This window comes from Cyprinodon tularosa, unplaced genomic scaffold, assembly GCF_016077235.1.
Source record: "Cyprinodon tularosa strain WSP-4 unplaced genomic scaffold, ASM1607723v1 ctg246, whole genome shotgun sequence".
In the NCBI taxonomy this organism is placed as follows: domain Eukaryota; kingdom Metazoa; phylum Chordata; class Actinopteri; order Cyprinodontiformes; family Cyprinodontidae; genus Cyprinodon; species Cyprinodon tularosa.
This window is the reverse complement of record NW_024038913.1, coordinates 2,268,945-2,340,354: the sequence shown is the minus strand read 5'-3', so window position 1 is coordinate 2,340,354 and position 71,410 is coordinate 2,268,945. Positions and strand designations below refer to the sequence as shown.

Here is a 71,410-nt window from a genome sequence, read left to right as displayed (position 1 = left end):
CATGTAGTAACAGTTGAGAAAATTACCAGAAAGACCTATAACTGAAAGAAACATGCAGCAGAACCAGTCTCACTGTGACCGGCCGCCATCCGCACCCAACTCTGGAACCCTGTAAGGTTATTAAGGTCTATGTCTATAGAAAAAATATCAACATGCTTAAAGGCATAGTGGAGGATGTTCTTTTTCCAGGTGGTTCATCAAAATAAGTGGTCCTCCTAATTGTCAATCATTCTTGTGATATGTTTACCTAAGGCCGTCCTACGTGCTCATCCACATTTTCACTTACATATGCAAAGTCAGACATGGTGGTAAAATTGCAAATCTTCTTTTGGAAAGTAAGCTTGTATGAGCAATGCAAACACTAAGTTTTAAACGGAGCGTTCACGAGGAGTAATGGGCTTGTGCATGCTCACACGCGTTTGATAGGCGCTCCCTCTCGGGAGCTGGTAAAGGTTTGTGCGTGTGCATTTTTTTTAAAGTGGAGTGGGCGAGTGTTTTAAAAAAAATAGTGAAGTGGGCGAGTGTTTTAAAAAAATTGTGAAAATCCTCCACTAAACCTTTATAGCACAGGTGTCAAACTAGTTCCAGAAAGGGCTGTGTGGCTGCTGGTTTTCTTTCCACCCAAGCAGTAGCACACCAGACTCTATTCATCCCATCAAGGTGAGTCTAGTCTTAACCTGATGACTTGATGGGATGAATGGAGTCTGATGTGCTACTGCTTGGGTGGAAAGAAAACCAGCAGCCACACAGCCCTTTCTGGAACCACTTTGACACCCCTGCTTTATAGGGTATCCATATATTAGCATGGCATTAGGGAGCCAGGAGTTGGAGGCTATATGAAAACAGGCACATGCTTTATTTCATTGGAAGAAAAAAAATGATGGTTTAAAAAGAGTTTTCACTTAGTACTTTTCTTCGTGCAGGTATCACTCATGAAAGTATTGTTCAAGAGGCAACAAAGTATTGGGATAGAACAGCTACCCTGCAAGGAGCTCAGGTACAAAACACACCGATTCCATCGTCGGGTTTCAGTGCTTTTGATAGAGCATCCAGTAATTCTGTAAAAAAATTTAAAAATGTATATTTATGGTTTCTAGTGAATAACTGTCTTCAAACTATGTCCTTAGTTTTCAAATCCCCAGAGAAGATTTGGTCCTCCAAATCTGAAGATGATGTTTGTTTGTGGCCAATGCTGGAGAAATGGCCAGCTGAGCGAAGCTGACAAAAATAAAAAGTATTGCACAGCTAAGGCACGGCATACGTAAGTATTACAATTTCTTTCATCTTTAGAAACATTCATTAATGCTCTAATAACCTAATACATTATTGGTGGATTTGTTTCAGGTGGGCGAAGGACAAGAGAGTTGTGCTTGTAAGTTCCAATGAAAGGAAGAAGTGGACACCAGTAAGACCTCTTCCAACAAAAAAGCCAATCCCATCTCAGTTTGAGGTACACATCCAATATTATTACATACTGCAGTAGCCTGAGTGTGGAAAATGATTTTGCTTGTAGGGATTCCTATGAATTAGTAACTGATTCTTTGTCTGTTTTTTAGATTTGCATGCATGTGACAGCAGGGAAGAAGTGTCAATACATTGGCAATTGCACATTTGCTCACAGCGTAGAAGAAAGAGATCTTTGGACCTACATGAAAGAAAACAACAGTGAGTTTTTATTAACACTATCTCTCACTTTACTGGATATCAGTAGTGAGATGTAATTTCTTTGCAATGCAGAAGATTAATGGAACATCCCTCTCTAGTTCCAGATATGGATCAGCTTTATGAGCAGTGGCTGCAGTCTCAGAAGCCTGGCTGGGGTGAAGAGATGTCCAATAATTCTTTCAGGGAGAATGGCAAACAGATCCACATGCCGACAGACTATGCTGAGGAAGTGGTGAGTCGCAGAGCCAGCTCCCTATGCACACACTTCCTGTTTAATTTGACAGCTGGCATGTTTAATCTGGAAATATAATCCATGGTGACAGAGAACCAACAGCTTTTATGTAATGAAGTAAACTTCTAAATAATAAATATCCCATTCTGTACCCTCTCGAGTAAAATGTACCCTGTCAAGCCTGGAGTTGTAGTTTAGTTTTTCCCCTGTAATTGACAAGAATACAAAACCTTTTTTTTTTTTTTTCCTTTTTGCAGGCTGGCAATCATTGTTGGCTATGTGGTAAAAACTGCAACAGTGAGAAGCAGTGGCAGCAGCATATCACTTCAGAGAAACACAAAGAAAGAGTTTTCAACTCGGAGGATGATCAGAACTGCTGGCAGTACAGATTTCCCACAGGCACTTTCAAAGTTTGTGAGAGGTAAGATCGGATTAAAGCCCTGGTCTCTTCCTGGTGCCTGTTTTCTCTACTGTAGATTTTGATATTTGATGTTGTGTTTTCAACAGATTTCTCAAAGGGACATGCACAGAGGATGACTTGTGTAAACTGGCTCATGGGGAGCATGAGCTGAGAGAATGGATGGAGCGCAGGGAATTCCTTTTGATGAAACTTGCCAAAGCCAGAAAAGACCATCTTATAGCTCCTAATGACAATGATTTTGGAAAATACAGTTTTCTCCTTAAAGACATTAAATAATAACAGGCTGGAAACACTGATGCTCACTTTCAAATACGGCAGTATTCATTCTTAAGTCAGGTCATTCTTTAAGGCCTCTGCTGGGAGCAGGAAGTAGCCTGATCACAGCATGATTTTTCCAGGAGGGCGTTCAGGACCATCCCTCTGATTGGTGGCTGTCATTAATGGCAAATCTTCAGCGAGCGAACCCTGAAGCTTTGCTACGCATTGTTCAGTAGAACACCTGAAAACTGTAACAATAATAGCATGTGATAAACCTTGATCAGAGACATGTTCCAATGCTTAGTTAACATAAAAAATTAAATTTTCTTTTCAAGACATTTGTATGTCAATAACCTTTCTTGTTTAAGTATTAAACTACTTAAATTGAGTGTTGAAATTCTTGTCTTAATCAGTCAACATACTAAAACTACTAAGGTGCTCGGCCCTTTTAGGATTTTTCCCCTTTTGTTGCCTCACAACCTGGAATTAAAATTTGCTGCATTTATTTTCCAGAATATGTCTACAGGTTTCAAGATGTATTATTTTCTTTGTTGTGAAGCAAACAGCAATATGCCAAAGTAAGAAAAAAAGCTTCTTCCTATAGTCTGCTCTTTCCATTGCCCTTTTTTAGCAGCACTGGAAGATTCTTGGTTTTGGTTGGTTTTTGCCTGTAAACGGATCTTCCAAACTTGCCTGGGATTTTCAAGTGAAATTAAGTCTGGGCTTTGACTAGGACACTCCAGCACAGTTAAATCTGTCTCCTTAAATCGCTTGTGTTGTTTGAGCAGTTTGCTTTGGGTCAGCCTGCTGGAAGCTGAACCTTCATCCCATCATACAAATGTTTTTACATCCAGGTGCTTTCATTAGTTGGTTTCTGCAATAGATGATTATACAGAGAGCAGAAAGGCTTTATTTGGTGTATTAGATGTAGTAATTGATTTAATTTATACAATTGCTGGTCTACACACATAAATATATTGAAGTATAGTAAAGAGAAAATTAGTCCCTATTGGGTGAAATATGTTAGAAATACAGATATACAATTTATTTTTAGTGTCATTTGTGTAGACTTACCAGCATCTGGCAAAAATGGATTCTGATCTGCTTTTGCCTGATAACCGTCCTCATGCGGCTGCACTGGAGGCACTGTGAATGCTGTCATAGATTACAGTAGGTGTGGATTTCAGAGCTGATCCAGACAGTCTAAACTGGGGAGATTGCTTCACAATATCTGTATTTTCCAGCAGTTCCTGCTGATGAAGCACAACCCAGCATGATTTTGCCTCCTCCATGTTTTCTTTTCTTCCTTGGTAATAACTGGATCAGGACAGAGATCTCCCTTAATTGCTGAGAAGATGCATTTTAATCTCACCTAACTATAGCACTATCCTCCAAGCGTTCTCATAGATACAACTTTAGCACCAAGAATTAGATTTTTTTTTTTTTTCATTGTCACTCTTCCATAAAGCCCAGCTTATGTGGCCAGATACTGCAGTGGATCTCTTTGGTCTGTGCCTCTCTGGTTAATGCCCCCCCCTGTCTGGTTTGTGATTTTTATTTTGCCATTCTGGAGGATGGCAAAAACTTGCTGGCATTTGAAAAAGCTCCTTGGTCTTGTCTGTGATGCTTCATGCTTAGATGTTTTGCAGCCTTTGGGGCCTATTAGAAAAGGCAGGTTTAATCTGACAGATGTGACTTTCATACTGCTGGACTTTATTAATTGTATAACTCCTCTAAAGTTTGGTTGTATCCAAACTCTTAGGGCTTTAGAGTAGGAGGGTGGATACATATGAACATGTCAAGTTCAGCTTTTTTTTAAAATACATTTATTTTCTCAATTTTGTGCAGATTCATCATCTAACATTGATCAACAATAACAGGTTGGAATGTTACAAAACAAGTTCTCTTTTTATTTATAGTGTTACTGGTATGAAAGGCACCCAACAAATAAAATACTTTTATCTTTTATTTGAAAACAGTTTTATGAAGTTTAAATATACATCCCTTCCAATAAAAATATTTACAAACTTGATACAGAACATTGGAGATGTGGGAACTTCTAAGTTGCTCTGTACCCGTAGTTGTACGTCAGAAGTCCACATAATCAGCCCAGGATTCATGCCAGTATCTGCTGCAGCTCCTCCACCTCCAACTTCCACATTTTCCTGTGGAGTGCAGCAAACTCTGAGAGGTCTGCCATCTTCACAGCGCGGATAACTGGCTCCGGGGAAACGGCCTGGATGACGCCCATCACCATTACATATTTACCTGCAACAGCATCAGCTGGTTAAAATGGAATCACTGGAAGAAGCTTTAATGTACAGAAACAGATGCAGCTTTTGGTTGTGTTGATCACGTGTTACACATTTGCTGACTCTCTAACAAAAAGATGTTCAACCCAGAACTCAAACCTGAAAGAACTTTATCCACAGGGACTTTTATCTAGATGGATGTTTAAATGTATGCGTCTATTTGTTAGCAAAAGGCTGTAAGAAAGTATAGTTTGTCTTTATTTGGAAAATATGGAAGTTGTGGTTGATCATTTTCCTGTTGGATCAGCATAGATTGACCCTAAGGTTCTGGTGCCGATCCGCTTTCGGCCACCCTTCAATGTATATTGGTTATTGCCTGGCCACCCTTATAAAAATGTTCTGGCTACGCCTCTGGTAAGAATAGCAGGGTTTATACAGGGATGACTAATTTAATGCTTTTTAATGCTCTTAGAAATAATTTTAATGCCATCAACAAGTATCCATGACTATCATATATATATATGGCAAATTCCTTCATCTTTACCGCCGCAGGCTGCAATACCTCGATAACCAGCAACTTTTGTTGAAATTAGCATTTTCCCATTCTCTAGCCTTTTCTTTGCCTCAAGCTACTTTTCCGAACATACGGCTGGCTTTATGATCAACCAAAAGCAGTTCTGCGCAAATATGAAAATATATTTCAGTTAAATCCTCTGAAAACCTCCAACCTATAGCTGCACCTGTCCTCAAAGCCTTTTAATCTAACTGTGTCAAGGGTTTCCTGTCCAAACTATTTCAAAACTCTCACTCCAAGGTTTGGTGAAACGTTGGCAGCCCTGCTGTCAGCAGAATTTAAATTATTACACAGCTTCCAGGTAGATGGTTTTGCTGACAGGATAAATATAATGGACCAACACTGCTCGCTCAATCACCACTGAGGGAGATTTCTGCATCTCAAACTGCTTAGATTTGTTTGCCTCCTTACTCTTCCAGATTTTCTCTGTCTGTTTCTCTCTACTTCGGATGTAAACAGTAAAGACTAATCTATGTCGGAGTGATTCGCTAAAACGACATTAAAACATGTTTATTTTCAAATAGACAATTTAATTTTTACAAAAAAAGGTGGCATATAAGCAAATAAATTAATTATGTACCCCATTTTAGGTCGATTTCTTTCTTAAGTTACGTGCTGCTCTTGTTTAACCAAATGTACCACATCATACAATCAGAGGCGGAGCCAGAAAATCATAATAGGGTTGGCCAGTCAATAACCAATGTACATTGAGGGGGGGCCGAAAGGCACCAGAACCTCAGGGGGAATCTACACTGTTCCAACAGGAATCACCACAACATCCATATTTTCTAAATAAAGATAAACTATCCTTTATCCTTTGTGTAAATAAAAGGTATATTGGAAAAAAATTCTTTCTGGGGCAAACATATTTTACATTGTCATTACCTACTTTAATGAATAATCATTCTGCAAAAAAATGATATTTGAATCTACAAATATCCACATTTAATGAATTTTTATGTTATTATTAAAGTAGTTATTTCTCTATGATTTCACTGAAGACTCTTAGATGACTTGCAGAGGCACATCATTTTATATTTACCCCCCAAAATTACAAATTTTGTTCTGAAAAGAGCATGGATTATGTTTCTATCATCTTTAATGTTTGTATATCGATGTGCATAATTAACCAGTGTTTCTGTTGTCAAGAAGTTGTTAGTATATGAAAAATGTAAATGTTTAATAAGTTTCTCCTTCAGAGTATTACTGCTGCCACTGTCTGTATTATAGGGAAAAAATGGTAGGGGGGGCCAATGATTGGCTAAGGGTGGCCATGGCACCCAATCTAGTTCCGCCCCTGCATATAACCAGGATCAGGTCATCATTACCTGGGAGCAAACATGGTTTCCCTTTGGGAATGCTGTTAACGCCCTGGACCATGAAGGTCCCCGTCTCGTCCATCAGCAGAACCGTGTTACTGTACAGCTGGACCTCCAGCACGGTGCCCTGCATCCACACGAGAGACACCCGCAGAGTGCGACCCTTGCCCGCTCTGATCAGGTATCCCTCCCCGCTGTCAGCGGCCCCCCGGATCCCCGCCGCTCTTAGCTGACCGGACAGGACTTTAACCGGCGGGGGACGTTTTCCATCACAGTGGCTTTGCTCCAGTTTGGACATTTCGGAGAAATGAGGGGGTCTTCAGGAGGAGCGGCTCAAGCCAAAAGGTTTTCATTTGAAGTCTGACGGCGCGACAAACCTTCTTCTTCTTCCTCTGCTGCTTGTTCTTCTTCTTCTTTTCTATTATGGCGCATCGCAAGCAACTCTAATGTGCATACCGCCATCTACTGTACACGAGTGTGTAGCAACATTACTTTACATCAAATTCTTTATTTTTTTTGTATTATGTAGATAAATAATTAATGCTTTCCTTAATATGTGAATATCCTTTATATTTCCTTCATTTTCCAATATTCCTTTAAAATGCCATTCTTTGCCTGTTCTTCCAACCATCCTTCTTAATTTCTCCGTTTCATGTACATAAGTTTAACAGTTCATCAGTACAGGTGCTGGTCATAAAATTAGAATATCATGAAAAAGTAGATTGATTTCAGTAATTCCATTTAAAAAGTGAAACTTGTATATTATATTGATACATTACATACAAACCGGATTCCAAAAAAGTTGGGACACTAAACAAATTGTGAATAAAAACTGAATGCAATTATGTGGAGGTGTCAAAAACAAATATTTTATTCAGAATAGAACACAAATCACAGATCAAAAGTTGAAACTGAGAGAATGTATCATTTTAAGGGAAGAATATGTTATTTCCAAATTTCATGGCGTCAACAAATTCCAAAAAAGTTGGGACAAGGCCATTTTTACCACTGTGTGGCATCCCCCCTTCTTCTAACAACACTCAACAGACGTCTGGGGACAGAGGAGACCAGTTTCTCAAGTTTAGAAATAGGAATGCTCTCCCATTCATGTCTAATACAGGCCTCTAACTGTTCAATCGTCTTGGGCCTTCTTTGTTGCACCTTCCTCTTTATGATGCGCCAAATGTTCTCTATAGGTGAAAGATCTGGACTGCAGGCTGGCCATTTCAGGACCCGGATCCTTCTCCTACGTAGCCATGATGTTGTGATTGCTGCAGAATGTGGTCTGGCATTATCTTGTTGAAAAATGCAGGGTCTTCCCTGAAACAGATGACGTCTAGATGGAAGCATATGTTGTTCTAGAACCTGAACATAGGTCTCTGCATTTATGATGCCTTTCCAGACATGCAAGCTGCCCATGCCACAAGCACTCATGCAACCCCATACCATCAGTGATGCAGGTTTCTGAACAGAGCGTTGATAACAGCTTGGGTTATCCTTGTCCTCTCTGGTCCGGATGACACGGCGTCCCAGTGTTCCATAAAGAACTTAAAATCATGACTCATCTGACCACAGAACAGTCTTCCATTTTGCCTCACTCCATTTTAAATGATCCCTGGCCCAGTGCAAACGCCTGAGCTTGTGGAGCTTGCTTAGAAATGGCTTCCTCTTTGCACTGTAGAGTTTCAGCTGGCAACGGCGGAAGGCACGGCGGATTGTGTTCACTGACAATGCTTTCTGGAAGTATTCCTGAGCCCATTCTGTTATTTCCTTGACAGTAGCATTCCTGTTTGAGGTGCAGTGACGTTTAAGGGCCCGGAGATCACGAGCATCAAGTAAAGTTTTACGGCCTTGACCCTTACGCACAGCGATTGTTCCAGATTCTCTGAATCTTTTGATGATGTTATGCACGGTTGATGATGATAACTTAAAAGTCTTTGCTATTTTACGCTGGGCAACACCATTCTGGTATTGCTGCACTATCTTTCTGCGCAGCAATGGTGGAATAGGTGATCCTCTTACCATCTTGGCTTCAGAGAGACACTGACACTCTGAGAGGCTCTTTTTATACCCAGTCCTGTTGTCAATTGACCTGATTAGTGTTAGTTTGTCTTCCAGCTGTTCCTTATTTGTTCAATATCCTTTTCCCAGCCACTTATTGCTACTTGTCCCAACTTTTTTGGGATCTGTAGACACTGGGAAATTTTGAATCAACATATTTTTCCTTGAAAATGTTACATTTACTCAGATTAAACTTTTGAGCTGTCATCTTTGTTCTATTACGAATAAAATATGGATATTTGCCATCTTCACATCATTGCATTCAGTTTTTATTCACAATTTGTTTAGTGTCCCAACTTTTTTGGAATCCGGTTTGTACAAACTCATATATTTCAGATGTTTATTTTGTTTAATTTTGATGATTACAAATGACAACAAATGAAAATCTCAAATTCATCATATCAGAAAATTAGAATATTGTGAAAAGGTTCAAAATTGATGGCCCCTGGTGCCACACTCTAATCAGCTAATTAACTCAAACCACCTGCAAAAGCCTTTAAATGGTCTTTCAGTCTAGTTCTATAGGCTACACAATCATGGGGAAGACTGCTGACTTGACAGTTGTCCAAAAGACGACCATCGACACCTTGCACAAGGAGGGCAAGACACAAAAGGTCATCGCTAAAGAGGCTGGCTGTTCACAGAGCTCAGTGTCCAAGCACATTAATAGAGAGGCGAAGGGAAGGAAAAGATGTGGTCGAAAAAAGTGTACAAGCAAGAGAGATAACCGCACCCTGGAGAGGATTGTGAAACAAAACCCATTCAAAAATGTGGGGGAGATTCACAAAGAGTGGACTGCAGCTGGAGTGAGTGCTTCAAGAACCACCACACACAGACGTATGAAAGACATGGGTTTCTGCTGTCGCATTCCTTGTGTCAAGCCACTCTTGAACCACAGACAGCGTCAGAAGCGTCTTGCCTGGGCTAAAGAGAAACAGGACTGGACTGCTGGTGAGTGGTCCAAAGTCATGTTCTCTGATGAAAGTAAATTTTGCATTTCCTTTGGAAATCAAGGTCCCAGAGTCTGGAGGAAAAGAAGAGAGGCACTTCATCCACGTTGCTTGAAGTCCAGTGTAAAGTTTCCACAGTCAGTGATGGTTTGGGGTGCCATGTCATCTGCTGGTGTTGGTCCATTGTGTTTTCTGAGGTCCAGGGTCAACGCAGCCACATACCAGGAAGTTTTAGAGCACTTCATGCTTCCTGCAGCTGACCAACTTTTTGGAGATGCAGATTTCATTTTCCAACAGGACTTGGCACCTGCACACAGTGCCAAAGCTACCAGTACCTGGTTGAAGGACCATGGTATCCCTGTTCTTAATTGGCCAGCAAACTCTCCTGACCTTAACCCCATAGAAAATCTATGGGGTATTGTGAAGAAGAAGATGCAATACACCAGACCCAACAATTCAGAAGAGCTAAAAGCCACTATTAGAGCAACCTGGGCTATCATAACACCTGAGCAGTGCCACAGACTGATCGACTCCATGCCACGCCGCATTGCTGCAGTAATACAGGCCAAAGGAGGCCCAACTAAATACTGAGTGCTGTACATGCTCATACTTTTCATGTTCATACTTTTCAGTTGGCCAACATTTCTATAAATCCTTTGTTTTTATTGGTCTTCAGTAATATTCTAATTTTCTGATATGATGAATTTGAGATTTTCATTTGTTGTCATTTGTAATCATCAAAATTAAACAAAATAAACATCTGAAATATATGAGTTTGTATGTAATGTATGAATATAATATACAAGTTTCACTTTTTAAATGGAATTACTGAAATCAATCTACTTTTTCATGATATTCTAATTTTATGACCAGCACCTGTACATGTTCTACATTTTCTTTTTCTCCACATCCTTCACATTTATTATTAATTTTTATCCCTATTGAATATAAATATCCACTCTTAATCTTAACGTTATTACTTCCTCCCTTCTGTTTCTTTCATTAATGATTCTATTTAATACTGATTTTTGTACCTTATATAATCCTCTCCCTTTATTATCTTCGTTCCATCTCTCTTGCCATTTTTCCATTTATTTACTCTGAATAAGTGATTTACCTTCCCCTTTCCCAAAAGGAATTGTAATCATAATTGTTCCCTCTAAAGCCCCTTTTTGCTAACATATCTGCTTTTTCATTGCCTTTTACACCTTCATGTGCTGAAACCCAACATAACAAAATGTCAATGCCCCCATATATAATCTAAATAGACTGTGCTGGATTTCTAATACTAAATATTTTCTATCATTTCCTTCTCCCTGTCTGGTCTATCCTCCTCTACCCACTGTAAGCTTAGTATAATTACCACCATTTCTGCTTTGAAAACAGATAGTTGATCTGATATTCTTTTAGAAATATAAATTTTAAACTCTGGTATCTATATATTCCTATTCCCACATATCCTTTTAAATTCTTAGAACCATCTGAATATATTTTAAGGTAGTTATAATATGAGTTTCTTAAATATATATCAGTCTTTATCCCTATAGCGCCAATTAGACCATCAATTCTCAACCTAAGGGTCCAGGCCCCAGTTGAGGTCGTGAGATGATTTCTGGGGTCACCAAATCATTATGGGAAACAAATAAATAATGTAGCTTCCGAGTGGACATTGGAAGGACAGTGAGCAGTTGGTCTCAAAACAAGCATTTTATTACTCAAATCCAGTTGCTGTTGGCCGTAACTAGGCTTCAACAAAGAAACTGTCCGCTAAGGTCACAGTATTTAAGAGAAAGCTGGAGTGGTGGGCTGTGTGAGTGGATGGGGGAAATGTTGAGAACTTATGGAGTTATGACATAACCATTCAAACTATCAAGCAAATGATTGCCCCTCCTCAGGAGCCTGCTTGATAGTTTCAATAAGTACTTCCCGAATAATGACTTGCTATAAAAGAACGACTGGATAGGCCTTTCACCCCCTTTCCCCTGTCATCAGAGCAGCAGAATGCCCTGCTCAATGTCGCCTCTGATCCCGAATCAGACCGTTTTCTCATAAAGCATGCTGGAAGCGTTCTGGTTGTCAGTAGCAACAGAGTATGCAGGTCTCTCAAAAGCTGTAACTCGTCTACTGTTTCCATTTGCATCCATATATTTGTCTGAAAAGACCTTTTCTGTGCTGACATACATGAAAAACAAATGCATATCATGACTCCTAGGATCTGAGAGTGGCTGTTTCTAACATAAAGCCATGCATGCAGCTGCTCTGTTCAAACACGTAGGCCCAGCCGTCACATTAAATAGCTACAGAAAAACATCTCTGCTTTTGACAGGAAATATATATATTTTTTATATTTAAGCTCTCAGAAACATAGATGTTTAAAGTTAAACATGGTCAGTTTCCTTATGTGTTTTGTGTAAGTGCGGCACACACGTCACTTTGACCATTGACGGTCTGTTCTGGAAGTTATCCTCTTGATGCTGCTTTGTTTTTTAGAAAATCAAAGTGTGCTTCAAAATAAGAGGATAAAGAGACTAACAGCTGAAGTGAGTTGAAGCTTTTCTGATTATGCATACAACATACATAAAACTGATCTGGCATATTGGGTTCAAATAGTGCTATTTATGTCTCTGTTAGGTGTATATGTTAAAATATTAACCTCCCTTCCCCAAATTTCTACATACAGCACAGTATGAAGACACGGACAGCATTTGAGAGCCTTAAGTCTTTTTGTATCTGATCCAACAAGCTTAGCTCGCCTATCTATGGGTAGTGTTGCATCTTTTTCTTTGCAGTAATTAGGCAAAATACATTTTTTGTATTACTTTATTAAGCTTGCAAAAGCCTCACTTATTTTCGTTGTCCCATAACACTGTTGTATGTAAAAATTTGGTGAAAGGACTTTAATTATTTAACATAAGCCTCTAACATACAAACCTTACATATACACCTTACTTAGACATAAACACATAACATAGACATTAGCATATATAATTGTGCTTGACAGTTTACATACCCTTCTTTTAAAGACACAAAACAAACAGCTGTCAGTAAAAAAGAAATTGGAAAAAATTAATTCATAGATATAATAAAAAATTGGAATTATGAAATTGATTTTGTATATATAAAAAATAAATACAAGAAGTAAACAAGCCTGATGGAACTCCTGAACTAGAAATCCCTGAAATCAGGTGAATATTGTAAGTACAGTTTAATATAATACAAATATGGAAGTAGTTGTGTCTTAAATGAATGAAAGTAGTTAATTTAAATGGTTAGTGAGTCAGGTTTATCACATGTAATGTTTGGATCATTAAAAAGTTTTATCTGCTCATGATAATACAGATGAATTGAAAGCTTCCATTAAGGCAACCTGTGCTCATTGACTATGATTCAGCAAAAGTAGCAGCAAAGACGTATTGAACGCATTTACTATAAATCTGTATGTTGACTTTTTTTTTTATAGTTTTTGTTGATTAGGCTGATTTTCGGGTTTTTATCACCTGTAAACCACAGTAATCAGAAAAAAAAATTATTAAAAGAAAAAACCCTTTTAATATATGACGGAAAAATCTGAGTTTTATTCAAATTTTTCAGTTAACTTTTCAAATGTTAAATTTATTTAAAGGCATATAATAAAATACATAACTATGATCCTACAATAAATTCTTATAAATAGCTTTACACATAAAACCATAATCACATTTCCTTTTATCTTATTTAACAAAAAATCCAGGACTGGTGAAAATGTTGGGTTGTTTTGCACTCTGTTATTCCAAACTAAAAGAATAAACTATTAAATGGTTTGTTTGATACTTTAATCCTGATAAATGCATTTCTCTAATAAAAAGATGAGAAACAAGTTAAACTAATCTTGTTTTCCTACTGTGGTTTTAAATCTAGTTTGATTCCTCTTCTCTCAATGAGGTTTTCAAAAAAATAACAAAACTGGAATAAAAGTACTGTATGTAGTTCAAGCAGAAATTCAGTCATTTTCCTCTTTTTATTTGGAATGTTTTATTTTAAAAAAAAGGCAATGATGCTAATCTAAACAACTGAACCAAACAGGAATCATTTTAAAAGTTAACGTCTGCTCCATATCAAATGTCAATAAGATCTTTATTTTGTTCAATAACAGTAGCTCTCCCCTGTTAAAAAGACAGAGACAATTCACAAACAAGTAAATGAGTCAAATAACTCATGATCGTTTTATTTCATTAAATAAATTTTATTTCCTTTTTAAGAATAACTGAAGAAAAGTGTTAGCAATTTCTGTACATTTTTTTTTTATTTTCCCTTGGATTTGCTGAAAATGTTGATCAACAGGGCTGACAAATTTTATGCTGCCACATAGTGCACTTTTAATCTAAAAACAAGATGGTTAGTCCACAGGCATCTGTCAGTTTCCTTCCAATAGCTTCCCATCAGTTCCTCAAGCCTCGCTTTAGACTCCAGTTTGATTTTACGTCGGCTCTTCCTCTCCAGTATTGTCAAAAAGAGGCACATTAGAAATACTGCCATTTTCCAAGGACTGTGTCTTTGATTGCATCAACAAACTGTGCAGGCACCCAGTAAACCCAATACTGAGACGCTTCCGTTGGACCCAACTGAAAAGCCTGCAGAAGAGGAAGATAAACCGGTAAGTTAACTGGTTGTGTGTGTGGGATGGATACAAAGACATATGACACCTTTTGTTTCGGTCTTCAGAGGAAGAGAAGAAAAACTTTAAAGGAAAATGTGACAAAGCACAGTATGTTTACAGTCAATCAGGGTCCTTATCAGGCCCAAGATAAGTACATGGTGGTGCTAAAAAGAACAAAACATCCAAGTTGTAGAATGATCCATGGACTGACATATCCCTTTGTGATTTTCTGGTACAGAACAGAATTTATTGTTTTATAAGTTACAGCAAAGTCTCCAGGTCCTGAAGCAGTTAAGCAACCCCAGACCATCTTATCTCATTTGACTGTCAACTCAATGTTCTGTTTTCTGAAATGCTGCATTAGTTTTACTCCACATGATCATAACAGGATGCACACACTCCCTAAGTCTCACTCCAGTCACACCAGACAAGTCCAATGTGCATGGAAAAGTCACCAAGACCTTTTTAAGATCTTTTTTGGATTTTTTTTAAATTCAGAGAAGAAGTATTTGTCTCCAGACAGTTAGTTAGTCCTTAGATCTGCAGTGATCTAATTGTTGAGATGCTGATCTTGGGAGAAAATGTTTGTTGACTGGAAAGTCCTAGAAAGGGTTGTAGTTGACTGGACTACCAATGTCTTAATTAAGCAATGATACCTTTTGCAGACAGAACTATCCTCTGATTTGTTGTTGAATTAGATTATTTAGACCATGGCCTGCTGTGTGTAGTCTGGAGAGCTTTTTTCCTCCTAATAAATAAAATAGTCATTTATCTTTGATACAACAAGTAGTCTGATAACCTGAAACAATTGGAGGAGAAAATACAAAAGATGTGTTACAGCACGAAATGCTGGAAAGCACCCTGCACACATCCATGTGTGCGTTACACATGTGACAGCTTTTCTGTTTTGATGTTACTAAATATTTATAGTAGCTGAATAACACACGTCTAATGTCTGTATTATATACGCTGCACCTAAATTAGGTTCAAGTTCTAATTTCACACACCTAAAGTCTCCTGTCTTCAAGTAAATAACAGGAAATGTCATTGTGTGTCAAATCAATCATCAGTACTATCAGATGGTCAAGACACAGACTTTAGGGGATCAAAACAAAGGATATATTAGTGGTAATTTAATCATTTAAAGTCACACTGGCTGTGTAGGACTTTTAATCTCTGATCCCATTTTTTCCCATGTCGCACTGACTGTGTATAGAGAAGCTCCGACTAGGCAGGGCGAGCTGATCTGTGCAGATTTTTTTTTTCCACTTATGTCTCTGTCCCATATACATGTAAACAATTTCCCACATTCTACAGTGACTTATGAAAAGTTGGGCCCATCAAAAAAAAAAGAAAGAATTAAAAACAAAAAAACAACCGCCGCAGCTAGAAAGTAAAATTCCCACTTTATGAGTCTGCGCAGCATCTCTTAAACATGAAGGTAGAGAATTTTTATACCCCTATATTAAAGACATAATGGAAACCATGCTTTAAGAAAAAGAAAACGTAGCAATAAAGGCTGCAGGGCGGTTTATATGCTGACTGATATATTGAGAGGTGATTATCAGAGAGAGATCTCTGCTTTTTGTGAGGCTCAAAGAGGATCACTATTTTACTATATCTGTTTTCTGTCCTCCTGAAGTTTGTTGACTTTTTTTTCCAAAGAGCGTGATAAGCTGGGCTTTCCTGTACTATCACTACTTTATCCATTTGCTGTTCTCTTGAACTCTCATCATGGGTAAATTATTTAATTTTTTTAAAGTTTTGATTGTTTTTGCACAAGTCTGCCCCGCCTGCTATATACGCACTGTGCGACTCCAAACCTGTTTCCGTGCTATTAACAGATTTTAGTTTTTATTTTCCAACAAAGTGGATGTGTTTTACTTTGTAACTGCGTCTCTCTTCCTGTCAGCCCCACAAAATTGCCGCTGAATGGCTGAGAGTCTGACTAAAATAGTCAGAGCTACACAAGCCCCCTTGGAGAAACTCGTGTAAGGTGTGATCAAACCCATTGACATTGAATGAGAGCTAAATGCCCCATTCTCGATGCAGACGATTTTCTCTCGGATCAGATGCAAAATCGGATTGGGTGTGTTCAGGGCTTCAGTGGAAAAGCTCTTCAAGTGATCGGTGAGAGCGCAGATCTATGCTGTCATGGTTGCCAGTAGACCAAAGTTATGCTGAGGTGAGGGTGGGGACGGCTGCTGACGGCCAGACAGTCCCAATTCACAGCTGATCACTTCCAGTCGTCATTGTTTTTGCGGCCTTTGAAGGACCTTGTCTGTGTGGGTGGGGTCCTTTGAAGGAAAGCCTTCCCTGAATTGGGACTTTGCAGCATCTGTTGTAAACTTCCATCTTTAAAAACACTGTGCTGCTTACGTCATGCATCCTGACACTGATCAGACACTGATCAACAGTCTGTATAATGTCTAAACCAGATTATTAAACGGAAAAAATTACATTTACTTCGCTAAACTGAATCAGACCCACTAAACAAGCTGTTCTTTTCACTAGCAAATCATTTAAACACAAAGCTGAACTATTCTGGTTCCCTAATATGAAATGATTCAATATTTCTGCACTGGAAGAACAACCATGTGATGATTTAGATCAGGCTGTGATAGAACTGCACTGATACTGTCATACATATCCAAAGATGGTTAAACTTAGGAGGAATAATCGTGTTATAATCAATTATACTGTTAAAGTGTTCAGTCAAATGCAACTGATAACTGAACTATGGTAGTTTAGTAAATCCTCAGTCATTCATGCACAGATATGAGGCGTCATGGTTCGCTCTGAGCCGAGTCGTCACAGCATAATGAGCCCTGTCTGCGATTTATAAAACAAATTCTGGGGTTTATAATTTCCATATGTGCAAAGCTATGAGATATTTGTCTTTGACATGACTATTTATCATATGACTCACTACCCCCCCACCCCCCAAAAAACCCCTCTTCTCTATAAAAGACCAAAAATTATAAACCAATCACTTTGTTCTACAAACCCCCTAAGGCTCACCTTTGTCTTATAAAATACAGCCCAGCTGCACTAATCTGCACCCTTTTCTCTAAGTAAATATAACAACGTGACTCCTAAACCTTCCTGAGCAGTATACCACAAATACACATCTGCTAGCTCTGGGCATTATATAAGTAATTTCAAATATCTGACGTATAGTAAGAATAGCAGTTACCATCATGTGGTAGTCCTCATGGCCTTCGATGGGTTCGGATACTACATTTTTAATGGAGCCCATTGGAACTTTCTCTGTTCTCTCTGAAAGTGAGAAATGGTTATGAATCCATAACATATCCGGCATCTCTGTGCTGCTGAGACCTCAGTGTTAAACCATGACTTCACCTTTTGTTCCGATCCACAGCTGATCTTGCTCCAGTTTGAATGTGAGTCGTACTTTTCCTCCGGATTTGTTAAACATCCCAGATAAAGGCACTGTTGGTAGTCGCTCCTGTTGGTGCGACAAATGAGCCGTCAATGCCTCGAAAGTTGATTTAGAAGAAGAAATAAATGCTGGACAGCTGTAGCTAAGATCGCCTCTCACCTTTGTTCCTTTGATAGCTGGCATTATATCCTCTGGTTTACCTTTGTCCAGTACTTTCCTGTGTTGCTGAAACACATTTTGTAGGTTAAACACAAGGATTTTTTTTTGAGATATTTAACAGTACTCTAAAGTGTTGTAGAAAAATCTTACCTTTTGCCTGCATAAAGGCTCTTTCTTGTTTTCCTCTGCTTTAACTTCCTGCTGAATGACCTCTTTTGGTGTGTTAACAGCTAATACATCATTTATTGTTGATCCTACCACCATTATTTTTGACCCGTTTGTAACCTTAATGTCACGTAGCGTCTTGTCCTCTGAAAGCATTCCTTTGTACATCACTTTCTGCATTGCTGGTGGAAGACCTAAAAATAGAGATAGCTCCTTCAGTTCTTTTCTAACCGGATCTATTTTATCAAATCCTATAAAAGTAATCTAAAGAATCGTAAACCCCTACCAGTGAGAGCGTGGATCCTCTCTTTAAGTTTGGCTCCGGTGCTATCGACAGGAATTTTCAGATCGTATTTGTTCTTGTTCCAGATGATCTTCAAGTCCACCGTCTCCTGCTTGTCGTCAGCGTCGTCGCCATTGCTAATACTAGAGTCCTGAGTTGTAGCATTCCCTGCCTCAGTTTGAGACGTAGCGTCTGCATCGGCCTTCTCAGCAGTTTCACCGAGTGTCTCAGCTTCTTTTGGCTTCGCCTCAGTGTCCATTATGGCTCCTTCACTACCTGCAAAAGCATTTGGTTTACACTGATTGAAATGTTTCAGAAATAGCCTTTCCTTTCTAAAATGCAAATGAATAGCACACATTAATGACAACTAGTGCTTTAGAATGGAAAAAAAGATTACTAATGTAAAGTAAAAATAGTGTTATGATCAAATTTTAAGAATAACATTTTCTTCTTAGTAGAATAATTCTAATACTGGAACATATTTGGAATTTCTGGAATTATAAACAAGGTAAAAAAAATAAAAATAAAATAAATATATATATAATTCTTGTGATTAACATTGAACTCCAACTAAAAAATATTTGCAAATCCAAACATCTGATCACTATCTAGGGCTTAACAATTTTGCCAAAAATTCAAAATGTGATTATTTTTCCACCAATATTGCTATTAAGATTTTGTTTCAATCTTTTCCCTACAATAACCCCAAGCTTGTAGACGTTTCACTGCAGGCTTTCAGTTTTGAAAGGTTGCTTTAAAGGAGTCCATTGTTGCTGGATTTTGGTGCAACCTTTTTGTGAAAAAGTGCTTACTTCTACTCGCATGCACGGATCTGCATGGTAACTGCAACTCTCTCGACCTTTCTGCGTAGTTGAAATTCCACTTTAAGCATTTTACTGCTACCTAAGGAGCTGGAGTGACAAATTTAAGGTTTTAATCATGCTAAATGTAACAGGACTAAAATTGAATTAGATTGCAAATGCAATTATTTTCCAAGCACCATCTATATCTATATTAGAAAATATAAGCGAATGCAGTTACTATGTGCTGTAAGTAAGGTACTAAATTACCCTGTATTACAAGAGGTAAAATGCCTTTCTAGACCAAAGAGAGTGGTACATAAATATCGCCCAATTAACTGGGAATTCTACAAAAGAGTAGCATTTTGGAAGATTCAGAAAATTTTTGATATTATCAGTCATTAAAGCAGGTCGATGTGGCCTCCAGGTTGGTAAGAAATGTCCTGTGGCAACGCCTCTTTTTTTATATAAGAAAGCTCAGAATGGAAAGACCACAACTGCAAAAATACCTGAGAGCCAATTAACAAACCAACCAGAAGCATTACAATATTTACAAAACGTTATAAACACGTTAAGCATATTGTTCTCAAAATGTAGTTAAGCATTTGAAAATGAATACAGCTATACTATTTAGCAACATTTAAACACCAGTGCTGGCCTGGTGTTTAGATCAGTGCGCTTGTACTCTGAGAGGGTTGCAAGTACCCGGATCGATCCCTGCAGCCTTCACTTTGGGTCCATGAGCAAAACAATTTGACCACAAACCAGAGCTGCTCTAAACGAAATGTATTTTTGTTTACACTTTTGTATACAAAATAAATCTGTCTAAGTCAAACTGCTTCCAGGATGCCGCACAATGGCAGACCACTGCTCCCCAAGGAGATGGGTTAAATGCAGAGATACAATGGCGTAAATATCGGTAGGCAGAGACTGCAGTTGCTTAGGGGCCCCCGACCTATTAGGGGCCCCGTCACTGTCTCCTGGTAGGCCCCATTCGCAATTGTGGACTAGGACGTCTGAGTTGTACTTTGTATGGGGCCCTCCCAGATAATGTTGCTAACGGGCCTATTGTCAATAAAGTTCTTCTACTATTATCATTATTATTATTTTGACTTTTTTCTTAACTAACTCACCTGAACCACTGACCTCCAGGTCAGATGCTGATTCTAGGCATAGTTTACTGCCTTTAATCAAATAAAATACTATAAACGTTCTGTTAAAATTCTCATTATTTTCCTTACACTTTAAATTTCTCCTAAAATGATCATTTAATGATTCCTATACTTTCCATTCAATATATTTTCTAAATTGTCATTTAGTACAAACGTATTACTAGATTACATGGTCTCCATTTCAGTAGAGGTGTGCATAGTCTCCAATCCTCATGCTAATCTGGACATTTGGGTGAACTTTCTAGCACTTTCTATCGCTCTTTTTTATTCAAAATCCACAGAATGTTTTTTTTATGTCAGGAAAGAGATTAGATTAGGGAGAAAAAATCTAAACAAACAACGGATGGAGAGCTGAAGACATTTTTTTTTTTAAACAAAACAACCCGAACAGTTAATTTTAAATTAGCTGCTGCTTCTTATTACACTCCGGTACTTTTGTTAACCATCCTTGATACTGTATTTATTTAATAAAGATAATTTAGAGCTTTAAAGCTAAAACTTGCGAATGCTTCCAACTTTAACGACAGTTGTCTTAAAATGTAGATGAACGTAACTGATGTTAGCAATCATTAACACTGGCTAGCTGTACCATCTCCTCAACATTTTTACGAAAAAAAAAAAACAACGTAGCAAAGACACGAACATTTACATCACAGCATATTAACCAAAGCACACGTCAAAGACTACATTAAAGACGTGTGGAATTTTACTGCTACTTAATAAAGTTTGACTGAAAATATTCCGTGTATTTTCGCTAAATGTTCTCTCTACCCACCGTCCTGCGTCGCCATGATGATTGTGTACAATCTGTCGGTTTGTGGCAAAGAGGAAACAGGAAGCAGGATGACTCCGACACTGAAACACAAGGCGAAAAATATCGATTTTTTTTGGGCACATTTATAAATTTAATGGACGGCACAGATTAAGAAATATCTATTAAATTGTGAAAATATATTTTAAATATTTTCCCACAGACTTGTACTTATTTAAAGCAATTTGTAGGCATTTAATCGTAAAACGGGTAGGACAAAAAAGCGCATGCGTATCAAAAAATACATTGGAAATATTTAAAAACACATATATATGATATCTTTGTCAGCTTACTTTTGTGTATATAAGGGAGAGGTAAAGGACTCTAAAAAAAAAAGATTTCCATGTATATCTTTCGAAATGACCAGTTGTTACGTAGCCACAACTGTGAAACTTAGAGGTAAAGGCGGAAGTAAGAGGCAGGTATCTGTCTTGGCTGACTCTTGGTTCCGTTCCCAAACCGCCCCCTAAGCACTACCCCTTAACTATTGAGTGTCACTCCCAATGAATTCACACTCGCAGCGGTGGAGGGCGCCTTGATTGGAGTTAGGGGGCATGAATGAGAATGAGACCCAAAAACGGAAAAGGAAAACGATCGTTGCTATGGAAACATAGTGACGCACCGTGTGCATGGATGTAGATGTGTGGCGCAAATTGATAAGACATCAAACATTTGGCCCTTTCTTAAAGACACATTTCTACATTCAAATACGACAATGTCAAAGAGGACCTTCCCTTTTGGAATTAATGGAATCTTTGTGAATCTTTCCTAAATTGTGCTTTTTTTCCCCCAATGTGACGAAGAGGCAGAAAACTAGTGGAACATTCATTTGAATGTTTGTGTTTCCTCTACCTTTAGAGGAGAATATATATATATATATATATATATATATATATATATATATATATATATATATATATATATATATATATATATATATATATATATATATATATATATATATATATAGTGTTATATATATATTACAGTATATAAATATGTATAATTACACTTAAATTACAGTATATATATATATATATATATATATATATATATATATATATATATATATATATATATATATATATATATATATATATATATATATATATATATATATATATATATATATGTGTGTGTGTGTGTGTGTGTGTGTGTGTGTGTGTGTGTGTGTGTGTGTGAGTTTTGTTTTTTTAAATGAACGTTCCTCGCAGTCACCTCCGGACGGCAGCAAAGTCAAAGGAGTTAAATGAGCAGAAATGAGGCGGACGGAAGAAGAAGCAAAGCCTGAAAACTGTTAGGACTGTCCGGACTGTCCTCATGACGAAGGAAAAGTCTGAGTGAAAAAGGAAAATGAGCGGAAAAAACTGCCTGTAATTAAAGTCACAAGTTGTCATGTGTGCTGTGTATAATAGGAAGGAAGTGTCTGTGGAGTACAGTGCGGATCTATTGCCTTCTGTTCGCTGCTGCTCCTCTGCTGCATTAAACTGGAACTAAACTGTAACTGAACTTTTAGAAAATGGAGACGTTTGGGTCCTCAGGGGATCCTCTAGGATTTTAGGTAATTCATCGACAGAGGAGCTTTAAAAGCGAAAATATATTTTTAAAATGTATTAGGAGGATAAATAGAACTATGGCAGACAGAAGGACTTACAACGTCGTGATTTTGGGTGTGGGATTTCTGTTTATTTTCACCGCCTTCACCACCTGTGGGAACGTGGAAGTAAGTAAAATAAACTTAAATCAATTTGTCTAACCTGGTGCTTCTTAATTATTTACAGTCTATTTCCCCAAGTGCTCATTTTAACGTTTGAGGAGAAAGAAAACAGACATCTTTAAACTCTTATGTGTTATAAATCGAGCCAGCTGACATATCTTATTTTAGTTATGGTTAAGTTTTAGGTTTAGTGGATAGAACAAATAAGAAAATTGTGTCTGCTGAGGAGGAGGAAAGAGGAGATAGTCAGGCGCATCTCGTGTTTCTGATTTTCTTAAATGGCAGTGAAATGATCAAACAGGATGCATGACCCCACGCTGTTATTGGCTGATTTCTACTCCTTTGATAAACTCAACTCTTATTTATTTTCATTGCAGCAAACTGTGGTGAAAAGCCTGAAAAACTCAACTTTCAGTGGTAGTGGTTACCACAGGTAAAAAGAAAAAAACCCAAACATTTTTTACAATAGAAAAACATGTAGATGCAGTAACTGTTTTTTATTTTACTTCTTCTACAGTCTAGGGATCATCTATGGGGTCTTTTCCTTCTCCAATCTGCTTGCACCAACTGTTGTCACAGTAATTGGAGCAAAACTGACCATGTTTTTAAGTGGCCTACTTTACAGGTAAATTATTCTGTCCTAATTATAGAATTTGCAGTGAGAAATGATTAAACACATCATGACTGTGCTTTTGTTCAGTGGTTACATCGCAGTATTCATCATGCCCTCTACTTGGTCATTTTACCTGACATCTGTTCTCATTGGCGTAGGAGCAGCCTGTAAGTTCCCATTACACAAATTGTGTCCTTATATTTCACACTTAAGTTTGTTGTCTGTACTATTTAAGCTACTATTTTTCATAATGTTTGATTGACCAATGTTAACATTTAAATTGTGTAAACAATTTTTAAAGGAAGTATTTTACAAAGATAAAAAAATGCATGAAAAAGCCAGAAAATATGACTTGTTTACTTTTATATCCCTAAAAAAGAAAAGCAAGTGTTTTTGGATATTCTTAGTAGGGCTGAAACAATTAATGGGATTAATCAGGATTAATCGATTATTGAAATAATCAACTAATTTTAATAATCTATTAGTGGTTAAATGGAGTATGAAGACTGTAAAACATACCCTATAGCTGACAGAGTCACCAACTTAGAGCAGCAATTACACCAAAATTGTAAAAGAAATGTAAACATTTTGCATTTAAGATAAAAAATAAAACTGTCTGTCAATATGTTCAATGCAGAACTTAAGTGGAAACATTTTATTTTCACCTGGTTTAATTTAGTAAAAAAAATTCTTTATGGAACCTTTGGTTATCTGATTATCAATCAATTAATCAAAAAAATATTCATCAGATTAATCGATTAGCAAAATAATCGTTAGTTGCAGCCCTAATTCTTACCATTAAGATTTATATGTTTTTTGAGTGCGTTCACCAAGAGTGAAATAACTATGCAATATATATACATTTTAAAAAGTCGGAGATAGAAAGTCTGCAAAAGTTTGAATTTATTGTCATTTAATTTAATCTAAACAGGGTAAAAAATATACATACAAGCTTGGATATACTAAGCAAGACATATGGTGAAATGCTCTTCAAAATGTTGCAGGGAAATTTTAGTGTAGAGTTTTTCTTTTTGAACTGATTGGTTTGTTTTAAACACATAGCTTCCAGTACCAATATAACCCTGAAGCATTGTCCATGCACTACATTTAGAGTCTTTCTAGAAACTTAATCTTATTCCAAAATTGATTTACCTCGGATTCCAGAGCTTTCACATTATAATAGGCGTTAGTGTTTCTGGTTGTTCTTGAACATCATAACCTAAGGATAAGGATCTCGGACACAAATAAAACTGGTTTTAAATCATGAACAGATAAGTTATCTTCTGAAATGGTTTTGCCTCAACCTTGATTTTATATCTGTTGGGAAAATCAACGCCAGGTCTACCCCAGTAAAGCAGAGGGTTAAAAAATATATAAGAGTTTCTTCACAGAAGCAGTCAGATATCTTCCTAGAATTGTGGGAAGTTTATAATGGCCGGTAAAAAAAAAAAAATCTGCTAAAGATGAGTGTATGTAAAAGTTTCACTTTTACCACATTTACATAAATACCACTGACCTGAAGCAGCTATAAATTTGTTCTTTTTTCTTAGCCTAATTGCTCACACTGAGAATACACTCTGAAGGAGCCTACAGTGCATTAAAACAGCTGAAGATAATAAAGCTTGTAAATAGTTTAGTGTGACTGCCGCAGGTCTTTGCATTCCATAGAAGCCCTGTTTTTCTCTCGTAACACAAAATCCAAGTTTTGCTTAATCATGCATGCAGTGATTATTGCGCCTGGGATACGACGATGCTATTAAGAGTACCTCCTGAATTAGACCTTAAATGGGTTAGAAACTGTGTCTCCAAGTAAAGCAGTGCATCTTGAGTTTGCTCAAAAACTGTGAAAATCCAGAGTAAGCCCCCTCCTGAGCATTGGAAGGCAAAACATGAGGAAAAAGATATATTCAAAGCAGTTGTTTTTTGGTGTAGCCTCAAATCACTGCAGTACGTTTCAGTTTTGTCAAGGCTTTGGGCTATTTTATATTTAGATGCATAACTTACATAGGCACCAGTGTAACTTGTCCATTCCTGTCGGCATCTGAGTGGTGAATATATCTTTTTCCTCCCCCGCATCGTCCCACAGTGCTCTGGACGGCTCAGGGGTCCTTTCTGGTGGAAAACTCAGAAGCTTCCACTATCAACAGGAACACCGGGATGTTTTGGGCTCTTCTACAGTGCAGGTAGGAAAGTTATACTCCAGGCTCACGCAAAATAAGTTAATGCATTAAATCCGGTAAATGGTTTTAAATTAGCTGAAAATACCCTTTATTTTAGTATTAATTTATATAAAGATATTTAATTAAGTGGAATTTATTATGGAAATTAACATAAATGTTCTATTAAACATATATATCTATAAATCATCCATGTGATGTTTAAGAATATACCTGTATGCTTTCACATTCAACTAAAAATAAGTTTTTAATCAGTCCATATTAGATATTATATATCCTGTATTATACCCTTTCCTGTATAATCTGTATATAGATTCCACATTTATTTATTTTATAGCCTCTTAAAATGACTCTCTGTTTATATATAAACTATTTAGAGTCCATGCATTCATAGTCACTGTACACATGTAAATAAATATTTATATCCTATATAGCACTTCTGGATAAATGCAAACTATATTTCATTGCTTTGCTTTGTGACAGTGTAATGACAATAAAGGAAAATTTGATACCACTCTATCCTATTCTATTCTAATATTATTTTCCAGCATTTGTCATCATAGGACTTTATTTTTCATTGCCTGTGTTCTCAGTCATCCGCGTCACGGCAACCACAAACAGGCTTAAATTGGAAGGCAACCGCACGTTTCGACATCTATCCAGGGGTGTTTGTCAGTTCTGTTGGCTTGCATCAGAACCTTATATATTTCATTGTGTTTATATAAAATACCTAATGTTAAAACTATTTTTTAACCTAGGCTGCAACATTTTCTGTCCAGAGTAAATAACACTTTGACAGGATATCTTTCTTTGCTCCTCATTTACCATAGTGAGATTTTAATAAATCATTTTGACAACATTAGTCTCTACCTGCTCAGCCTGAGCATATTAAAAGCTCCTTAAATCTGCAACAGGCAACTTTTGGCCCCTTCCTTTCTTGGATCTGGCCCATTTCTCATGCATGCTGGCTTGGACAGCTAATTTGTGTTTGCTCCAATTTGCAAATTGAATTAGTATTATAATTACATTGGCTGTCACCTGTGCCAAAGCTCCCAATAGGCCAATGCTAATCTGACTCTGCAGTGATGATCACGGCTGTAATAAACTTATGATTCAGTTGCTCACAGGCTGCAAACACAAACACAGTTTGCTGCTGTTAGTATTAATGAATAACCTCTGCCTCCCATCACTGGGGCCCTGGGAAGGAAACCACATTTATATGGATATTTAATTAAAGACAGAAATAGGTGTAGATATTTGATGGAAGGTTTTATTTTCCTGAACTCTAAATTTTGTTGTATTTTTCATCACAGACAGAAATTCATTTTCTTGAAAAAAATTAATTTAGGGAACATTTTGTACCACTCACTCCATTTTTCAAATGGATCACTTAGCACCCCGCTCATCGTCTTTTTTTTTTTTATTACACTAATCCTCAAAGTGGAAAAAAACACATAAATTAAAGGTCAAAGCGTTTAAGCGTTAAAAAGCCTAAAGAGGCTCAATTCATGCAAAATCTGGAATCCACTAAAATTGCAGACCTGGGTCATATTCAAAGGGTAAAATATTTAAAACGTACACAAACCGGCTCTACTTAACATGAAGCTTGGTGGAAATTTTTATCAGTTATGATTTGCCTGCGTCATTTTTTATTCATATGTGAAGTTGTGATTGTTGTTCTGTCATAGCATGCTACCTAAAGAGCCCCTCCAAAAAAGGAACAGATAATCAAACGACTTTAAGAAGGCAAATTTTGCAAAATATGTTGGCTGTTCAAGGTCAGCTGCTTCTTAAATACAGAGAAAATACAAGCAAATTGAGAAGTTTGAAACCGAGAAACGACATAACCTTAAAAGAAATGATATATTCATCATAGAAAACTTAAATATTTCTGAAACATTTCCGAACTCCATTTGCTGAGTTCAAGTCCTAGTGAGCTAATCTGTCCCAAATTAAGAAAAACATTCTCAAACCAGCTCTCCCAATATAAATTACACTTTGAGGCCCTCTATTTGTTCCAAAAATATTGATTGCTGCAATCAACAGTCCAATGATCAGATCTACTATAAATTCATTGCAGCCCAGACAAGGTTGTTTACAGCCTCCTGCTTGGATGCATCATCTAGTATTAACAAACATATTAGAGTAAACTGGAATGTTGTTTATTTAGACTAAAAGTGTCATGTGATTCATAATGTTTTGGCTTCAACTGCAAAAGCCATGTGCAAAAATAACCTGTAGTGCCAGAAACACCCCCAAATAAAATGGGTTTGTTAAATAAAAATAAGCTGTATAGAAACAGATGATAAAAATCAAACAGAATATCAAGCATACTATTGAATAATGAATATTTAAATGTCCCTGCAACCAGCTAGAAAATAAAATGAAATTTGAATTTGAGCAATTAGCTTTTTAAACTGTGTAAATGTAAGCAATCACTGATGCTATATATATATATAAAAAAAGCACTTTTACTAACTCGTATGACTTTTATGGGTTACTCTGTTGCTCCTGTATTGAAATCACTCCTTAAAACCTGAGATTACCAGCTTTTCTGTCACTAATGACATCACTGTAAGAAATCTGACAGCCAAATTTGTTGTTAATACTAATCAATGTCAGCCCACTGATCATCCTTCTCCCATGACAGGTCCCTGGTAGTATTTTATTAATTTAAGCATTAAAAAGCTCTGCTCTGCTGAGTCAACAGTGACCCAGAGAGTGAAGGCCATCCTCAGAACTGACAAAAGATTAAAGTAGAACTTAAATCCTTTTTTGAGCGAAAAGGTAATAAATAAGGTCATATATATCTGGAAAGCTTTCTATCAGACAATTCAAATTTTTTTTGTGCATGAATGATTTATACATGATTAAATATATATATTTATGTAAAGAAAATTGACCATTTGATCAGGAAATTGTGTTTTTTTTTATTAATATAGAAGTTGTAAAGCTAAAAAAGACTAAAGAATGAATTGCTCTTGGGGAGCCTCTAGTGCCCTGGGGCCATAAGCAGTCATGTAGTTTTCTTATGCCTTGGACCAGCTCTGTGCAGTCTTTCTCTTTCCTCTAAGATAAGTTTTTCTTTTTAAACCAGAATGTTCAGTTCTCAAAGTTTCAACTTTTCAAACATTTGTTCAAAAACCTTGAGGTATAACCACATGATATTAAGTAAACCTAAAACAGCAAACAAGCTTCTTTTTTGGAACAACTGTATACTGCTTTTTTGCAGCTCTAGGTGTATTCATGTTTAGTTCTCTCTTAATGGCATACCTCCAAACATTAAAGTCCATTAATTGTTTATTGAAATATCTTTGCCTTGGGGAGATTTTTAAGTCAAACCCATTTAACTGAATGCAGCAGTGGTTTGCAATCCTCTCAAGAAATCCTGTCTGACTACTGATCGGTGAAGTGCAATATTAATGTTTTTTTTTAAATTCATTTTCCGAAATACGCCTCTGCAAAAATATGTGGTTAAAATCCAATTAGGTTTTGAGTATTTCACAAGTTTTTCAAAAGTGCTTCCCAGATGAAGGTTATGCACAATTTTAATCTTAGGGAGGCACACAAAAACTCAAGCAATAACAGGATATAAACATCTGTAATACCACTAGTATAAATCACTTTAGGACAAAGAAATATATACATTTAGCATTTTATTTCTTAAATGTATGTCTATATATAAAAAAAACCCCTATAAAGCAGATATAAGATGTCTGATTTCTTATACCTTACAATCCATTTAATTATATTTCCAGTCTTTATTTTATCTTCAAAATGAGTTTAGATTATATATTTAAATGCTTATTATTCAAATCAACATGCAGGTATATTAGGCTAGTTTAAGAAATAAAATGTTTTTGTTTAACCTGTTTATATTTTGTTTTTCCCTACTGAAAAAAAAGCTTTAGTTCACATTAAAGCAGACAATGAAAATACTACAAAAGCATAGAACTTAACCTGTAATCATGCTCAAGATGACACAGACTTACTGCTGCACAGCATATTTTTTGCATGATGTCATATTATAGGATTTTTAGAGGAGACAACATTTGTACGGTTCTTTTATGTAATGACAGGCAGATACTTCATTTTTGCATTCTATTGTGTGGATTTTTGTGGATGCTACGCACCATAAACTTCACACACAGAATGCTGACACTGGGATAACATGGCATACAGAGAATATATAGTGCACTATATAATATGTAAAGAGCTATTGTAAGCAGGGTGTGTTTGTGCAGCAGGTTGAGGTTGGTTAGATTTAAAAGCTCCCTAAAGGAAAGGTGGGCTGCATATTTATGTCGAGTGAAAACAGACAGCGTAGCTCTGCTAATGATTAGAAAACACACAACAACACAAGCCTTTTCAATTCATTTATAGTGTCATTTTTATTTGCAGTATGCTGTTTGGGAATCTTTACATTTACCTGGACTGGAATGGAAAATCTGAAATATCAGGTAAGGTTAGACTTGGTTAATAACTGTTGGAGAATAAAAGGAAAATGTTGCATGGTGGTGGAAGTTAAGTTTAATCAGACAGGATTAAACGAGTGGCTATCATTCTGAATCTGTTTTAGTGTGATGGTTTTAAAATAAAGCTGTTTATTTAAATCTCAGAGAGCAGCAGGAGGAACATTTTTCTGTTCCTGTTGGTCGCTTCCATTCTTGGCACTCTTTGCTTCTTGGTGTTGAGGACGAGCCACCATGAAGAGGAAATGCTGTCTGAAGAGGAAGGGCAGTCGCTGCTCTCAACTCGTACAATGTAAAGGATCCTCCTTTAGATAATTATCCCTTTTTCTTTGTGGTCTTACAAAATCAACCAGAATATAGCAACATCAGCCCTCAGGAATAACAGATAAAATCAAAAATGAAATAGTTATGCATTAACTGTTCTTTCCCTTGATGAATCCTCCCAGAAAATTATTTTCCTCCAAATTGCCCGCCTTGGATTTTCCAAGTGTTTCGTCAAGATGAACTTAAGGCTTGGCAGGCATTCTGAACGAGTTTTGTCCTTCAAAAAAATGACACTGAACATTTTTGCCATGATTATTGCAATTTCAACACAGTCAAGCCCAATCACAGCACTTAAGAAGAGTAGGTTGCAATCAGGCAGATCTTGGGCAGCTACGATGGAGAAGCATTGAGTGTGGCAAGAAAAGCCCTCAGCCCCCCCGTTTTCTTTAGACATGTTCTGATTCTTATGATTGTCGACGAGATATATATTTATACATAAAAAAAAGGACAACTGAAAGTCAGTTTAGTGGAAAAAAATACATTGTGATGGTACACATTGTGACCTGGCAGAAATACGAAATTTGATCCCTTCCCATTGGTCAACCTTTAAATATAACTCTGATTCTAACAGAGCAAAAAAAAAAAAAAAAAAAAACTGCAGAGAAAGATCTTATCTTTCTCTCTCTCTTCAAGATATGTTTTTAATGTTTCTCTCTGGAATATATCCATTATTACTTAGTGTGTTTGTTTAATTTACTTTGGCTGATTTGAGTACTGTAGAAGGTAACATCACTTTTTTCCCCCTGCTGTTTAGGTACAAGAACAGGGCAAACACTGCCTTGCAGGATACCAAGACTGAATTCCGTAAGTTTAAATGGAAAAAAAAAAAAACATTAAGTAATTTCCCTCTGGGATTATTAAAGTATTTCTGATTCTGACTCTGACTTGAGTTCCATATAGTTTGGCATTTCTTGTTTCTGCAAAATAAACATCCTGTCTTGTTTGTTTACTACTAATTATATCTGACTGTAGATATGGTGACTCTTGTCTTCCCCATTTTGAAGACAGGCTAAGAGAAACAGACTTTTTACACTAAACGCCTGTGCATTAATTGCGCATGTTACAAGTAATCTGCAAAGATTGCTGTTCAAATGTTAAGATGTGCAAACTGGTTCAGTTTTTTCAAAATAAGCACATTCTGATGCAGGCAGATGAGGCTTTAAGCTATAGAGATGGAGGTAATAATGACAGTTTTTTTAGGTCATGATAATACTAAATATAATGTATAGTGAACTTCACATAGGTAGTCTATCTCAAGGTGTGAGGAACAAGGGTAGAAAAAACCCCAAAAAACCTTGAGATATCGCTATCATCAGAAATGTTTGTTTGCATTTTACAACCGGATTTTCAGACGTGCTACTGTAAAAAAGATGCAAAAACCGCCTGAGTTTCAGCTTTGAAAAACTGAGTGAATTTCAGATGCAAATCGCTTGTCGGCTTCTTTAAAGATCTGCCCTGTACATTTAAACACGTGTGCACGTATTGTAAGATGCTCAAAACCTTCTGAAGATCAGGCCCAAAGTGCTGTATGTATCCAGGCATATTAATGGAAAGTTTAGGAAAGGAAAAAAAAATGCAATAAATAAATAAAAGGCAGGTAGAAAAACAGCAGGGAGGGAATTGTAAAGCAAAGCCCATTCAGGGGTTAGGAAGAGATTAACCAGAGATAGACCATGGCCAAAGTCACACTTTGAAGAGCTTCCACACAAAGATACTTTGAACCCTGGCAACAGCAGATAGATTGATTGCATTGAGCAACTCTTCAACCAGAGACAATGTTAAAAGCACCTCTACTAAGGTAATGGGAAATGACCTGTACTTATATTTTTCATTCACTCATTCAAGTGAATGATGGTGGCAGGATTAGAGTTAAATTAATACAAAAACAGAGTATACTGTATTTTTGATCATTCTGTATAACATATAGTATATAGACAGTATCAGTACAAACGTGTTATGGTTTTAGAAGTGAAATACCATGAAAAATCTTTTTTTAATTGTAATTAAAAATATTGAGATGCACCTTTACACTGAGTAAGGGATGGACGATGATTAAATGGTGAAAAGTCTTGGCTTGACACATGAGAAATTAATTAAAAAGACTCTGTTTGCTAAGCAATCCCCACCGTTTTTAGGGCCACAATTGTTATTGGCAAAAAAAACGTAATAGAATTAAAAAAAGTAAGAATAAGAAAAGTTAAAATTGTAAAAATGTTTTTAAAGTTAAATAAGAAATTATATTTGCACACTATGCTTTTCCTATTATATTTACTAAGAGATATTTGCGGAACATGTCTGTTTAAACAATAAATACTGCTTTTAATACACATCTTACACATACCTTTTTATGGTAATCATTACATTCTTTATTAAGGCCAGGTTATTTTACAATATGGTGCTTTTTTTCACCCCGGAGTTTCTACAGTTAATATTAAACCATCATATTGTAGGTCTAAAACCCCCATAATATGATTTTTTTTTTCTTTTTTGGGGGGTTTTGTCACATTTGACTGCTTCCATTCTGCAACTAGCAGGAAGTCACAGGCAGTTTTGTTTTTCTTCAAGTAAAACTTGCTTTCATGTGGATTGAAATCTCCCTTCTTCGCGACAGAGTACACAGACAGTGCCTTAGTGTGAGTTTATCTCAGATTATCTCTGTGTTTGTCAACTGGAAACTCTGCTGCACTTGCTCCTGCTTTCGGTGTTGCCCCAGGTTGTTTGGATGATCTGATTGCTCTTTGTCTCGTGTGTATCTTGTGTGCGTGCAGACTTGTGTGCACCTGCCTCGAAAGATATCAGGTTTATCAAAGATGCATGCTGATTCATGTCAGGAAAGGGCATCAAGGCATACATAAACAAACCTGCTGGGATCTCTGCCCTAAAATCTAAATTTCTCTAACAACCTGAATGGAAGCCTCTCCTGGGTGCTTGCCTTTCTGCATTTAAATGTGGCTCTTTGGCTCATTTTCCCCATCATCTTTCAGCACTGAACTTTAATTCTAAGAAGAAAATAGGGCTTTAAAGTCTGCTTTTAATCCACATTTAGTGGAGCAGTAAAAGAGCCACGTTTGTTCAAGAAATATGGTATTTTATTAGCAATTTAAATTAGTGTATTAATTTTTTTTCTTTACAGAAACGATCCTGCAGCTATTGAAGACTAAAACTATAATACTTCTGAGTCCCTGCATGGTATACAGTGGTAAGGGAAAATGACTAGATGTTTTTTCCTTTAGTGAAATAGCTGAAGTTGGAGAACAAACTGTCTCTGTCTTCCAGGACTTGAGCTGTCTTTCTACAGTGGAGTGTATGGAACGTGCATTGGAGCAACTGCTCACTTTGGAGAAGCAGCCAAAGGCTTGATTGGCATCTCTGGGATTGTGGTGGGAATCGGAGAAATAGTAGGTGAGTTTATTTACTGCTCTAAGAGATTTAAAAAACCATAAGAGGTTTGTTTAATTCATGCTAGTGTCCTCTGTCCCATCAGGTGGAGGTCTGTTTGGACTATTGTGCAAAAACAGTCGCTTCAGACGGACCTCAGTGGTGTTTCTGGGAATGGTTGTCCATTTTATTGCTTCCTACTTGATTTTCCTAAACATCCCAGAGGATGCGCCTGTCGTCTTTGAATCCACCACCCAGAAAAATCCATTTCTAAGTCCAAGGTAAGTAGTTTGTCTTATTATTTAACAGAAGGGAAAGCAGGCCTCAGGAAAGGCAGTTTTTATTCATGTCATGTTATTAATAAGCGCTGTGTTTTCTCCCTCAGTGCATCCATTGCCCTGTTGTGCTCTTTCCTGCTTGGACTTGGAGATAGTTGCTTTAACACGCAGCTCTACAGCATATTGGGTTATGTTTACGCCGAACAAAGCATGCCTGCTTTCGCCATCTTTAAATTCATCCAGGTAATCCTCGATTGCCAATTCTCAGACATTGTTAGCAGAGCCAAGCAAAGCTCAGTCAAAATGTTGTCCTGTCAAGTGTGAAATAAATTCAGCTGAAGCCTCATTAATAGGGATGGAAGGTGTCAGAGAGGAAAATCTTCACCCCTCCCTCTTTTCTTTGCTGCAAAGTTGATCTCAAAAAAAAAAATTACCCCTAGGAAATTGTGATATTTTCTAAGCTTGTCTTTGGAATAATGAAACCTTTTTTTTGTTTTTCTCAAGGCATTAAACTCACCCATGCTTTTAACTCTATACTGCCATGCAACATGAAGTGCCTAAACAATATCAAACGTGTCATGCTTGATTTAAATATAATAAAACTAGATAAAGGTTTATCACATCTGTCAATCTAAATATTGTAAGTAGTCAATTCACTTCAGTTAGTCCCATTTTTTTTAATTTACACTTAAAGAGACGGCGCAAAACTGTCACCTATGGGAGACTTCAAATGTGAAATCCTCTGCTAATCAAAGAAGAACACATAGGTCTTTTTCATCTTTCCCAAAAACGTCTTGCTGGTGTAGAACCGAAGGTTTGATTTAGGCAGTAGTTTTATTTTCACATAGGGCCAAATGAGGATAAATTAAATCAGTTTTGCATTTACTTTGGTTAGCAAACAGACCAATTTGCTAGATAATCTTAAATGTTTACTAATGATAAAAAATAAGCATAATATGAAAACAAAAAAGCAGTTTCATTGAGCCCAATCGAGGCGTAATGTGTAAGAGTTATAAATGTGTGAAGTGATTTTGAACAGCACTTTGGTCGGGTTTGAGTTGTTGCTGGTCTTTTGTGATCATCAAAAACAGTTGTCTGTGTTCTATAGCTAGTGCATCAAAAATAGAAAATGGAAGAAAAGAGAAAATTTTACATTGTTTTTACAATATAAATACTGTGCATCTGGCAAATAAATTATCAATATTTAGCTGTGGAGATTTTTACAGTAATCGATATGTGAAAAAATAGCATTTTATTTAAGTGACCATGCCAGAAACTGTGCGGAAAACAGGATGAATGTAACACCTTATTGAGGCTGTTGGGAACAGTGAAGTTTATAAAGCATTACAGCTCCTGGGAGGAAGGATCTGTGATAACGCTCCCTGGTGCATTTAGGGTGCAGCAGTCTGTCACTGAAGGAGCTGTCCAGTTCTGAAAACAGGTTCTGGTGTAGCTAACTTTTACCTCCGATGCCTAATTAGCTGTTTCTGTTGCTGGCATTTTCCCCTGAATGCAAGCTTTAGTGGTAGTGATAGACCGATGCATTGGCTAGATGATATTCTTGGCCAATATTTTCTTTTTCTTCATGTATCGTTTTAAGCCGATAAGATTTTTTTTTTATTATTATTTTGTAATTTTATCACATAAATGGAGATGGAGAAAGCAATATCTGCCTAAGTAATAAAGTAAAAAACTTTAGAAGCACAAATCAGTGATTGGTCAGACTGATGTCTAAATAATCAGTATTTTTCCCCTAAAAAAAAAACTTTTATTGGTAGATCTTGGACTAGAATCGCACTTCTCTCTCTCTTTGAATGACATGTACCAATGCTAATACTAGCTGACAGGATAAAGAAAGTTCAACTTTCCTGATTGCAACACATTAAGACCTTGCAGCGGTCCACATTAATTTGTTACCTTTACTTCCAGTTCATTACAGCCAGATAACATCCAATGCCAACATTTTGATATTTTTTTTAGAATTGTAGAATAAAATGAAGCCTTTCCCTTTAAACCCTGTAGTTATAGTAAAGTAATAATGGATTATGTTTTTACTTAGATGTTGAAACACATCTTTCATTTTGTAAACATAAACAAAAAATAATCTTAAATGTTAAATTTCGAGGAAGAATTCACTATGGTGGATTTCCATGTAAAAGATTTGGCACTGTTACAATAAATAACAGGAAAATTGTATATTTTCAACTTCTGAAAATGTCTTTGTATTTTCTTTCACTTGCACACCCCTCTCAAAAAGGATTCAGTGAACAATTAAATTTATCTCTATACATATATATATATTTTTTAAAATACAGAGCATATCAAATATTATATTTGGCTGTTTTTGTGGACATTGGCCTTTAATATGGTTCAGCTGTTTTCAGAGTCAAGGTTTAACTATAGAGATAATTGAAAAATAACACCTGGTTTACTGTTGTCCACTTTCTCACAATTAATTTACACATATATATACTTTGCACACAATAAAGTTTCTTCTTTGTGCCACTAGAGGTAGCTCAAATACCACCGGTATGACATTTACCAGAGTTTGAAAAACATGGCTGTGCTCTACAGTTGAGATGTTGCGAAGCTTGCGGTTCTTTCTTCTCATAAGAAACAATAAAATGTTTTTTTTGTGTGTGTGTGTTAGTCTGTGAGTGCAGCAGTGGCGTTCTTCTACAGCGGCTACCTTCTGCTGACATGGCAGCTCCTGCTTCTGGTCCTCCTGGGTTTTATTGGAACTCTCTGCTTCTTCGTAGTTGAGAGGATGCAGGACTACTCCATGGTTTCACAGGATTATTGAACAACAGGAGATTGTGATCATAACCATTTGTGTCCTGGAAACAATTATCCTGAAACAGTCCTGTATTTTTATATTTAATAATGTATTATTCTAATAAAGCAATGAAAACAACAGAGAGCTTAAAACCATGTTAAGTGTCATAATGTATTAAAAACAATTATAAGCCATGTTTAGGAGACTTTCCTTATCAGTTCACTCTGTAGGATAAGTTTCAATAAACACTTGCACCTAATTGAGTCTTTTTATCAAATCTTAACCACTTATCTTATTTAATACTATTTTTTATTTCTAGCTCAGGTTTGTTTTAATGAAAATAATTTTTGTATCTAATCTGTCTTTGTGAATATCAGTGATACTAAGTAATGCCTGACAATCACTACTTTCTGTTATGTTTGTACATTTTGCTTTATAATGTCAAGGTTTCTTCCTTTTGGTAAATCTTTGAATAATAAAATATATTAATACCCGGTGGAGTCATGTGCCTGAAGTGAATCAGCCATTTAGTATCATATAAAAAAAAAAAAAAAAAAAAAAAAAAAAAATATATATATATATATATATATATATATATATATATATATATATATATATATATATATATATATATATATATATATATATATATATATATATATATATATATATATATATATATATATATATATTCAGACAGAAAAACGTTGCAGCAGCTTGATGTATTTCTCCTGTTTTTAACATAATAGCAAACTAATTTCCCTCAGAAAAAAAAATTAAAATCTTTCCTTTAGGGCCAGGGGCGTCTCTAGGTTTAAGACACAAGGGTGGCTCAGCCCCTAGAAGATAATGCGCGCGCCAAGCGCGCGCCGAATTTTTTCAGTGCACCTGCTAAGGCGTTGTCTAAGACAAGGGTGTAACTTTGTGTTGAAAGTTGGTGGGGACGGCTCATAAGGAAAGGGAGCTACCTGCGCGACGCCTTTTTTTGTTTAGTTGGAAAGGATAAAGCCAAAAAAATGCGAATAACATTTATCAATTTAATGCTTACAGTTGAAAACATAACTGTTACAATATTCACTTATATATTTTGTGCAAAAAATATCACATAAATCTAAACAGACAGTACAAATCAAATAAATATATCAATTTTGTAGAACATTTATTGACAGTCAATTTTGGGTCACTTTTTAAAATTAATTTACTTTTAAACCAGGACTCGGACAAGATCTTATGGGACCTTAAGCAGAATATGATTAAGCAACTCCGTCTTTCTGTCAAGAACATCCACTAGCAGGGTATCCAGGGGGGGATTTACCATTAGGCAATACTAGGCAGTTGCCCAGGGCCCCAAGTTCTGGGGGCCCCATAAAACTCTGTTTCCATGTATGGTTAATACAACTAATCCTTATTTGTGCACATTAATTATGTTTTTGATAAAAATCCTTTGGCTAAAATGCCATCAGAACGCTGATAAATAGAGAGGAAAAAGGGACAAGAAGAGAGGGACAAAACCTAGAACAAATAATGGATGTCTATTCTATTAACATTTCACTATCTGTAGAATGGGTCTGTTTTATGGGTTTTCTTCTCAGGGGGCCCCCTGCCTGTCTTTGCCTAGGGCCCCAAATTTCCTAAATCCGCCCCTGAGGGTATCAATACTGATTTGATAGAATCTGGGAGAGCGGACCATGTTCAACCATCCATTTTCTTTAACCTTATCCCTCAGTGGGATCAGGAGGTGCTGGTGCATATCTCTAGCCACGTTCTGGGTGAGAGGTGGGATCACCCTGGAGAGGTCACCAGTCTGTCGCAGTATGTTCAACCAGCTTAAAAGTAATCGGTAATCAGATTTATTATTTGCACTTTTACTAAGTGAACTTTCTATCTCCCTTAAATCTGAAATTCCAATGCCAAAATTGTTTAAATCTTTTATCTTTGGACCCCCTGCAGAGTGACATCACACCTGCAAGATCCTATCCTTACCTTCCTGCTAGATTGCAAAAAGCAGCTTGCTCATGAGTTGTCAACATAACACGCTAAATCTTAAATGTACGTGTACATATAAAAGAAAAAGGGGCGCAGTGCTTGCTACTGAATGGCAACACTATCAAAGTCAGGAAAAAGTTTTAAGTAAAGCCGGGATTAAAACAGTAGCTACAAGAAGCTTCAAATAAAAGGTGTTCTTTATGTTCAACCTAAACACCAACTCCGATAGACCATCAGTAGAGCAGGTGTTTAAATTAATCAATCACTGCTGCGAAAGCTTATAGCAGTGAAAGCTAATATACCACAGCCATCACTTAATAAACGCAAAATAAACAACCCTCTAAAAACGGAAAACTGTAATGGACTGAAAGTCCTGTTTTTTATGTGGGAAATTATTTGCGTGTGTTTTAGTATAATTCTGATATATTGGCGCTGTTGTCTGTTTCTATGGCAACGATACTGAATGTAGTGTAGCTTAGAGACCTGCATGGTTCGAGTTTTACCAACCCGCACCCGCCCGAACCCGTTAGGATGACTACCGAACCCGACCCGTCACCCGCGGATATCTTCAATTCAAATGTTATGGGGAGAGGGCGGAGGGGGGTGATGGGGAGAAAGCGAGAGGCAACAGATTCTTTTTTCTGAGTTTTTTGTCGGGGTTTGTGGACGGTGAGCAGCGGGGAGAAGTTTTTTTATTTTCTTTCTGAGGAGCGGCATGAATGGGGTTTTAATCAGATATACACAGCACCGAAAGCAAAATACGTGTACAAAATATTGGTGGGGACATGTCCACACCAGTCCTTAAGGAAGTTACGCCTATGATTGTTCAGATTAACTTGTCTTCTTTATGGCTTTTATTCGGTGCTTTACTGCATTCGTTTTGGGAAAATATGAGGAAAAAATAAATACAGAAAAAAAATATATATTTTTTAAAATCGCAAAATAATTATAGGGTGGCTAATGCCAAAGAAAGGGTGGCTGAAGCCACCCTTAAATAGGTCTAACGACGCTTATGGGCCCATGTGAAATGAATATCTAATTAATGTTCCAGAATCATTTCATCTCATCCTGCAGCAATAGAATAAACTACTATATTGTTGGGCTGCTTGAGTTAAATAATTCATTTTTTTACACTAAAATGGAAGTGTTTAACTTTTAGGTTTAGTTTAAAGTTTAAGAAACATCAAATATTTCATAAAAAATAATATTAAAAGCTTCACATTTCTAATTAAATCTCAATACCATACAGTGTTTTAAATAAATCATTGAAATACAAACTAGTATGGAATAAAAGCAGCATACAATTTTGTTTTTGCGAGGGAATGTGTTTTATAGATAGGTGACTAGAACTTTAGACCCTTTTTCATAATAATGATATAGTTTTAGAATATTGCTTAATCACTCCATTCACTACTTTATGTATCGGTAGCAAATATTTTCGATCAATCTTAGATGGTATAAAAGTAAAGAAAAACTAACTAGAGATTTATTTAGCTTGACTTTGGCAAACTGCTGCTCAGTGGAGCAGAGGGAAGCACTGCTGCCTTGCAGCAAGAAAGTTCCGGATTCAATTCTTGGTGCGGGGTCTTTCTGCATGGAGTTTGCATGTTCTCCCTATGCATGCCTGGGTTCTCTCTGGGTACTCCGGCTTCCTCCTACAGTCTAAAAACATGATTGTTAGGTTAATTGGCTTCTCTAAATTCTCCTTAGGTGTGTGTGCGTGAATGGTTGTTTGTCCTGTGTGTCTCTGTGCTTACCTGCGATAGACTGGCGACCTGTCCAAGTTGTACCCCGCCTCTTGCCCATAGACAGCTGGAGATAGGCACCAGGACCCCTCACGACCCCAGCAGGGATAAGCGTTACAGAAAATGGATGGATGGACTTTGACAAACTCTCTTTATTCATTCAGCATTATAAATAAACACCTGTGAGGTCAACATACTTAATAATTGGGCTACAAACCTTTTGTTTTTTGTGAGTTGTGATCTTTTACATTAGTCTTATATTTACTAAAACATGTATCCTACCCTTGTGACCAATCTCACCAGCCTAATTTACTTAATTCTAACCCCAATTTGTCAGATTTGTTTAAAAATCAATAACACTATTAATCAAAAAAGGAGAATGCATAGCTCAGATTCAAGGAAAAGGTTAAAAACCCACAGGCCCCACATTACTTTATAAGTAATTGAGTATTGATTAGATTAAAATGAGCCTTAGTAGGTTTGTGAAATCTTAAGTCAGTGGTGTCACTTACTGATTTCAACAAAGCACTGAAGGGTTAATGAAAGTATACAACTTTTGGCCCCAGAATTAGATCCCAGCATGAGCTGTGTTATTATTTCACCGAAGTAACCTTGTAAGGAGTGAGGCTCAGTGTGGAGAACTGTATTACCTGAATGCTGGTATGTAGGTTATAAAAAAAACTCAGCATATGTTCAGTCTAGTCAGGGGCCACACTGACAAATCAGATAAGAATGTTGTGAGTGTTTATTGAACGTTTGCTTTAACTGAATATCCCCACAGCCCTTCAGCATCACCTGACGAAAACCAGTTTGATTTCCCAAAGCACTACTTCAACCACTCACACCTTTGGATGATAACGTCAACAAATGTGCACACTGGGGCTGATCTGCTTCATTTTGCCACATCCTTGCAATCCTAATAGGCAGATCTGATTGAAATGGACGTGCGGCATGCACGGCTGGGGCTTTGAAAAGCGCAGCATGCACTCCGTCTCATCAGTTATTGTGTTTTTGGGTGCGAGAGAATGAGTTTTACTGTTAGGGCTTTTATCCAATGAGGCTGTTTTAATTTCGAAGTCTGTGTACGCTCAAGAGATTGGTTCATTTATTTCAATCGTTTTCTTCTGTGACCTGCTTGATTGCCACAGCCTGTTGGTTTATTCAGAGTTACAACTGTTCTGTACCTGTAGCTCGCTTGTTTATTAAATTTGAGGACTATGGAAATCACATGTTGTAGGATATTTGTATGAATGAGGTGGAGTAGACAATTAAATAAGCCAATTTTCTAAGAGAATAATATCTAATCAGATTAATATCTGTAGTGTTAGAGTTACTTTTTGCTCTAGTTAGCTTTGCACGGAATAAATGTTTCAGTCATCAGCAGCTGAATTAGGCTAATTGTTCAGCAGTGTGTGTTCAGCATCCAAAGGTTTAATAGATCTAACATTAATGGAAAATGAATAAAATTATCACCTGCACACAATTGGAAATTAAAAAATACTTTATTATGAAATTAAATCATGACCACCAGAAGCTGACAGAGAAGCTGACTTCTAAAGAACGGACATAGTGCCAGTGTTTGACAGGGATAAACAGCACATCTCCAGGCTGTAAGACACACTCCTGATATGGTGCTTTGACAAACTCAGGGAAGCGTTCAGCATCTGGATTCTCCACTTCCACCTGCAAGGATGAGTTCAGAAACAGGAAAACCTGGATTTTTTTTTTCCTTCTTGGCAGATAAAACCCAAGCTTTGTCTATTGACTGTCAATCGTACCTGACTGGTGTTGTGAAGAAGCTGAGAATCATGAGGATAAAGCTTCGCTGTGTCCTCTGGGGAGTACAGCCGGATGTATTTGCTTCCCACTACCTTTAGATATGCAAAGGAAATCCCACGTGGTTATACTCAGATCAGATGGCACACGTTTTGAGAGAATAGTTGTAGTCACCTGAGCCAGAAAGTTCTGCTGAGGATCTTGGTGAAGAGGAGATACAGTACCCTGGGGTCCAAACCATGCATTCACAGTGATGTCATCTTCATCACCTTCACCAAGACAGCAATAATCTGGGATGCGGATGTCTTCCTTAAGCTCTGGGATCTTACAGAGAAAATGAAACAAACAAAACATTCTCGGAATAAATTAGTTTTGCATTTACAATGCAATTATGGCACTGACAGCTAGCAGAGCTGCAAACAGTCCTTTGAGTTCATTCACAAATTCATTTATTTGTTTTTGTCACACATCAGCGTTTCAGATAATTAAATTAATTTCAGTAAAAATGTATTCAAACAATAATATTATTTACTATCAGAAAAAAGCTGTAAAAAGCAGCCTTGCCCTATACAAATAAGAAATTCTCCTAAAATTAATTAGCCGAGACACCTTTGGCAGCAAGATGGGCTTCAAATGTTTACAATTTCTGGAAAGATATTTTTTTACCATGGCTTTGGCGAGATATTTCCCACCTATCTTTGCCAAATTATTTTATCTTAGCCATGTAGAAGGGATTTTGACCAAAAGGATAGATATCAAGGACAAAGTAATCATATTTAAATTTGGACTCTGAACAAGCAGCTCTAAACAGTATAATATTCAAGTCATTCAGAGGTTGATGTAATGTGTTTTGGATCATTGCTCAGCTGTATAACCAAGTGCACCCGAACTTAAGGTCACAACTAGATAGTAGGATCTTCACTTTCAGAATCCTGTAGTAGAGAGCAGAACTCACGGTTACTTCAATTAAAGCAAGTTGTTTAAGTCCTGAAGAGGAAAAGCATATTCAGGCCATAAAACAAACCACAACTGTTTGACCCTAATTATCGCAATCCTTTTATCCTCCTTTTCTTTTAGTTTAACTGAGTTTGGCCTCCTGCTTTTTTTTTTTTTATCTCCAGCTGAGAGGCAGGGTACACCTTGGACAGGTCGCCAGTCCATCGCAGAGCAACACAAAGACAAACCACAATTCACACTAAGGAGAATTTAGAGAAGCCAATCAACTTACCGTAACAGTCATGATTTTGGACTGTGGGAGGAAGCCGGAGTACCCGGACAGAACCCATGCATGCTCAGGGAGAACATGCAAACTGCAGAAATACCCCAAGAATTGTACACGCAACCTTCTTGCTGCAAAGCAGCAGTGCTAACCAATGCAGCACTGAGCAGCCCCTGATTGAATTTAAATACACATCATATTCATCCTGTAGAACAATTTGATTGACAAACTAAAACATTTTGTGAAGAGGCAATATCTATAAGATGACACTTTTTCACAGTTCCATCTGGATAGCAGTTGTCATGGTAATATCAATGTGTGCAACATTTGCTAAGAACTTCCAGGATGAACATTTTTTGTAGACTATTGAATTTTTAAATTATAAGCAATAAAACTCCTCAAGTCTAGAGTTGCTATAGATCCTAGTGATTGAAATCAGAAGTTCTAGGAAAGTGGTCAGAGCACTGATATGAGGGAGAAGAAGTAGAAATGTATGAATGTGGAACAAAAATATTACAGTTTCTTTCCAATATGATGCAGAGTTACTTTTCACCTTTAGTGCAGGCTTTTAAAGCTCTCAAAATAACCACCTGTGCTTAATTTGATTTTTCCTAATTTTGGTCACAAAAATGCAGCATTATGTAGAACTTCTCATGTTACTTAATTTGACCTCTTGAGAGTAATTCAATGCGAGATGACCTCTGGTTCTTTTATACCAGCAACTCTCTATAATGCTTTACCAATGGTCTGCTTTATTTCTTTTTTTTCATCTTGCTGCAACACAAAGTTTCACACTGTAGAACAGAAACTGTCCCACAATATAGGTGTTAAAAAATGTGAACATAACCTCTTTTTTATTATTATGAGAATGGTAATCTAAACTTCCAAACTGTACTTTATGAAGAATTTAATATATCTCTAATATATAAAACATGCAAACTAATTTAAATCACTTTTTTTTTTCTGGATCTGTCAATAGTTGACTTTGTAATATAAACAAAAGGAGTGTTTTTCTGTTTTGATAATGTCTAGAGTATATAAATAATGCATGATTCCTATTTCAAAGCCTTATCCAAAGCGCAACACCTTACATCAAACGCTGCTTGTACTTATCAAGCATAAATGAGCCTCATCATTGATCATATTTGTGACTGTATCTGATTTTTTTTAACAAGCTTTTAAATACAAAGGAAGGCTTATTTTCCTTATAAAGTATATCAGCAAAAACTCAGAGTAGTTTTTCTTTCAATAGTTTTCATTAGTTTTTTTTTTTTTCTAAGGTTCTTTACTACTTTGATCAAAAAGTAGATTAATCATAAATGTTTAAGAACAGATAGCTGTTGGATTTTTCTTTTAAAATTAGCAAAACAAACCAAAGTGCAGATTTGACCTAAATCAGTTCATTGTGACAATATTAGGAAGATAATAAAACCCCCTAGAGAAGCGCTCAACCATTTTAGTGTTTCCTGAGTTAAATATATTAACACCATGACAAATATCTTGGTTCATTCTGCAAAGAACTTACATTATCTTAAGTAGTCAAAACCCTTGGACTTGTTCACATTATTTCATAATATAACCATAAAAACTTAATGTATTTATTTGGGACTTTAATGTTTGAAAGACACCAATTTTGGTACAACTGAAGCAGATTGAAAATGATACATGAGTCTTAATTTTTATTACAAATACAGATCAGAAATGAAGGCTGTGCATTCATTTAGTCCCCTTTACCCAAACAACCCTAAATCAAACCAATCAAACAAACAGGCTTCTGAAGTTCCCTAACTAGTAAACAGAGAATTTGAGCTTATAGTTATTTTAAGAGGTCTGTTAAAGAACAATAGTGAATAAACTGACCGGAGCAAAAAAATTGCTTGGCTCCGTATTTTGAAGGTGAAGGATAGAGAAGAGGTACGAGGACGGTGATGTGCGGAGTAGTGGTGGATGTGGAACAGATCTCATCGATTAACATGACTGCGCAAGTGCTCTGCACGACGTACGTGAGCAGGTCGGAGCGGTGACTGAGGATGTGGAATCTGGGGGTCAGCGCCCTTCTAGCTACTTCCGTCCACACCTGCTCCCATCAGTTGATTACTTTATTCATTGTTCTGTTGCTATATACACTCTTCCTCTGCAGTTACTCTTTGCTGGATTTTCTTCATTCCCTCCTCAAGTTCTTTTTCAGCCCCTGTTCTGGTTCCTGTGTTCCCTGGTTTGTTATTTCTGGATTTATGCTTCTGTTGCCACCAACCCCCATAATTAAATCTGCAGGAAACCATCTCTTCTACATTTGGGTTTTCTACAAACCTCAACTCATCTTGACATAAAAAAAACACATGACAGAGAAGAGAATAACCCTCATAACTGAAAGCATACCTGATCAAAAAGCTGGTGTTGTGCAAGATAACCCACAGCTTTGTGTCCACTCTCAGACACTCCAACCTGGAAAGCAAACAACCAGACATAACAACTCTTCTTGTCCATGACTGGAATCACAATGCGAATTCAAAACAAGAGGCGGCACTCACTTTATTCAAAATATATTTGTCGATGAACTCATTGACCGTAAGCAGCGTCTGTGACCAGTCCTCGTCTGTATAGCGGGACCCAACCTCGACAGGAACAGTCCGGCAGCCGGCAACAGACCTCAGGTACTCTATGCTTTGAGAGCAGAAAGATAATTACTGCTCACAACAAAAAATGGACAGCCATTGCAATCCTTGGAGTGTACAGCAACATGGTAAAACAGTCCTTTTAGATATGAATCAGACATTAAGAGGTTTGTGTTAAAAGTCAGAGCGAGCAACAGAAATACACAGAGGACAGCAGTCCTACTGATAAACTATTATGTGAAGAATTGATGAATTAACCCACATGCTGTTTGTTGCCTTCATTTGCACTTATTTAAATTAAAAGAAGCTAAAACTTTCATTTTAATACAATTCAAAAGATGTAAGTTTGTGTAGTCATTTGTTCTTCTATATAAGAGTCCTCCAGCTTCCCTCTCAGCCTAAGAAGAGCTCTCAGCTCTTGTTACAAGTGTATATCAGTATGATTACTTTGCTTGAATGAATCTTACTGGAGGATAAAGGTAATAATAAAAGCTTATTTTGATAGCATATATGTACATTTTCAAAACTCTTTTCACACAAATTCAGGAGTGTTTTCAGTCTAAAACAGCTTAAAAAAAAACAAACATGCAAAGGATACACCATTAATAAACACAATATTCAGTCCGAGCTGATTCTGTGAAAACCAACCTCCAGGGATGTTTGTTGAAGGCGGGCCAGTGGTCAATTATCCCCTCTAAAATCACGGGTTTGAGAGGAAGGAGGTGGTTTGCACTGAAGCTTTCCAGTGAAGGACACTTAATTCTGGGAACGGACAAGTCTTCTTTGATTAGACCAACATGTGGGCTTGCAATCCTTCTTTTCTGTTAATGATAGTGGAGCCAAATAAAAGAATAAGAAAAGAAACTTTAAACTCCAGAGGATACAAACCAAAAGGGATTTTATACATCATATACTTTACTTTTATTTATATAGTGCTGCGAGTTCAGTAATCTGGGTGTTTTTTCTGGTTACTTTTACTAAACTAAATTTAATGTCACTGAAAGTTAAGAGAGTGAAGTAAAACCTCCTTTAATTAGGATAACATACAACCAGTGGTGGATAAAGTACATAAAAGTAGTACCTGAGTAAAAGTAAAGATACTCGTAATCAAATCGTACTCAACTACAAATAAAAGTTACTCAGTCAATAATCTCTGTCAATAAGTACTACTTTGAAAACACTTAAGTATTTAAAAGTACATGGATTTTAAAGTACTCGAGTATTCAAAACTAAAAATAAAATGTTCTAATATCAGTACATTTCTGTATAATTTTCAGAGTAATTTTAAAGAACCTTGCAACTTTCAGAAACCACCATATGTATTAATGCACAGAACTACCTGGTACAGATTCTAAACTTCAGCATAAAAATGCCACAAAAAAGGACAGCTATTTTGATTATTATTTCTTATTTAAAAACAAACCAAGAAAACAGGAGAGTCTTGATTCTCCTCACACTTGTACTATGGAATAGAGGTTTAAGGTTGAATCTATTACCACAAACAAACCGTAACTCTGATTCGAGAACTCATCCTACTGAACGTGGCCACATGGTCACAACTCATGGCTTGATAAAATGTATAAACTATAAATTATATCTGCCCTGAGTTTCTAACATTTGTGAAATATTCAAATGTCTAAAGCGGTTGTGTCTAAATTCAGTCCTAAGGGCTGCTGGCTGCCATGTTTAAGTTAAATTTTCAAGAAAGAAAAGCAGAGTGAAAGTTAAAATATCCCCCAAGTACAGTAACGATACTCAAAAAAAGTTCTGCTGTACAGTAGTTAAGTAAATGTACTTTGTTACTTTCCACCACTGTATACAACACTATCCACATTTACTGGCATCCTTGTTAGATGGCTATCAAAATACATTTCTTATTTATCAATTTTTACAACAATCTAAAACAAAAAACCCAAGCATTTAAACTGTAGACTTGGTCTCTGCTGCAGTTCTCTAAACCTAAGCTTCTTCCTTCCTACGTATGGTCAACCATTCAGCCAAGTTCAACCATTCAGCCAAGTTCCAGTTATTGTTACCATCAAAAAATTATTTTAAATAGATAAAGTAGGTTTCGGATGAGAAGCAAATTTTTTTTGGTAAACTTTATTGATAAATGCATACAAGGCATGTTTTCTAAAATCTTCGATCTCATAGAAGAAATATCAGACTTCTCCCATTAACATGATAAATATATATATATATATTTTTTTTAATAAACATCTAAAAACTGCATGTCGGGCAACTCTAAGAAACTCTGAGAAAAACAGCCTCACATGCATTTAAAATATTTATACTGTAAGAATATGCAAGTTTTACATATCTTTAACAGGGCACTGATTAGTGTGGAGGTGGTTATGAGTAGAAGAAGGTGACGCCATCTTTTTTTCTTCTAATGTCAAATATCTCAAGCAGCATTGGCCTACAGTTGTTTAATTCTTACTCAGTTTTTTGTGAGCTGCTAAAATGTTTAAGAATTTCTAAGCTTACATTTTGTTGAAGCAATATTTAATCAGGAGGAAAAAAAAGTCAGACAGATCTGGTCTAAACAAAGTGGTCTGACCTTTGAGTTTTTGTATTGCGCACAAGGCAATATAAAAATACAAGAGACATTTTATAAAGGGAAAAATATCTTGGCTGCACTGTATAAAACTGTTACTTTATGAAAGGACACAAGGACACTGGTTAAAAAAGAAAATTACAAACCTTAGCCTCAATGTTTTCTGGATTATCTTCTTCTTTCGCCAATTTTCTTATTCCAGTTTGTAGAATACAAACGATGACCTGAAGTAGATTTTCCATAATGGCTGCGCCCATCAGCAAAGCCATGTCACATGTCCTGATCGCCTGCAGGATCTCCTCCTCTGATGGGTTTTCTCTACAAAGTGCTACAGCTTTAAACAGGCAGCCATAGGAGTAAACTCGCCTCCACTCTTTGTCCACATCACGCCATGTTCCCATGTTGAGTCTCTCCCATGAATAGTCCACAATGATTTGAGCATTGAGAATCAGGCTGGCGCTCGTCGTGTTGCCATACAGCTGCTTTCGGGCCAATTTCAGCATTTCCACAACACTTAACGGTACTTTATCACTAAAGGTCAGCGGTAACTGTTCCTCATTAGGAGGCAGAGCAGCAGAGATTTTCAACCACAAAGATGTCATGGATGAGATGGAGGTCAGCCGATGTTCTGCAAAGTGAAGAATAGATTTAGGTAGAAATGAAGCATTAATCTGTAACAAATTAAATTCACCCCATGCACAGACTTACTTGGAGCACATTGATGCAATTTATTTAGAGCTGGAACGTAATCACTTCTATGTTTGGCAGGTTACAGGCTCATCGGTGTAACAATGTGCAAAAACCTGCCCACCCTCATCACACACATACATCCTTGATGCAACATGGAAACAGAAGTGTGTGCACCTAATTTCCCAACTGGCAAACACGAAATGCAGGTGAGGACAGCCTGAGCCAGGTCTGCGCATGTGACACGTGCACAATGATGACAGTTTGCAGCAGGAAATGCCAAAAATGCCTCATTGTCAATAAGTCCATACTTGGATGATCTGTGTCGTTGGAGATGTTGCCAAAACATGAGCACCTGATTAATTTCTAAATGGAGACACAGTCTTGTAAACCTAAAAACAGCCTTCATCTGAATGATTTATTGTTGTTATTAAACCACACGGTTTAATAAGATACTCTGTTGGCCTTCAGCATTCTTCAGATCATTATAGAGTCTCATTAAAATACACATCTAAGCAAAAACAGCCAATGACAAAAGATAATGAAAAACAGTAAGCCTAAAATAAAAGGTTATTTGGAATGCTTTCAGCAGGGATGTAAACAAATAATCGACTTACTATTTATAAAATGAAAATCTGTTACATCCAATTAATTGATCAATTAACCTATTAATTGATTAATGTCCAGCAGAGCTGGTCATCCTTAAGAAGAATCTAACTGGTATTTCTAAGAGAAGTACTGCCAGAGAGGAGGCATACTAGAGCAGAAACAGGAATCGAGAGTCCAAGTCTAGTTTTTTTTTTACTCTGTTTAATGCTACAAGGATGCAGAACGGAGATTATATAGCTCTGTTTGGAAATATAAACACTCCATAAACTCCTTAAGTTATGATCTTAATCATAAGAGAAGCGTAATTATGGATGGTGGCTAGGGGTGCAGTATTATACATAAATACCTTATGAAATTATTATTCAATCTGTCATTAATTTAGTAAAATTGCATATAAATACAGAATTGAATTAACAAATACAAAATTTATCATATTGGCCTCAGTTAAATATATAGATTTTATTTAAAGGAGTGTATATAATTATTAAGAACACCATGAATTAATGGAAACTGTCACACGTTGAGCAAAGTCATAGAGGAGGGACTAAGGCTGCTTCTGTAGAAACCCTGGCCTCTGATTGAAAGTTTCTCACTATGTAAGATAAGACAATATCCTCCTGGCTTTCTTTAAGTATAAAATCAACAGTTTTGCAAATGTATATGGTGTAAATAAATTTCTAAAAGGTGTTACCATTTATTTACAGCAACATGGGCAGCAGCTCCAGCCTATATATAAGTAGTGTAGCCTCTAAAAGGAGAAGTGGTAGTAGTAAATTTGCAGGGCTAACGTTGATGCTGCCGAAGTCTCTGGCAGCTCCAACCAAGTCAGACCACAGCAAGCTGTCTTGTAAGTTTATTAGTACAGTCATAGGAAAAAGTTTTGTCACCCCTATTAATCTTAATTATTTTTATTTCTAAATATTTGGGTGTTTGCAACAGTCATTTCAGTTTGATACATCCAATAACTGATGGATACATTTGTATTTCAGTATTGAATTGAGGTTTATTGGACTAACAGAAACTGGGTAGGGGTGCCCAAACTTTTTAATATGACTGTATATTTCAGACCAAACTAGGGATATAGAGGCAAAAGTTGTTTGCCCGGTGTGGTGTAAATAAAATGGCTACACTTTTCATAAAGTTGAGAACCTTTCTAGCAAAAATGTTGACTTCATTGTAAAATAAACAGGAAGAAATGGTCTTATCTTGTTCAGTGAGAAGCAACCACCCAGACATCAGGGTTTCTATGAAATCAGCCCTAGTCCTAGTCTTGACTTTGACTGATGTGTGACCTTCTAAAATCAATTTAAACTTTATTAAAATTCATTTCAGCACAGAAAAATTAAATCATTGAGCCCATATTATCAAGCCCATATTATCAATTGTATATTTATTAAATTCAGTTTTTATTGCCAGTTTTAATAAAATAAAGACACATTTAAATGATTTTATTCGAAGGTTTTTAAGTATTGAACTGCGGCCCTCATAACCATCCATACGTAACTTCTCAGCTGTGTTAGGGAAGAAAGTTGTGATGAGAGAAAAGTTGAGGGCATCATGCAAAACATTTATAACATGATCATCATGAAAATTATGTTGACAATGAATATGGAAGATGGGGGAAGCTTTTGGTTAATCTACTTCATGGAGCCAAGTTTTATCATTCCACTGAGAACAACCAGAGCCTCCCATTTAAAAGTTTCTCACCACACTGATTGCTAGATTGCACTAAAAACTACGAGCCAATTTAGTTACCATCCACCTCATTTAACTGAAAAAAGGGGAAATAGTCTGACAGCATATCAAAGAAAAATATTTTTTGTATCGATAGCTTTACATATTTCATTGGAAATGAAGTGTTTCAAATATTTATTCATATTTCTGTATTTAGTAAACCAATAGGTTACCTTTTAGTTTAATAATGTGTAACAAAACATTTTTGGTTTAAACATAGAGTATTTAACACAGTTTCACAATAAATAGTTAGAATATAATATTGTATGTTTTTTTTTTTTATTCAGTACATGGAAAACAAATTCATGTATATGGAAAGATCCTTTTCATAGCTAAGAAACAGATTTTTAAGAAAATGGCTGCTTATGAATTATTTGATAGTAGATCGATAAGATCAATTAGCCTAGATTAATTAATTTACCAATAACTTGGATATCTGGTTCACGGCCACTTCATCTCCTCAGAATATTACATTTTCTGGGTATCAGTTCACAGCATACAGCGCATATAAGAAAACATCTTACACATTTTGATTTATTTGTTTATCTAAACTAGGTGTGAACAAACTGCACCAATGCAAACACAAAAAAAGGGAAACCCCCTAAAATATCTCACACAGTCCACAGAGACAGAATTAGTCACTTTAGATTCTGAAGTCTGAGAGGTGCAATGTACAGTAAACAGTACAGTAAAACAATTCATTACTATTTTAATTATTATTTTTTTTTATTTTAGTTACAGACATTTTGAGCTAAAGTGTATTTAGCTCAAAAAGTGTACTGGTACGTATTTACTTTAATTGTTTTATTATTATTTTATTGTCCTTGTTTGTTGATGACCCATATGCATCTTTCAATCCCAATGAAAGACAAAAATGTATCCTATTCTGCTTTATTATTTTTTTTCAATCATAGTCAAAAATATACAGATCACTTTACTCAGTGAATATATTTGACCCCTAAAAGCCAAAAAATGTATTACTGACTAAAAACCAGCTGAAGGGTGATAAAAGCAGACCAGCTTTCCCTTCACTGTGAATCACCTCGTCAATTTAGACAGGACTCTGTTATCAGTATCAAGGTATAAACACGTTTACAAATAAGTTACAGATTATTTCTACTACCATGATGTTCTTCCGTATTAATCTGAAGGGTTAAGGGGAGATACCACATTTAATTCAGGCTGTATGCAGCTTTTAGTTACACACTGCTCCACCTGTTGCTATACACAGAACCTGCCAAGTTCTTAAAGATAATTGGTAATGCTTGCATGGTAATAACATCAGTAATATATATATTTTTTTCCTTTTGCCTTATCTTGTCTATGTGAATCCCTTTAGCAGCAATTTAACTTTAACCTGAATTGATTAAGACACAGACTTTTTAAAAACTGTTTCTTTTTCTTCCCTACTGTGCACCAACAGTCAGCTGGATGAAAGAAGGGAACATCTTTCCCTTAATTAAAGACCAAAGCTACAGATGTTTAATCAAAACGACTGGCATTTAAATAAATACATCCACAGAATGTCTACGGTGGTTTAGAATAACAGTATTAACTTTCTTGAATTAAATATTGTAAATTAATTTTTAAATATTAAAGTTATGGACATATATCTTGATGCATGATGGGGACCTGAATAATTTGCTTCACTTTTTTGTGTGACTAATGACTAAAGTTAAAAGGAAATAACAACATAAAAAACGACTTTAGAGTAAAGAAATTATTTCATTATAACAGACAATCCGTTTAAAAAAAAAGCTAATGTTTAAATCGTATAAACATGGATCTTAAATTAATATCAGTGAAGAACGCTAACTATAAGCATCCTCTTAGCATAGCACAATACTAATATTAAAATTTGACGTAACAAATTTAAAAGGTATATTTACCTGTTAAAACCTTGCATAAACCGCAAAACCATTTTAAAACTCGGAGGAAAGATTCGCAGCTCGATTCCCGGTGTCACAGCAAAACACTCCGATCGAAACTTAGACCCTGAGTAACATTAGTTCCGCCTTGTCTTTCAGGTTGTATAGAATACAGAGAAATTGTCCAATTTGCGTTATGAATATGTTTTGGATACCATATAGACGGGTTTGAGTCATATTACTCATTATATTATAGTGATAGCAAAATAAATATTATTAACCTAGTGTCTGGTATAGATCTACAAGTATTCATGTCAAAAATAAGATACAGACGTGTCAATCCACTCCTGACCCTGCATAATACGCATTTTTGTACTATAATGAGAAAACTGCAGGAAACCTTCCCTTCTTCAGAAAAAAAAAAACACAAAATGAATTCCCGCTCACACTTGTTTGGCTTGTGTAGGCAGTTTCCTACTATCTATACACTCACCCACATCACACTCCCACACAGTTACATTTGTCCACACCACGTCTTAGCTTCCATGTAGCAGCTCAGGAAATCTGTTCATCTCTTTCCTCTGATCTGTCTTTTCCCTTTTGTCAACCAAGGGTAATCGAGCACAGTCAGCACACCCTTATTAACATAAAAGTTGACACCGATGCATCTGTCTCAACAGGTGGACAAGCTTCATAATTGTGCTGCATAAAGATAACTCACATTTTAATAATAAATCATGGAAAACAACTATTACACAAAAAAATTGCTCCCCTCTTCATTCCAAACAAAACTCCAGCTGGTCATGATGTGTTGTGCAAATAGAGATTAATTGAAGCATTACATATTTATGTCTGCTCATGTGAAGCTTGAACATTTAAATCTTAGACAAAAGATTTATCCTTTTAATGTTACATTGGTACTTTTTTTTCATAATCCTCTGCCTTTTTTTCCCACAGAGATGTGGCACGAACAAACACAATAGGAAGTCTTCATTGGTCTAGAATCTATAAACCCTCAGCATTATTATCAAATGTCAAACTCTTTGTAAAATTCAAATAATCTCGGTGGAAATCGCTGAGCTGCTCTTGTATGTAAGGCAGACGGAAACACGAGAGAGATGTGCTGCCTTTCCAGGAATCTCTAGGGATTCCAGACGCCTCAAGCATTTCTATTCACTCTCACTGTGTAAACATTCAGAATCCTTGTGTCTCGATCTACTGTTCACTTGCTTTTACATAGGTTAGAAATCACTGTGATAACCACGACGGCAGCTTGCTCACTGAAATTTATCATGCCTTTGCTACTATATTAGTGGGTAAAAACAAAACCCAAAACAAGAAATAGGGCTGTTTTACATGGGATACAATATAACAAAACATTTACCACCTTAGAAATTAAGTTAAGGTTATGCTGGTATTGGTTACCCACTCATCCATGACAACATTAAGTGCTTAAGCAGAAGACAATTAAATTTCTGTTGTTAATTGAAGATGTTTTGCCTCTCATCGAAAAGGCCTTTTCAGCTTGCAGAATTAGATTAGGGTTAGGAAAAATGTAATTAGATTTAACTTAGATCCTGGAACATAAAGACGTGTTTAAAAAAATATGCCTATAGTGCAGCTAAAAAAATGCCACTACATGTCTGCACCTATATTATACAGAGACGCCAGGCCTTTGCTGGTCAAACATGCTGTCTTTATTTCACTCTACAAGGAAAACAAACTCACACCATAACACAAATGCTGTGTATGTGCCTATCTGCTTGTGTTAGCGACTGAGGGGGTCCCAGCAGGAGAACTGATGCATTATTCACACACGTTATACTCTGCGGCTGTAAGATAGTGTGGGGACGAGCTAAAGGCTACAAGTCTGGCAACGCTGTCCCTTGCTGTGCTGTCAGGACCCACTTCATGCATAGAGGTCTGCAACCTTTGTCTTATTTATTTGGCGACGGGGCTTTTGTTTGTTGATGTCTTTCAAATAATATTTTAGGATTTAATTTGGAATTGTTGTAAGCAGGAAAGCTGCTAAGTATTTTATTAATTCTTTATTGAAAAGTTTTAATGTTCAGACAACAATAAGAAAAATGGCAGCAACTGAACTCCATAAGCATTAATTTTTATTTAATTTTGTTAAGTAGACATTGCAAAATAACTTTTATTAGTGCCTTCTTTCTTTATGTCTGTCCGTCCCTTTATTCATCATCCCCCATTTATCTGAGCTAAGGTCCCTAATGTGCAGAAGAAATAAGGAATCTCATTTTGGGGGATCGAAGGAGTTTTCAGGTAAGAAGAGAAATATAGTCTCTACAAATGAGCTTTCGGTCTCTCCAGGAATATCTTCTCAGTAGGATGTGAATGAAAAACCTCCAAGGCAGCAAGGAATCATCCTTGCAATTTTACACAAAATTCCCACTTACTGCGCTCAATGTAGATGAACAGCGGCTCATTTAGCCCTTGCATGCATAGTTTCCGACAACCGCACACAGGTTTTTTATTTTTTTTTCTATGCAAAAAAATTATACTTCAATTGTATTTTCAAAATGTACTTCTGATAGTGATTCTCCATATCTACTCAGATGAGAAAACATTTAGTGTAAAGGTCCTCAACAGGGGGTCTGCAACCCCTAGGGAGTCCACAAAGGTACTGCATGGGGGTCGCGAATGTTTTGGTTTATTAGACTTTTTTTTTATATTCCCCCGTGTATTTTTTTTTCACTAATTGAAATGTATTTAAATACACTTTAACATTTATTCAACAGACTGTAGTAAACAGATAAATGGAGGCAGAAGATGTCTTTCAGTCATCGATGCACACATTCAGTGACACACAGGAGCTCTTTCAAGCTGGGCACCGTTTTATTCACAACACCTGTCCCATCAACAAGGAATCAGAATCAGAAATACTTTAATAATCCCAAGGAGAAATGACTTTCGTTACATTACTCCATCTGTAATAGAGTGATTATAAGACCAGTTTGATATAACACAATTCATACAATATATATAATTTGGGAGTCCCCACTCCATCTCGCCATCAGTTTGAGGGTCCTTGGCCTGGAAAACGTTGAAGACCCCTGGTGTAAAGTATCTATGCTGACTTTAAAATACGTATCTGAAAAACAAATTAAAATATCATACATCGAGTAAAATGAACAAAAATCTTGATCTTACACCAATTTGCTGCGGCATTAGAAAAAAATCCTTATCTAAATTATCTTTCTTTTCGACTCTTTAGACTGTGTCTGTTTTAACATATTTAAACAAAAACAGCTAGAATATAGTACTTAAAAAAATCCAATGCTCTCTCATGTAACAGACCTATTCTAAAACCAACTTATCTATACAAGGAGCCCCATAATGACAGGGATAAAACTTGTCTTCTGACATTTTTGTAATTCCGTGAAATATGTAATCATTCAAACATGGTGGGTTAATTTGTATTCATGCCCTTTTCTTGGACTTTACACAGTAAGGTCAGGTGCATTTCATTTTTACTGCTAATCCTCTAGATTGCTACTTTAGCTTGATTGCAGTCTTTCTGTTTTGAATTTCCCTGATTGGACACGATGGAAGGTAAATCGCTTTTCTATATAGGGGCTCAGAGGTAACAGAGTATATCGGAGCAAAAACCATGCAATGAAATTGAGAGGAGTCATCTGCAGACCTCGGAAAGTGAACTGTTTCAAAATGCAATTCTGGAGAAAGAAACAGAACAGTTAGTAGCAGAGGAAATCAAGACGAGCACTGTAGCCTCTGTGATTTAAAATGGAACAAGATGTGAAACACTAGGACTCAAATCCTTGATTTGGGCAGCAGACAAGACTGAGTAAACAGGGAAGAAGGGCTTTCAGAGTAGAGAAAAAGGGGTCCAATGGTCAAGAGGAAACATTTTGAAAGCTCAAGCACTTTACACTTAAAAAAAATCATCTATTTTTGTGAGAAGCCTGGAAGAAGTGCCTCCTCAGATGGAAAATGGCAGCCAGCTAGAATGTTGCCAATGAGGACAAGAGATTCAGACCAGAAAAAAACATTCTTTGCTCTGATTGAACCTTAAGCCCCTTTTCCATTGTCATTCATAAGCTTTAGGCTTTTAAGAGCCCAGGTAACATTTTCATACACATTTACTGTCACTGTCCTGTGGCTGTGGTCCTTCTACAGCCCTGGTCATTTCTAGCTCTCTGCAGCACCTTGTTCTACCAGCAGCGGCAGCAACCAATTAACATGCGTGTACAAATATTACAGACCTTTAGTTTATTCACAAACTAAGTTTCAATATGTTTTTAAGCCAGAAAGTACACCTCAAAACTTTATCTGTAATTTTATCAAGAAATAGCAGACTTTTAAATCTTGTTTTTTTTAATGAATCAGTGAGCGGTTATATGGGAACTCTGCCCAGATGGAAGTTCATAAAAACTTTTTATGCTTAGGGATTTACTTAAAGTTGGTTGAAATAAAGAGAAAACCAGTTGTATTTTCTCATTAATGTCATCCATTGGGCTGAAGGTGCAGTGAAGTTTCTCTTATGCTGAATGTTCAGGAGCTTCAAAGTAATGGTAAAACATTCCCCAGCATTCATGTTGCAGAGAAAATAAAAATCTTGGAGCTTTAATTGCCGGGGCATGGAAATCTTTAGAGAATATTACAGAAACCTTTCTGCTCTAGACCTTAGCAGGTTATTACTCATTTTTCTGTATAGTAATTACCCTTTGCACACAGCAGAAATACTGTAAGTATTGGCTTTCAGAGTACTAAAATAAGATCATACCAACCATCTACCACCATGTCTATTCAACCTGACTGGGCATCAAAAAATCTACAGGGAAAAACATCCCAAATGAAGTTGTGACAAGCTTGACAATCTTGGCTGTAAAATGACATACCCAAGTAAATTTCAGCCTTATGACACTCTACTTCATTAAGCTTTTGGCAATGGAATAAATTGCATATCTTTCTAGAATAACAACAAGAAAAAAAACTCTTCCTTGTCATAATGAAGTATTATGTTAAGATCTTTGAAAAAAGTAATTTCAAATTAGTCCTACAGAATTGTATATACCAGAAAATGAGGATAAAGTTGAAAAGCTTTTATGGTGCTGGTAGACAAGCATAATTACAACATGAGTTCATCTTTTTTCTCTGTCTAGAAAGGAGTTTAGCATTAAAAAAATGTAAAAATAAAAAATTCACCCCCTAAGCTAACTTTAAATGCATGTTTTACTTTTTAGGCTTTGGTTACATAGAAAAAAAAGAAGATAAGAATAGAACTTTGGCTAGTCTCTGAGCTTGCTCTTTTAGTTTTGAGATTCTAAGTGTTTGCTTTCATTTATCCTTCAGCTTTGTCATTTGGCAAACCTACAGCCTCCTTAGCATCTTAACATTTTCAGGTGCTTTGTCATCCCTAGTTCTATCGTCACTACATTTTTTTCATACTAAGCCTTCCTTTACTGAGGCATTTTCTTAAGTATCATCATCATCATCATCATCATCATCATCATCATCATCATCATCATCATCATCATCATCATCATCATCATCATCATACATATAATATAGCAAGTAATGCATGATATTTTAAAATATGGATAATTTATTACAGTTTTCTACCTAAATAAAATGGATGCTGAAACTCAAGGAGCAGTCCCACTTTGCCAGCAAATATCATTTAATCTGCCTCAAAATGCAACTGGCACTGTTTTTTGCGTCTTGTTGTGTTGCTCCTGCAAAGAGATGATGACTTCTCCTTGGTATACCTCTACTGATTACGGCTGCGACAATCTTCAGCGCCAGTTTATCATGAAAAGGTTTCTTTGGTAAAGGTATGAGAACATGCTCTCTTTTTTTTGTCGTAAATGTAGAAATCAACCAATAAATATGGGAAATTAACTTATTTCCATTAATCAATAACAGCAAAATCACTGTGAGCATAGCAGTTGATTAACACTTGTCTTACACAGATTTATTTGTTATTATGTTTGAATAAGTGTAAAAAAAATAATATAAAAAAAAATAAAACTCACTTGATACATGAATTAATCATATTAGATTGGGAGTTATTGATTTTAAGCATAATACGTTGTACACTAATCCTGTAATTCAGTTTCATCTTGAGGTAAACTGCTTTCATTATATACTCCTGCAAAAAAGGGTTTATTGAATTACACTCAGTAATTGCAGGAGTCTGACTTTGTGCAGTGGGCAATTCATTTGGTGTTTGTCATAATTCCTTTAGAACCCAGGTTTGTCTCAGCAGTGCTGTAACTAAACTCCTCAGCAGCTGAAGCTCAGGGTTTGCCAGCAGTTAAACAGGACTGTATGCACTATGACTTTCTGCAGCCTCCTCCCAGGAGCCCACAAGGGTACAACCACTGGGACGCCACAGGAGGGATGTAATCACTACCATTACGCTCCAGGTGCTGCTGAAATAAAAGATGGAAACAAGCCTCTGGTGGTGTTGCCATGGATCAGAATCCAATTAAACACTGTTTAGCTTGACACAAACTGCCAGTCGTAGCCTGTTGACTCATGAAATTAATGTATTGTCATGGCACAATGAAACTGTTGCCACAGAGAGTGATGCGTGACCTGAACCAGTAACTATTTGAATCACCGGTGCTTTATGCTTGGATCACAGAGATTTCCTTTTGCAACTTAAGTCTTGGACAGAGAGAACAGTGTTGCACTTAAAATCACATAACGACAATTTTCACAATGAAATTTAAGAGGTCATCTGTTTGTTTAGAACTGCACATTAACAACCATCGTGTCACTGCGCCCAAATCCAGAGCTACATTTATCCCCAAGGCAATTTATGCATACATAAAAAAAACAAGCAGCAGTTAAGGCTTTTCCACATTCCTTGGGAACGAGGTAATGGATATTTGGAAATGCCCAGCAGAGGTAACAAATGAGAGGTGTAAAGTTAAATGTCCTGTGAAATCATCTAGAGATCTGAAACAAGCTGCTTTTACAGCCTGTGGGAGGTTTCCGCAGACAATTATCTGGAGCGCACCGAGCCTTCAGCTCAGTGTGACTACAGGTCAGTATCACAGCTCTACTCGCTTACAGATGTTTCTAGTAAGTCAGAAGCAGGGGGGACAGAGACGTCCCCTGGGTCACTGCTACGGTGCTTCTTTAGAGTGATGTCAGCACAGCAGCCTTCTTGCATGTTCACTCCGAACAAGAGTTCAGTTTGTGTGGCTTAATGCGGGATGCTAGAGTGGAAGCAGAGCGTCAAAACCACTTTGGATCAAATTAATGCAGCCAGGTGTGGACCTGCAGTTGGGGCTCAGGTGACACCTGCTACTTACCTTTAATTAGAGCTCAAACAGCTGTTTCAGAGTCAGAGGCTCCATGGGAGCACTTGATACTGGTCACATCCTATTATAGCTGTAACCTTTGGGTAATACTGATACATGAATCAATAGCAGGCAGCATGGAAATAAATTGTTTCTCCTCATGTGGGAAGTAAAATAGTGTTAATGTTGATGAGCGTGTTTGCCAGCTTGAATCGTCCCATGCTTCCATGTCTCCCTCAGCGCATTTATAAGGGGAGTGTGGCACTTCTGCTGAAAACGATTTTCTCCTGACAAATATGACTCACTTGCTAAGTAAGGTGAGGATAAAAGTGGAGGCAGTCTTCACCTCGTTATTCTAGCACTGTGAAGAATCTTCAGTGGGCTGCGAGCTCTGAGGGTAGTTTAGGGAGCTTTGATCTTTCTTGGATGCAGTAATAAGCATGGCACAGATGAAGAGAGAGTATCATCCTGAAATATGATTTCCCTTTGGTTCCTTAACCGGGCTAAAAAGAGGTGGGTGGTCAGCTCTGAGGGCTCTGCGGGAGGCGCGTGGCTTCTGACAAGGTGCTCGTGTCAGCGAGCATACGCAACCGTGGGAGCCGAACAAAGTGATATTTCTCCAAATGTCCTTTGACCCTGTGGCCATTCAAACTGTGCTTGCAAGCCTGTGCATTTACAAGTCATAAGGTGAAGGCTCTGTTAAAGAAACTAAGGAGAACAAAATCTTTAACATCAAGACTTTACAGCTCTTACATTTCACACTTAAAAGTTTAGCGATACTGGTTTGGTGATAGCATTCATTCTTTTATGTTTTTCTTTCCACGTTGGTCAGGCATGTATTCATGGGTCAATGCTATAAAAAGGATTTCTTCCTCTCCAGCAGAGAGCAGTATTGAGGCAGCAAAGACGTTTTCCTATCACTTCCTTTGCAACTTAGTATGCAAAGGGGAAATTCAGATAGTTGTCATGCTTTCTTTGTTGAAAGACTCCAAAGGCTTTTCATCAGGTCAGATATATAAATGACATCCTCAACATCACAGAGCTGCGCTGTAAAGGGGAGATTAAGACTTCAAAACCCTGTGAAGACATAGAAATTCATTTTAGCTATGAACACTAAAAGGCTCCAAAACTTGTTTTTTGTTTGTTTTTTAAAAAGGGGTAATAGAAGCTTAGTGCTGTTATTAATACCTCTTCAAATGTGATTAGTGGGATTAAAGGCATGTATTACGATAAATTTCATAGTGTTTTTTGTGGTTGATCAACATAAATATAGCAATTTTTTTAAGTTAAAAATATCATGATTTGTTTTATTTTTTAGAAAAAAAGATATTTTTGATGTATTCTTACTGCTAATCAAAGCTCAATCAAACTTCACTTCAAAGTGATTCTAATTGTCAACTGGAAATTGGTTGTATTCTTATATCCAAAAAAGCTGCTCTATGAAGATATCAGAGATTTTTTCAAGAACTTTGTTTAACAAATAGCCTCTTGGACTCCTAACCCACAGTAGTACAGGTCAGTTGAAGATAATTTTTTATCAGTTTGGTTATTTAACAATATCCAATGTTTGAACATAACAGAGGATTCGGTTCAATCCATCATCTCACAATACAGAGAATATGGCCAAATTAACCAGAGAATCAGTCTGGTGGCTCATAGTAAGTAAAGGAGCTGTAAAGATGCATTTTCAGCCAATATTTTTACAGAACAGTTGTATTCCATAAATCTGGCTATTTTGAAGGGGTAAGATTGTGGAACTACTGAAAAATATCAAGAAAAATAGCCTCTGCAAACCATATAAGCCAACATGTCTGAATAAGATGGTGCTTCGGTGTGATTGAGAGGGCAGTAGTGTTAGAGCTCAGCTTTGAATGTTTTGGCTTGCAAAAAAAATGCTTCAGGCCCGATCTTCCAAAGAAGGAACTCTAAATTGTCTTGCAAAAAAAGAAAACAAAAAAAGCCTTATGTGATCAATGTGATCAAGGGCATGTAGTGGGGTGATGTACAAAGATTGTGTCGGCAAAATTTTATATGTATAGACAGGTTCAGTCTGAACTGAACTTGTCAACTTTCACAAATTGTGTGGCAGTTTAGGAATGGCCATAAAAGAAAGCTAGTGCCTAAGTTATGGAGTTAGAGGTAATAATTAATTGGAAAATAACAACAGAGGGCAATGGTTTACCTTTTAGAAGGACAACAATGTTATACAGAGATAGTTTTACAACTGCTAAAAAGTTCTGGACATAAACCTGAATAAACATCATTTGCAGGACTGAATAGTTAAATTCACATATGTGCTGCATTCTGTCAGACTGAGCTTGAGATGTTTTGAAAAGAGAGCTGTTCAACCTTTTAAACTTGTAGCTGTATCTGCAAACGTAGATGATTTTAGGGACATGGAGTGTTAATACATACAGCACTTTTTGAGTTTTTATTTCTAAAAGGTTTTGATAACCTTGTGTCTTTTTTATGTTCCTCTTTCAAGATAAAAAGACTATTAAATATGGTGCAAAAATATGACGAAGGTCTAGGAGTTCTAGGAATACTTATGCAAGTAACTGTATTTTTCATCAGTATTTGATTTTCTAAGTGATTTATAGAGGAATTAGAGTCAATTTAAACATAAGGAAAACATTGCAAGTTGAGTTTAAGACTTCTGCTGCAAGTATAGAAAACATCTTTGCTCTTTTCCTGAAGTAAACACACACCCTTATACAAGAGCACACACATACCTTCTGGTTGTTTGTGAACAAATAAACACTGTGGGTGTGTGACCTTGGAACACATTACCAACTTCAAACTGGGTCAGCAGTCACCTTTACCTGTGAAGAGGAGTCTGTTCTTCATTTGTGCACACGTCAAAAGCATCCACAGATATGGGAGCGTAAATGTTCAAACTTGTTTGCAGCCAAGGAAAGAAAATGGTTCATTTTCGTGGCACCTGTGACCCGGCTCTCCTTTTTGGTTAAAAAAACAACTGCCTCCGTAAATAAGTAGGAGTAGAGGAGCACACCTTGTTGCAGATTCAGTGGCAGGGTTTTTGTTTTTGTCTCTGGTGGTGGTGTGAAGAGAGCTGCCAAAATGCCAGCACATGGTATTGATTTAGAAAACATGTGGTGCTGATTGATGATTATCTCTCTGGCTCTTGTGCCAGCATAAGCTTTGATGCTGTATAGTTCATGTCAATGTTTTAAATTGTTCTTTTCAAGCAGCATCACCCTCAAAAACCCCATCTATTGCTGTTGAAAAAACTCACAAAAAGAAGAGCAAAGCGATTCCGTTCTGCAGCCACCTGCCTCTCTGATGAACAAATACGCAGACAGACACATCGCAGAACATGCCCTGGGGCTTTTATCACAACCAGCTGTCAAATGGGTGCTGATCCATCATCCAGGCTCTGTGTTCACATTTTGACACTTTGACCTCTTTGAATAAATCTTTGATTTATCTGTTGGAGTCAGGTGTCCAAAGCCTTGGTGCTGATTTTCAATTTTGTGTCCCCTTCCAAAGTGCACATTTCTGTTTTTCTCTCAGAGTGGGCAGATGTCAGCCCTCATGTTTATTGTCTCACTGAGAAATGATGCAGCATCTACAGACATAATGTTCCCTATATTTTCTGTTTCATTTTTTCCCTCCACCAGCCTCAGTTAACCAACATATTTCCTATTACAAAATTGTCCTCTCCTTTTTTACTCCTAATCAAAAATAAATTATGATCTATTCCCAATTTCCTGCTACCTAAAAGGCAACAATACTGCGTTGTTGGTAACCTTGGAAACTGTATCCTTGTTTGAAATGGCCATAGCAGACCCTTTTAACTGTTGACAACTTTCATGATTTATATTTTGAGGGAGGAAATGTGGTAAATCAACTTTGCACGGACTGAAAAAAAAAGCATGGGGAATATCTAATAAATTGTTCAAAAGAGGCTCTTGCATGGTTACATTCAACTAATTTCTCAGTAAAAGGACATCAATGAAATGTCTAAAACAGCAGCAAGGACACTGTTGAATTGGCTAAAGGATTTTTGCATCACACATTTTTTTATTGTATTTCAGTTATTCTTATATTTCTTATACTGAATTCAACAATTGTTTTTTCCAATTTTATATTTATAGTCCAAAATTTTAATGTTGTTTTTTTTTTTTGTATCCTTCAAATCAACCTTTAAGGGGTTAACTAATTCAATGTCTTTCCAACTTTCTAAAAAATGCTTTTGTGCTAGCTTATTGGTAATCATTTCTTCATTAAACATGTTTTGTTTCATTAACACAACCCCAACTAAGTAAAGATAGTTTAGTCACTGTACACAGATCAATAGTGCACTCTGTGCACTAATCCATAAAAGAAGTTAAAATATGAGTGGGAAGATCCTTTGATTCTCTGTCTGGCCACAGAAAACATATCCTGTTTCCATATTTTCTGCCACTGAAAGACTGAGATGAATCATTTGCTTGTAGGATGTGAGAGATTTGGCAGTTCTCTGACTGCAGGCGAACTTGGCAAGCTTTATGTTTTAGATTGGATAGACTGGAAGCTCAAACTCAAGCCTCTCCCTTGATATACTCCCTCTAATCTTGATGGTAGTGCTAAGTAAAGGCAATATTTGGATTCAGAATAACGATTTATGCTAGAGAGTGGCCTGTGTGACATTATCAATTAAATATTACCTCACCACTTAAAACAGAAAGGTTACTTGTCCTCCAAAACAACCAAAACAAACCCCCCAAAACAAAAAAACAAACCTGGTCACTCATAACGAACAAAAAAAAAAAAGTGAGCCTAAGGTAGTTAATAGGTAGTTAGTATTTGGCCTGGGTATGCCATAATTTCCCCACAATAAACTGGAGTATCTTAGTGATTAAAAGGTTGCATAAAATAGATATTTCTTTGAAATACACAAAATGTTGCATTAAAGTTTAAAGGAGTTAATTCTCCATATTTAACTATTTTTCCCCAAATCCTTTGTGTTTTTTCTAATAAATTCAAACCTTCTCTCTTGTTATGCAGTTATGTAAAAACTACCATTTAAAACACAATTTAAGAGAGCCACACCAAAATATGTGTCTTCTTATATTTCTTTCTTGTTATCTGCCAAATCACTAGATTTTATTATTATTATATTTTTAATGAATGTACAAAAAGCAGCACTACACTATTATTGTAAATGTGCTTAGCACATTGAACATCACCTACTCAGCACATTCATCACTCAGCTTGACTGTTCCTGCTGTGTGCAATGATTTAGAGCTTAGAGCATTGTTGTTTTCGGTTTAACTTAAGGTTTCACTGCCTTCATATCCTCATGTTTTTTTTTTACAGGTATCAAAGCTTAAGGCTTTTAAAGAATATGGTTCCATAAAGTGCTTCAATTATGCTTTAAAGTAATTTTATGATATGTCAGTACAATCCATATGAAAGTTTTGGCAATGCAGTACTGCCCCACCCCTCCTTGTTGCCAAGCGCTAATTGTTAAGTGGCTGGAAAATGGCCATTAAATTTTTTCTTTACACTGATAGAAAATAGAAAACTTGGAGAATCATTGTCCTCAGAAAAAAAGGATTGCAAGCATTCAGTTATATTCCTGTTTCTTAAGAATAGCTGACAATCTATCTTCACTGTACCTGTAAATCAACTGGCTACCTGAACATATAGCCTGACTTATTAGGAAGCTAATATAACTTGTCATTTCAATTTTAAGGGGACAAATTCCACTTTTTTCATAATGCCTGGAGAGGATTCCGAGACCTGATAATTCAGCCAACAAAAGAAGTAAGCATTTAATAGGTTTATTAAAAGGTAACCTGCTGTGCAGTCACTGTGATGTTTTTGCCAATAGTGTTGGTTTGTTTACATCCTGCTCTGATCCTGTCAGCTTGTCCACTCCCTCACTCCTCCTGTTCCAGCTATGCTTCCTCTCATCAGCACTCATGGATCCCACCTGCATTCCAGTCACTATTAATTGAGGCCATTGACGACTAAATGTCTAGTGTTCCTTGCCTGCCCTGCTAACTGATCCTGGATTACCTTGCTGTACCTTATTCCTGATTGTTCTCACATCGACTTCTTTTTTCTAGTCCTCAACCCTAGTTCTGTGCCTTGGTCTCTAACGCCTGCTAAAGGCGTAGGGGTAGGAATGGAGGGCTGATATTACACAGGTGCACAGGTACGATTGCATGTGTGATTGATTCAAGATTCCATCATTTATCCTGGAGCTCATACCTACGCATGGCGATCCTTAACCATCCACTGTGAGCCTTACCTGTCCACCCTCATCGTTACAATCCTTTTGGTCCCGTCACACCCTTTCCAGATCCCTGAAGCTGCCTTGGTAATGAGTGTGGCACTTTTCCTCCATTGAACTCTCCCTGATGATTCATAGGTTCTCCATCCAAGTAAGCAAACTACAAGATTCATTCCTGCAGCTCCACCCTCTAATTACTCACCTGAATTTCTCAACAAAGATGGTCTCCTGGGTTCCATTCCCGTCTCTCTGGATCACCTGTGATTATTTGTTTATGTACATAAACCTTTAAAGGATGTCTCTTTGCTTGCTCAACAACTGACAGGAAGCATCCTGCTTCTTCTTCTTAGCTCCTTTCTTATTTCCCGCACACTTCACTATAAATAGCACTTATTGTGATTGCTGATGCACTTCCATTTTGACTTAAAAGTATAGTGGAGGATTTTTCGTGGATTTTCGCCCTCTCCACTTTTAGAAAAAATGCATATGCACAACCTTGTACCCACTCCTGAGAGGGAACGTCTATTAAACGCCTGCAAGAGCATGCATGAGCCCATTACTCCTCGTGCACGCTCTGTTTACAAGTTGCTGTTTGCATCGCTCATACAAGCTTACTTTCCAAAAGAAGATTTGCAATTTTCCCACTATGTCAGACTCACCACTGGTAAGAGAAAATGGGAATGAGCACGTAGGACAGCCTTACGTAAACATATCACCAGAAGGATTGACAATCAAGATGAACACTTATTTTGATGATCCACCCGGAAAAAGAAAATCCTCCACTGTACCTTTAAGTGTCCTTCACTATTTGCAAGAAGCCAGGGACTTGTTCTTGTTCTTTCCCCAAATAACACACGTACAGAAAGCTGACGTGTAGAGGTGTGGCAGCTTTTTTCCAGACTTGCCCCCTGCTTGCGACCACGCTCCAGCTTCATTCTGGGTTTCTGCAATAAATGTTTTTTAACACCCTCTATTTTCTTAAAAGAGGCTTTGGTAAGGTTTCTAATGATACTGCCACATGTGGCCAAAATACAGATCCTCAGCACTCTTCTGCTCATTCTCCTAGATCATGCTTTTTTTCTTTTTTCCCCGTACATGAAGTTGCCATTGGCGTCTCAGTTGAGCTGGATGCTGTATTCACAATATCCATTTTGAAAAAAATGTTAAGATTGTTTGTGAGTTTGAACCCATTTAACATGGACGCTCCTACTGTCACATCTGCCAAACAGTGTGGGATATTCCAACAAAAAGCTAATTCATGAAATTTGATGTCATTCTGCTCATTCAACGCTGTTGCAAATAAGGCAAATAAAAACGCTATTATAAAGATATTTTCAGCAAAATCTTACATAGTGTCTCTTTAAATTAATACGATACATTATTTATTTGGCTTTGTTTTTGTTGCTTGTCATAAAGTATAACAGTAACAGTTGTGTATTTTAGTAATTCGGTTACTTAATAACTTGTCAATAGTCCTCTAATTTATGGAATATAAATGAGATTTGTCTATTTTAAGGAATTAATTCTTGCTCTCTTTCATTAAAATTCTATTTGTTTAAGTTTATGTACAAAGGAAATTGTTATGAGGTTACTCTTTAACATCATTTGTCACATAGTGGAAAGCTTCACTTTTTAGGTTGCCGGGTAGATCAGTCCACCAGAGATTTCACATCTAGGCTGACTTCTCTCATGACTGCTGGAGGTCACCTATTTTTACAGCGTTCCTACAGGTCGTATTATCAGCTTCAACAGGGAGCTTTTTGGGCTGGTATTCTAAAATGGGATAAATTAAGTTCTGTTTGAGATGTTACAAATAAACCCTTAAATACACTCTGTATACTGCCTTATGCTAATTAGTAAACTTGAGCTTATAATTATTTATTATATAAGAAGAATTAAATAATTTTCTGCTTTAAAGGTTGAAAGTTATTACAGTGTTCTCTTCGCAATATGTGAAAGAGCTAATTAACTCAACAGGATCATAAGGTTAATACGACTCACATGCTTTCTTGAAGCTTAGGTAAAAGGCCAGTTATTTTTTGTGTAAGACTTTTATTCACTCTAAAGCTCATTAAAAGTCAAGCCTTACTTGGTAACAATCAAGCTGGATATGAACTAAACAATGATAAACATAATCGATTAAGATGGCGTATATGGTGTAATATACTGTAACTTGTAATTTAGAAGCTCATAGAAGTACTTTAAATATCTGCACTCTAGAAAGAATGTTCAAGTTTTAAGAGTAGTATGGCAAACTGTACAGGGCATTGTCACAGAATAAGAACATTTGTTATATCATAACAAATTAAATATCTATCATGTGAAGAAAATGAATATCTAGAGACCTTTGATAATGTATAAGTAATGAATGTAGGTGTCAAGTAGAAATTTGGGCTATCTATACACCACTGGTGTTTTATTTTTTACACAACTTTTTACTACTACTCCTTACATTTTTTTAGCTATTATTTCTACTTTCTACTCCTTACATTTTACAAATAGACTCGTTAGTTTTGTTTGATTTAAGCTCATTTTTGTTATAGCCCGTTAGTATCTAAAAAAAAAAAAAAAAAATTGTTTCATCCAGAAAATTTATTTCTTTGTGGTTGGACTAGGTACTGCACCAACTTATTCTTCGCCACATACCAAAATAAGTACTTTTTCAAGATGAAACAAATTAAATTAGTCGCTGTTGCCATTAGTTATAAAATTAAAAAAGCTAAGTATAAGGAAGTTATTGTTGATAAGCTAGTGTAGTAAAACATCTCTTCTCAACATTTTTTCCTGAATTACTTTTACTTTTACACTTTAAGTAGTTTTAAAATGGTACTTTTACACTTTTACTTGAGTAAAATGCTTAAGTTGATACCCTAAATTCTACAAAAGTGTTTTTAAACAGTAGGATTTATAAATTCTACTTGAGTAATAAACATTAATACTTCTGACACCTATGTTTATGCTGTACATCAGTTAAATAACCTCTGACAAGTGATATACTTAAACATTTTAAATGTAAAACATCTAGTAGTTCACAGGAAGACATTATAGCTAAAAATGTATTGATTATCTGGGGCTCTTTAGGGTGGCTTTTGAAAGATGTTCTTGCCAAGGGAGAACTACCGTACAGCAATTTTCATTCAGCTGAAAGAAGCCACATGTGAGCAAGGTGCTTAAATATATGAATCCCCTGTCCATTGAGTTTTGTTAAATTTACATCCATATCATGCCCTTTAACAAGCTTTTGGCATTATTTTGACTGAACAATTCAACCCTACAGAAATGGTAGTTAATTCAAACAGGTTTCCTGGACTTTCAGTAGACACCAAATATCTTCAGTAAAGTTCTGTCAGGGATTTGAGAAGATTTATCCATGGTTTATCCATTCAATATTAGCTTAGATTTTTTTGTCCAGCCAGAACATGAAATTGCATCTCAATTGTCTGATCAAATCATCCTTTTTGGCTGCAAAAAAGGAAGCATGGTGCAGATTAAGAAAAAAAAAGCACCTGCAGCAGCTTTTGCAGCTCCCTACAAGGACAAACTATGCTACCTGAAGAAAAGTTATATACTAGGTCAGACATGACAGAGATTGAGTTGTGTGGCCAGTTTGTTTGGACGAGTGTTCCAAAAGTGTCAAATATTTTGTTGTCATGCTGAAGATCCTAAAAAGGTTGGTTTCTCAAAGTTGAAATCCAGATGCAGTTTTTAATCTAGAACTATGTCAGAAGCTCACTAATTGGAACAATACTGACTATATGGTATTATCTGCCACTTGCCGGGGGAAATTAACAGAAATTTTGTCCAGCTATATTATATTTATTGCCACCAGTAGGGGTGATAAATATGTTATTTAATAAGATAATATTTGGACTTTCATATATTGTTTGTGAACCCATGCCCTACTGGCTGTGTGTTAGAAAAACAAATGAAAGTGTGAATCGTTAAAATCATAGTCAAACAGATAATTCCGCAGATAAAAATTCACCACAACTTCCATTCAAAATGTGAGAGCTATTGAAAAAAAATCATCTAAAGTTAAACATATTTCAGTTAAAAAATATTGACTCAATAATTGAAAGTCAACTAATCTATGCTACCATGTATACAAAGAAGAAGGAAAATATGTTTGAAAACCAGATTCAAAAAAATTATGCAATGTTATTAAAGTTTATTGTG

General features: G+C 36.5%; 5 protein-coding genes across 6 annotated transcripts in view; 2 read left to right on the top strand and 3 right to left on the bottom strand.

Moving 5' to 3' along the window:
- The window catches only part of zc3h7a (zinc finger CCCH-type containing 7A), a 24,529-nt gene extending 21,556 nt beyond the window's left edge, over positions 1–2,973 (top strand). The window contains exons 17-23 of the mRNA XM_038287885.1: positions 924–997; positions 1,128–1,261; positions 1,345–1,450; positions 1,557–1,665; positions 1,764–1,897; positions 2,155–2,318; positions 2,405–2,973. Coding sequence (XP_038143813.1) covers positions 924–997; positions 1,128–1,261; positions 1,345–1,450; positions 1,557–1,665; positions 1,764–1,897; positions 2,155–2,318; positions 2,405–2,594 — 911 coding nt within the window. The 3' untranslated portion in view covers positions 2,595–2,973. The remainder of the gene's footprint in view (positions 1–923; positions 998–1,127; positions 1,262–1,344; positions 1,451–1,556; positions 1,666–1,763; positions 1,898–2,154; positions 2,319–2,404) is intronic.
- A 1,551-nt stretch (positions 2,974–4,524) lies between these two features.
- rmi2 (RecQ mediated genome instability 2) lies at positions 4,525–7,127 on the bottom strand. The gene is made up of 2 exons (XM_038287886.1): positions 6,731–7,127; positions 4,525–4,844 (listed from the first exon to the last, which is right to left on the bottom strand). Exons 1-2 carry the CDS (start codon positions 7,017–7,019, stop codon positions 4,693–4,695), a joined length of 441 nt encoding a protein of 146 aa, XP_038143814.1. The 5' UTR covers positions 7,020–7,127; the 3' UTR covers positions 4,525–4,692.
- A 6,743-nt stretch (positions 7,128–13,870) lies between these two features.
- Positions 13,871–21,222, bottom strand: ubfd1 (ubiquitin family domain containing 1). The gene is made up of 7 exons (XM_038287898.1): positions 21,126–21,222; positions 18,382–18,654; positions 18,081–18,289; positions 17,931–17,996; positions 17,732–17,837; positions 17,565–17,647; positions 13,871–14,342 (listed from the first exon to the last, which is right to left on the bottom strand). The coding sequence occupies exons 1-7, from the start codon at positions 21,139–21,141 to the stop codon at positions 14,232–14,234; spliced, it is 864 nt and encodes a 287-aa protein (XP_038143826.1). The 5' UTR covers positions 21,142–21,222; the 3' UTR covers positions 13,871–14,231.
- Positions 21,223–22,400: 1,178 nt separating this feature from the next.
- LOC119785318 (UNC93-like protein MFSD11) lies at positions 22,401–37,396 on the top strand. The gene is made up of 13 exons (XM_038287897.1): positions 22,401–22,884; positions 23,256–23,311; positions 23,396–23,503; positions 23,579–23,658; positions 25,578–25,674; positions 30,070–30,128; positions 30,288–30,432; positions 31,219–31,268; positions 33,598–33,663; positions 33,741–33,866; positions 33,949–34,123; positions 34,228–34,363; positions 36,771–37,396. The coding sequence occupies exons 1-13, from the start codon at positions 22,795–22,797 to the stop codon at positions 36,921–36,923; spliced, it is 1,341 nt and encodes a 446-aa protein (XP_038143825.1). The 5' UTR covers positions 22,401–22,794; the 3' UTR covers positions 36,924–37,396.
- A 4,714-nt stretch (positions 37,397–42,110) lies between these two features.
- kdm8 (lysine (K)-specific demethylase 8) lies at positions 42,111–53,816 on the bottom strand. Of its 2 annotated transcripts, XM_038287805.1 has the most exons (8): positions 53,714–53,816; positions 48,941–49,422; positions 46,886–47,058; positions 46,154–46,286; positions 46,002–46,067; positions 42,578–42,727; positions 42,406–42,498; positions 42,111–42,310 (listed from the first exon to the last, which is right to left on the bottom strand). In XM_038287805.1, the coding sequence occupies exons 2-8, from the start codon at positions 49,394–49,396 to the stop codon at positions 42,146–42,148; spliced, it is 1,236 nt and encodes a 411-aa protein (XP_038143733.1). In that variant the 5' UTR covers positions 49,397–49,422; positions 53,714–53,816; the 3' UTR covers positions 42,111–42,145. The 2 variants fall into 2 exon arrangements, with proteins under 2 accessions (XP_038143733.1, XP_038143734.1); XM_038287806.1 differs by lacking the exon at positions 46,002–46,067.
- Positions 53,817–71,410: the final 17,594 nt, after the last annotated feature.

What these genes read in the sequence shown, in the direction of transcription:
- rmi2 (XM_038287886.1), bottom strand. Translation starts at nt 7,019, where the DNA reads ATGTCCAAACTGGAGCAAAGCCACTGTGATGGAAAACGTCCCCCGCCG. An exon ending in GAAACCATGTTTGCTCCCAG is followed by an intron (nt 4,845 to 6,730) that starts GTAATGATGACC and finishes ATGCTGTTGCAG; the next exon opens with GTAAATATGTAATGGTGATG.
- ubfd1 (XM_038287898.1), bottom strand. An exon ending in AGCCTTTATGCAGGCAAAAG is followed by an intron (nt 17,997 to 18,080) that starts GTAAGATTTTTC and finishes AATGTGTTTCAG; the next exon opens with CAACACAGGAAAGTACTGGA. An exon ending in GCTGTGGATCGGAACAAAAG is followed by an intron (nt 17,648 to 17,731) that starts GTGAAGTCATGG and finishes TCTCACTTTCAG; the next exon opens with AGAGAACAGAGAAAGTTCCA.
- LOC119785318 (XM_038287897.1), top strand. Translation starts at nt 22,795, where the DNA reads ATGGCAGACAGAAGGACTTACAACGTCGTGATTTTGGGTGTGGGATTT. An exon ending in AGTGGTAGTGGTTACCACAG is followed by an intron (nt 23,312 to 23,395) that starts GTAAAAAGAAAA and finishes CTTCTTCTACAG; the next exon opens with TCTAGGGATCATCTATGGGG. An exon ending in CATTGGCGTAGGAGCAGCCT is followed by an intron (nt 23,659 to 25,577) that starts GTAAGTTCCCAT and finishes ATCGTCCCACAG; the next exon opens with TGCTCTGGACGGCTCAGGGG.
- kdm8 (XM_038287805.1), bottom strand. Translation starts at nt 49,396, where the DNA reads ATGACATCTTTGTGGTTGAAAATCTCTGCTGCTCTGCCTCCTAATGAG. An exon ending in TTCAACAAACATCCCTGGAG is followed by an intron (nt 46,287 to 46,885) that starts GTTGGTTTTCAC and finishes CTGCTCTCAAAG; the next exon opens with CATAGAGTACCTGAGGTCTG. An exon ending in ACAAATATATTTTGAATAAA is followed by an intron (nt 46,068 to 46,153) that starts GTGAGTGCCGCC and finishes TTTGCTTTCCAG; the next exon opens with GTTGGAGTGTCTGAGAGTGG.